A 71,014-nucleotide genomic window follows, 5' to 3' on the forward strand; every position below is an offset into this window, starting at 1 on the left:
TTATGTTGCTTTTTGTCAGGAGATTTTTTTAAAAAGTATTTTAAACTGTGTGTGTGTGTGTGTTCACCTGGATACCAGAGGAGGTACTAGATCCCCTAGAACTGTACTTACATGGTTGTGAGCTGCCTGGTGTGGGTGCTGAGAACTGAATCCAGGGCCTCCATAAGAGAGCAGAAAGTGGGCTGGAGAGATGGCTCAGAGGTTAAGAGTACTGATTGGTCTTCCAGAGGTTCTGAGTTCAATTCCCAGCAACCACAAGGTGACTCACAATCTATAGTAAGGTCTGGCACCCTCTTCTGTCATGCAGGCATATATGCAGAACACTGTGTACATAATAAATACATCTTTAAAAAAAAGAGAGGGAGCAGAAAGCACTCAACCAATGAGCCATGTCTTCAGTTCTTTGATTTTTAAATATATAATAAACATATAAATATAATATAGTAATGTAATATATCATATATATATAATATTCCATATATATATGTGTGTGTGTATATGGCCAGAGGATGCCAGAAAAGATGCCAGATCCCTTAATATACATATTAAAATATATATTTGTTTTCCAGCACCATTTAACTGTTGTTGTTCATCTTCATCTTGGTGTTTGTGTGTGTGTGTGTGTGTGTGTATAGAGGGTATATATGCATGTTTACATTGTATAGGCACATACATACATACACAGAGATGCACACAGATAAATATATAAATGTATGAATGTGTATAGAAGTTGAAGGCATATATATATATATATATATATATATATATATATATATATATATATATTCTATAAGTTCAAGGCCAGCCTGCAGCCTGGTCTACACAGTAAGTTCTAGGACAGCCAGAGCTGCATAGAGAAACCTTGCCTCAAAACAAAATCCATTTATTTAGGCAGAAAATAAGAGCATTTCAGGAGTCGCTACATGAAAAGCTTGTAATAAATTGTATTTGGAACAGTGAATGAGGCCTCTGTGTCCCCAGCATCAAAGAGCTGTGTCACAATGTCCCTGTCCCACCATCAGTAACAGCTGTCCATAGCCGTAACCCTAAACTGGGCATAAGCACGAGCATAAACCAAGACACCTAAGCTAAGAAGGCTTCTGAATAGATTGCCAGAGCTCCTAAGAGAAGCAACTCCCTGCATGCCCCGGAGTTCTAGAAGGCCACCCTCGGGCCGTGAAGGGAAGAAGAGAGAAAATCAGAAGTTTGACTTTTCATAACAACCAAATCTTCAGTAAGGCAGCTGATAATGTGAACTGAATAAATACAAGTCCAGAGATGAGATAACCATTTCTCCAGAGCAGTGCCAGCCTTAGTTCCCAGCAGCCGATGTTCTTGATGAGGGTCTTACTGTCCCCACCTCTGATTCCATCCTTCCTTGTGGAGCTGTGAAGAGTCTGCAGGCCATGGGACATGCTCACTCCAAGCCTCTCCTGTTCTAAGCAGCCTGTGGGTACCTGTCAACCTGGATCATCTACTCTACACAATCTCAAACCTGTTTCAGAGCCAGTGTTCTTCTCGTCTGTACAGTAGACTAGGCTGCTGGCATGGGTTACACTATGTATTGTATAGAATAATACGATCTGATCCTGGCAACACTTACAAGCATTCTCACAAAGAACAAGCATGCTGTCATATCGAGCTCTTTGAGATTTCTGCTGAGCATGCCAGGCTTTCAAACTACTTAGAAAATGGAGAGTTAATAACACCAGGATTTATTTTAAAATCTGTTTTCGTCTAAATATTACACAAAAGTTAAGAGGTCTTCTTCAAGACCAATGAAACATCTTCAAAGTATTTAACAATCAAAGCGCAGAGTCCCAAAATGGTAAAAAAGAGAGAAAAAAAAGAAAAAGTCAAAAAGAATAGCCAATTTGTTGGGCCTTGCTCTCCAAACCAAGTCAAGACCCAGGAAATGACAAGACCCCTCTAAAAAGACCCTTTGTCTTTACTAAGCCACACCTGCCCTTCCTCAGAGAGGCCACAGAGATCCCAGATGTTAAATCCCAGCCAGTATGTACCCTGCAGAGAAAGTCACTAGAAATAGATAACTCTCTGTTGTCAGGTGGAGACGGAATTGTGCCTAAGCAGGAACAGACCAAGAGGTACAGGCAGGCCACGTAAGCAAAGTCTCTGCTCTTTGCACCACCCTCCACATTTAAGCCAGTTCTCTCCCCTGTTTCCCAAGTGAAGGAGCAGGGGAGGCCCTAGCTTCATCAGTTCAGGTTGGTTTGGTATTTGGATTCAGCAGGATAGAACTATACATGGCCACACTGAGGGATGGTTCTACAAGAGAAGATACATGTTCCCAATGGGTTCAATACAGTAAGTTGTTCACTTTTGTGGTATGTGTAAGACAAGTGGTCTGAGGTAAGAATCTATATCAGCCTTTGGGTACAGTGATCAAGACACTCATAATTCTTGAAAATGTAAGGACTGGAAATAAAGCAACAGGGAGAAGAAACAACAGACTGTGCTTCTGGTCCTTTCCTGTCCATTTTCCCCTCCCAGATGTTAAAAATAAGGACGTTCGTGTTGGTAAGAGCGCAGAGAAAAGGGAGCAGTCTAGCAGCATTGGAGGACAGGGGAGGTACAATTAGTAGATTTTACAGAAAACCAAAACTTAAAAATAGAACCACATGTGACCTTGCAATCTCATACCGTGTTTATATCCAAAGGATCAGTAGTTAAGGGCACTTGCTACTTGTCCAGGGAACAGGAGTTCAGTTTCCAGCGTCAGCATTCATGTCAAGAGGCTGACAATTGCCTGTAACTCCAGTTCCAGGGGACCCAGCGTCCTCTTCTGGAGCCACAGGAACCTATACATGTTTAACAAGACACATACACAGTCTGCACACACACACACACACACACACACACACACACACACAGAGAGAGAGAGAGAGAGAGAGAGAGAGAGAGAGAGAGACAGAGACAGAGACACACAGATAAAGACATATACACAAACACACATTTAAAAATGAAGTACCATTATTTTGAGAACTTGGATGAAACTGTTATGTTAAGAGGAATAAGCCAGTACCACGTGATCTCACTCATACCTACTACCTGGGATTTGAAAACATTAATCTCATAGAAGCTGAACTAGTTTCTCTTTATTTAAAAAAAGGTGCTTTGGAACACAACTCAAAAAGTGTTAAAAATTATTTAAGCCTTAATCTATTAAAGCCTTATTCTGTAAGGTTTGAATGATCTGAACTGAATATGCTTTGCTTTCTTTTTTTTTCCACACCATGTACTGCACCAGGAAAGGAAAGGCGTTACCAGTCTGGGTTAAATGCATGTCTGGCCACTAAATCAAGATCCTTTGTTAAAATATCTTCCATGGCATCTTTCCTGGGAGTCTCTCTCATATATTTTAGGCATCTCACTTGGCTTCTCTATTGTGTCCCTCACCCCAGGCTGTTCTGGGGTTGTGTCTCCTGTGGTAGGCCTGTGTGCAGCAACTGTAGATGGATGGCTTCTCATTATCAGCCGGTAGTACTGTCATCAGTACCCCACGGGGCCACTGAGTGATGGATGGATAAGGGCAGCAGTGGGGGCGGTAAAGGACTCATGTTGGGAATGGCTGCTGGCGGCTGTGTCACTCAAGTGGGTTATGTAGTCACATTACATCACCTCCTAAGCTGCAGAGTCTCTATATGCAACACTGAGTGTTAGCAGTGCCTGCCTGAACTGGGTTGCTGTATCTTCTGAGCCCTGGCACAAAGATGTTCTGATCAACCCCAGACGTCTCATCAGATTCCTAGTTGCTTAAGGGAACTGGTTTCCCTGAAAACCACTTTCCACAATGACACCTCAAACACAGGGGCCAAAATCCAGGCAGGCACTTCCAACAGCGAGGAGGCCTTGGATCGGTCCCTGAGCTGGGTGGTTTCCGGTACATAGGATGAATTATAAATGCAAACCCTTTGTCTTCCAGGCCACACCTTGCGAGAAACAACACCATTTATGAAAACTGAGGTAGAGAGTTATAGGTAGGAATTGTCACAGGTAAGAGACCCTGGTCTTCAAGAGTGTGTGAATAGGAACAACTTCCTGTGCTGAGCTGCCCGCACCTCTAACTTACAGTTTGAACGCCAAGGTAGTTTCCAACGAGAGTGGATGGGAGGAAGATGCGGGAGCCCAAAGTAGGTCAAGTGCCGGTGCCCCTGGCCTCTGGGCACGCTGCGAGTAGGAAGGGGTGCAGGGAGGTTTCTCAGCTGGGCTTCGCAGGGCACCTGTGCTCCAGGAGCTCCTCGAAGGTACACCCAGTCCCCTGCCTCTTATCGGTGTTTCAGATCAATCTTTGTGGTATTGTAAATCCAGCAGCCGGTGACCTGGAATCCCTGACTCAGTGTGTGGCTAATCTTGAGAGCAATGCTATAAGGAGGATTATGGGTATAGTTTGCCCCACTTCCTCTCCACGGCCTTCTAGAAAGAGACTCCACTTTTTCATCCTCCCTTGCCCCATCAGATTTTGAAAGAACCTGCTGTTCCTTTAACTGGGTAGACTATAAAGGAAGCTGCTACTTATGCTACTGGTTTGCTCAAAGAAGTGCTGGTTGGTCCAAAGCCAGCACGAACTGACAACTGAAGAATGCAGTAGTAATCACGCCAAGGAGGAGCAGGGAGGGACTCCTACCTTTTGGTTCTCAACCTTTAACTTTAAAATGATGACGTAATAGGAATTCCTAAGATGCTCCACCAACCCAGCTTTATCGAAAAGCCATAGCAACACAATAAAATGTTGGGCGTTAGATTCCCTGGGTTGTTTTGCTGGCTCGGCTCAGCTTCAGCGAAGTGACTTTCTTTAACTACTAACAAGAACATCTGCGTTTGTTGTTACACGGAGCCTCCGATGACTTGGAGTGCTTGCTTTGCACACCTCTGTTAGCTTTCTGTTGCTGTGATAAAACATCATGGTCAAGGCAACTAATGGCAGAGTTTATTTGGGCTCATGGTTCCACAGGGGTGAGAGGGTGAGGGGGTGGGGACAAGGGGAGTGGCAGGCATGTATGTGATCCACCAGTTATGGGCTTGGAGTTCCGTCTCTGTGGTAATCCTCAGGTGGTAGTGCTGGCACCTTGTCTCAGAGCTCAGAGCCATTGAGGACTGCAGCCCAAACTTCCGACTGCTTAAGCTTCTCAGTAGATTTGTGTGGGATCCCTCCCTTTCCACAACTTTCTCCTGACCCCATGACACCGCCTAGCATATCCCAAGGAGTGACAACTCTTCCTTATGTTCAGGGCTAAGGTGTAGCAGGAGACGCGGCTCAGCAGTTAAGAGCAGCTGTTGCTCTTACAGAAGTTCAGCGTTCATTTCCCAGCAACCACATGTGGTGTGGCTCACAGACATTTGTCACCCCAGCTCTAGGGACTCTGACATCCTCTGCCAGACTCCATGGAGTGAATACACATGGACCAAGCATAAGCACATAACTTTTAAAAAGAGAGACTTTCATTAAGTAGCTCAGTCTGAAACAATAGACCTTTCTTTCTAGGTGATGACTGGCCATGGAGGAGTCTCTCTCTCTCTCTCTCTCTCTCTCTCTCTCTCTCTCTCTCTCTCTCTCTCACACACACACCACTTGGTTTAAGGTTTACAACAACTGTGGGCTTCTTCAGCATGGACCACCCATCTGGCCCACCTCTGGCCATGGCCTTTGCTTCTTCCTTCTGGAGCTGGAACTGTGGGACTGGTTTCTGCTTTTCTGTTTCTTGGTGACTGTCAGCTCCCCTGTCACCTCTTTCTTCTTTTGTTCTCCCTTGGGAGTATAACCTGTCTCTGTTGCCCTCACTGTCCACCTTCACAGAGGCACACGGGGCCAAGTCTAACTGTCCATAGTACCCTGCAGGTGCACAGAATTCAACCCACACTCCTGACCCACCCTCATGCCCTTTCCTCCTAGATGCCTGATAGACTTAACAAAGAAAAAAACCTCCACAAACTGGACATTTTCTTTGTTTGAAAATTTTAAATTATAAACTCCATTCTGAATTTATATAATCCTGTTCAGATTTCCTATTTCTTTTGGAGTTGGTTTTGGTAATGTATACTTTTCAAATATGCATCCATTTTGCCTGTTTTATTAATAAATTTTTGGCAAAAGGCTGTTCATATTTTCCTTTTCCTGAGGTGAGGATGTATAAGAATATCTACTTTTAATACTAAAGCAGTTTGATTTTCATATTATTTTATTTATTTTTGTTTTTAGAGACAGAATCTTTCTACATAACCTTGGCTACCCTGAAACTCACTACGTAGACCAGATTGACCTTGAACTCACAGAGATCTGCCTGCCTCTGCCTCCCAAGTGCTGGGATTAAAGGCATGTACCACCATGCTGGACCTTTCATATTATTTTAATTAGTCTAAACTGTCAACTTTCTTGAACCTTTCACAAATAGCCTTTGTTATTTGTTTCCTTTCTTTTCCTATTTATTTATTTATTTAATATTTATGGGTGTTTTGGTTGCATGTATGTCTGTGTACCATATACTTACCTGGTACTCATGGAGGCAGAAGGAGGCATCAGATCCCCTGGAACTGGAGTTACAAACAGTTGTAAGCCTCCATGAGGATGCTGGAAATCAAACCCTGGTCCTCTGAAGAGCAACCGGTGCTCTCAACCGCCGAGCCATCTCTCGAGCCTGTCTTTCTTTCTTTCGTTCTTTCTTTCTTTCTTTCTTTCTTTCTTTCTTTCTATTATATTAATTTCTGGTCCTCAGTATGTTCTTTATTTTCCTATGTTACACATAAATTGCTTTCCCCCCTCTGGTTTGTTATGGTAGAATCCTAGATTTTTTTAATTTGGATTCTTCTTCTTATGTAGGAGATTGGCCTTCCGAAGTTCCAATAGAATAGGTTAACCAGTAACTGTTCTTCTGTGTTCTCTGTCCATGTAGGCTCAAATTTCTCACTAGAGAGCCAAAACAAGAAACCACAGGGGATCATGAGAACATGCTCTGTGCAATACTGAGCTGTAATCTTGTTTATAGACTCCAGGACCAGCATCCGAGCGCAGCATGGGATGATCTAATCCCCTGCACACTGCGCACTCGGCTAATGGAAAAACTACTGCTGGTATCTCAGACCTATCACTGGGTGGTGTACGTACAGCTGAAGTAAAGAAGGAAGAGCCTAAGACAAGGGTTTTTTAGAATATGCCTAAGTGACAAATATTCTGTCAGTTGTCCTGGTATGTCACTTTCTCGTGCAACATACAAATTCAGCTCTCTGTTATTGCAGGGAAAACTCCTTGAATTGTATCTTGAAATGTTTGGATTTTGCTTCAATGTTTATTGTTTTGACTGGTTTTCCTGCACAGAACACGTCCATGTACGTCGTATACTGAAGCAGGTCTTACATATATTGAGTTTATTTTTTTTCTTACTTCTAGCACTTGGGTTTTCTGTTTTGTTTTGCTTTTGAGTGTGTATGTGTGTGTATTGTACATGCATGATTATAAGCATGTTCATATGTCTGTGGGGGTGGTGTGTGTGTGTGTGTGCATGTTTGTAGAGGTCAGAACTCAATGTCAGATGTGTCTTTGGATCCCTGTCCATTTTATTTACTGATTGGCTGGTTTTATTTACTTATTTGCCAATTGGCTCACAGCTTCAGCTAGTCTAGCTAGCCAGCTTGCCTTGGGGAATCCTCCTGAGTGCTGGGATTATAGGTGGGACACTATGCCCAACAGCATAGATGTGAATACTGGAGATCCAAACTCCAGTCCTAACCCTCTAATAGCAAGTCCTCACCCACTGCGGCTCCCCCGCCATCCATTCCTTCACAGTGTCTTCCATGGTGAGTATCCTGCACACCTCTTCCAACTTCATTTCCATTTTCCCAATGTCTGTGACTTTTCCCCATTTCTCTCTGAAATCTAGTCCACACCTTATCTGCTTATGTCCCATAATCTCCTTCACGACCTTGAACCTTTCTGCTCTCTCATTTTTCCTTCATCTGACAATTCCCTAATTAATTTTAAAAATTCATACCAAGCGTTCAATCACAACTCGAACTGCTCCACGACAAGGGTATGTCCCAGAGAATATGCTTCAGCTGTTGGCAATGTCTCCCACTCGATGTTCACCATGGTTGCCTTTTCTTTGGCACGTCTAGTCCAGCTGTCAGTCACTAACTCAGGCTTGTCACCAGATGGGGAGATATTCCTGGGCCAACTGTTGGCACACTTCACATCCTGGCATCACCAAACCAAAGCTTCCCCTGTTCTGTGAAAAGAACAGGCCTGCGTTCTCCAAACAAGGCTCAACTGTGAGATTCTCCATCTCAGCAGACAGACAGTGAGCCCCCAGCTTGACTCACCACAGTTCCTGCCATCATCACACTCTGAGTGTCGGGCAGAACTCCTCAACTGTCAGGAAACAGTTCGGTGTTTTCTGAAGAGTAATTTGGGTTTACACAGAACTATAATTACAACATTGATTTAATAACATGGCAGTTTCAATCTTTGCATCTAAATGCTGATTTAGTTGACCTGTTGCATGTGTGGTATGCATATGGTATGTGTGTGGTGTGTGTGTGTTGTCTGTGTGTTGCTTCTGTGTGTAAAATGTAAAACAAGGGCACTGGATAAACCATGTGAGTACTCTTGAAAGTTTCAACACTCTTGAGTGTAAACTGAAAGACTTCTTATTATAAAACCTCATCATAATTAGTACCAGTATCCAGTCCCTAATGTTTTTCAAAGAAGTCATGTTCAGAGCTGTGACTATCTTTTTAAAAAACATTTATGTGTATGGGTGTTTTGCCTGCAAATATGTCTGTGCACAATGTGCATGAAGTGCCCAAGGTGACCAGAAGAGGGCACTGAATCCCTGGAACTGGAGTTACAGAAGGCTGTGAGCCACTTTGGGAGAGCTGGAAATGGAACCCGTGTTCTCCAGAAGAGCTGCCAGTGCATCTTTTCTGAGCACCTCTCCAGCCCATCTGGATCCTCTCCATCTCTGATGCAGTGACCTCTGAGTCACACTATTTGTTACCTTTGAACCTTTTGAAGAAAAAGAGTTCCTTCCTTATCTCTTAAAAAAACAAAACAAAAAAAAAACCAAAAAAACAAAAAAAACAAAAACAAAAAAAACTAAGCTTCATTTTAGCCACATTTTTTTTGTAAGATTGATTCTCATTCTGTATCAGAAAGGACAGCTCCTCAAATCCCAGGATTTAAATGTGGCCTTTCGTCTTCCCACAAGACAGGTTTTATTAACACATTGTTACTAACATAAAGAGTATGTTGGAATAGAACATTTTTTTCCTCCATGGAAAACTCAATGTATTGGTCAGTGGGAAATAACTTTAATCAAAAGGAATTGCATTTTCTTCCCACACATCCCATTATTAGAAAATGACATTGTGATCCATTTCACTGCAAGTCAATATTATGAAATAGTTATAGAAAAAAAATATCAAAGATAACCCAAACACAAAGGCCAGGTTTATATAATAAACCAGGTGGGGAGGAACGCTTTTTGCTTTCAGAAATCTCTCCTTGGGAGCAGCTGCCAGAGCAGCCCTTCCATGGCTCTCAGAAGTACCATTCTTAGCTTGCACTAGACAGGGACAAGACGGCTGGGCCTTGGCCAGAGGCACAATGGAATTGTCCCTCAACTTTCTTTGGAGAGCATTAGTAAGCTCTTTAGCCTCTTGACGCCCCTCACACAGTGTGCACAGATGGAGCCATCTCTGTCCCAGAATTGGTGGTCCGTCCGTCTGTCTGTCTGTCTGTCTTTCTGTCTATCGGTCCTGCTGGTTGGTCCACCTTCCTTCCCAGTGGTGGCTGTATTCATATCATCTGCCATGGGTCTCTGAGTTAAGTTGACTAGAAACACTTAACACCCCTGGTTCCAAAAGGGAGCTGGGGAGTAAGGACCAAGAGGGGCAGGTCTGAGTGGAGACACCGAGGTTGGGCACATCCACATCGTTCCAGGACTGGACCCTTGGAGGTGCAGGGAGCATAAACCCTTGGTAGGGAGAAAGGAGAGCTAAGAAGTAGACGTGGAAATGAAGGGGGCCAGAAGGTCAGCATGGTCATGGTAAAGTCACAGCGAGAGCCTCCATTTCCAGTATCCTAGGTAGTCTCAGGAATGGAGAGGTCCCAGAAGTGATCCAGACAACTACGAAGGTGGGGTGGATGGCAATCCAAGAGGAGCTTTGGAAGGCTGGCATGAGAGGTGTTTCTGAAGAGGCTGTGGGGTACCTGCTGCTGTACTCAGCTGTGCTGTCACAAGCAGCTCCTCTTTGTGCCTTAAGTGACCATTTTTCTGCTTGGAACCACCATGGTCATCAGAAGGTTCCGAAAAGCCCCCTCTACTTTCTTTCCTTCCTCAGGAGTTTCCGGCCTGATGTTCAAAGCATTCAAGCTTGAGTCATCTTGGTATTCTTTCTCTTCCTTGACTATCCAGACACATCTGGAAGTTGTGTGCTCAGACAGAACCTTTTCTCTTCAGGGTTACCTCAGTCATCATTGTCACAATGCACAAATTCATCTCTTTGCTTTTTCTAACTGATCTGGCACTGTGACGACATCACTACTTTTTTATTTTTAAGTGTGTGTGTGTGTGTGTTTTAGTTTCTGTTCTATTGCTGTGAAGAGACACCATGACCAAGGCAACTTATAGAAAGAAGCATTTAATTGCGGCCTTGCTTACAGTTTCAGAGGGTTAATCCATGATCACCATGGCAGGAAGCATGGCAGCAGACAGCCAGGCATGGAGTTGAAGCAGTAGCTGAAAGCTTACATCCTGATCCGAAGGCAGGAGGCAGAGAGAGCAGAGATGGAGCAAGAGAGAGAGAGCAAGAGAGCAAGATCGAGAGGAAGAGAGAGAAAGAGAGAGACAGAGAGAGACAGAGACAGAGATGGAGAGACAGAGAGACAGACAGAGAGAGACAGAGAGAGATAGAGAGAGACTGGGAATGGGTGGGCTTTTATACTTCAAAGCCCACCACAAACCTGCTTCAATAAGGCCACGCCTCCAAATCCTTCCCAAACAGTTCCACCAACTGGGAACCAAGCATTTAAACATATGAGTCTATAGAAACCTTTCTCATTCAAACCATCACAGAAACTAGGAATCAAAATAAATCTTTTCCCATTTAAGCTGGCCCTGCAGACATTTTGTTACTGACCAAAGCAGGAGGGTGTCCCTACTCTTTCTCAGACTTTTGTGTGTTACAACATTTATTTCAATTCATTTTAGGACTCCATGCAGCTCCTTGTGAGAGCTGCTTTATGCCAGTCTACAGTTCCAGTCTGCTGGGTTTGTGCTGTTCATATCTGGACCACTGAGATTTTCTTTTTTTATCTTCTCTTAAGCTCAGAATTACCTAGAGAGATGGCAAGACAATGTATATTATTTCAAGCTTTCAAAAGATGTACTTTCTCATTTATTCCTGTTGTACTGCAGTTGTTATTGTCCCTTTTTGTTATTAGCTGAAATCTTACAAGCAAATACTTGTCTTGTTCCATTAATGATTCTATAAGATCCGTATGATCTGGTTTCCATTAATAATCCTATAAGATCTGTACGATCTGGTTGGTTTACCTTCAAGCCTATCCTTGGGTGTTGATTCTGTTAATATTGGTGTTTCCCTTCCTTAACAGAAAGAACACAGCAGGAGGTGTTGCTATACCTGGTCTCAAATTATACTAAGAGCTTCCGTGATAAAGACAGCACTGTGCTGGCTTGAAAATAGACATGCAAACTGGTGAAGCAGATCCAAGGGATCAGAAATAAACCCACACAGCTATGGTCTCCTAATTTTTGACAAAAATTATATGCTAAAAAAAGGACAGCCTACTCAATAAATGGTGCTGGCAAAATTGGGTCTCCACCTTTAGAAGAAAAAAGTCACACCTGAACCTCTCACCGTGCACAGGAGTCAATTCAAAGTGGATCAAAGTTAAAGGCAGAAGCACTGAGATTTCTACAGGAAAACATAGCACACTTTGGGATACAGATATAGGCAAATGATTTCCAAATAAGATTCCTATAGCGCAGGAAACACCCCAAGAATTAATAAATGGGATTGCATAAAATTAAAATGTTTCTGCACAGCAAAGGAAACCACTTGGGTAGCAGAGCAAACAGACTGTTTCACAGAATGAGTGAAAATCTTTGCCAACTAAACTTCAAACAAGGGGCTAATATCTCAAATAGATCTTTATCTGCTTAACTCTCAAAGTTGAACACTAAAACAAAATAAGGTTGTGTGGTGGCTAGCCCTAGCCTCTTGTTGTCATGGTAACTCCACTCCTGGGAGGGGCTGCGAAGGAGGAGTGAATCTTGTAAACCTTCTGTCCAATCAAATTTGTTAAATAAAGGCTACAGCCAGTGATTGGGCAGTAGAAGAGGAGTGGGAGGAGCCAGAGGCAGGAAAAGAGGGGAAGACGAGACGAGGAGAGAGAGAGGGCGGCGCGGAGTTGGCGCGGAGTTGGCAGTTGGTCGAAGCTAGAGGGCAGTTGGTGGAGAGAAAGAAGACGAAGAAGACCTAGGAAACCGCAAGTTGTTTCTCATAACAACTTTCTCTAAGAGCTCTCATAGCCGGGGAACAGTGTAGTTTAATGGTAAATCTGCCCAATCTAGGCATGCAGCATTCATTTGATACTTACTGACTTGTGTCTTTTCTTCTATGGACTTCCAATGGGCGAGAGATTTACTGCAACAAGGTTGTCAATCAACAAATGAGCTAATGAGAGCTTTCATCAGAATGCCTGTTATCAAGAAAAGAGGCGGGTGGCACACACCTTTAATCTCAGCACTTCTGAAGCAGAGGCAGACAGATCACTGTGAATCCAAAGTTAGCTTGGTTTACATAGTGAGTTCTAGGACAGCCTGGTCTACATAGTTGGGGGGCAGGTGGAAGAAAAGAGACAACAGCAATGCTGGTGAAGTCCTGGTTGGACTGTTATGTCAGTAACAAATGCCAAGCATTTTCTTGATTAATGGTTGATGTGGGAGGGCCCAACTCAGTGTGGACGATGCCAACACTGGGCTGGACGTCCTGGATTGTGTAAGAAAGCAGGCCGAACAAGCCACGAGGAGCAAGCCAGTCAGCAGCACTCCTCCATGGCTTCCTGCCTCCAGGTTCCTGCCTTGAGCTCCTGCCCTGACTTCCCCCAAGGATGGAGTGTAAACTGAGAGTTGTCAGATCAAATCAACCCTCCCCTCCCCAGATTGCTTTTGGGCATGGTATTTTATCACAACAATAAAAGTCCTAATTAAGGGACCTTATCTGGGTGTCAACTCATGGAAATGCCCCTCAAAAAGTAAAAAATAGAACTTCCGTGTTGGGGTTCAGGAACCACCTCACAAAGCACACGAACACCGGTCTCAGTTAGACAGGGATCGTTTACTGAGCATAGATTATTGAGGACTGGTCAACCAGGGCCACAGTCCAGATTTGAGAAATGAGTTAAGATCCTTCAGGGTTTTAAAGCCCCGAATCCTCAGACATATGTGCCAAGTTATTTCCCCAATCAGGATTTAGGGACAGGGGATTTCCTTAGGAGCATGTCTTTGTTGTACACATATCCTGCTCCCATTGGTTGGAGTATTCAGCTGTGGCAGGGGACTTGCCTTGTCTAATCTTCATGTCCTAACTTGTCTACCAGGATGGGACTTGTCTGACATTCATGTCAACTTGCCAACCAGGATGCCAGTTACCCACATACATGTCTCTTTCTGCCAAGTAGGATGTCAGTTCCCAGGGAGGTACTGGAAACTTAAACTTTATCTGACCACACTCAAAATAGAAGTCTATTCCAAGTAGTTTCTTATATTGAGGCAGGCGTCTCTCTATTGCCCGGGTCCATCCCAGGGGCGTTTATAAAGGCAAATACCATAAAAGCTTATACACAGGTGCAGGAAGTGCTACTGGCTGGTTGGTTCAGGTCCAAGCTTAGTGTGGGTAACTACAGAACAGTTGTACTGACCTCTATCATGATTGGTTTCCAAAGGCACAGAGCAGAACAGAATATGTAATCAATTTTGGCATTAGAAAGTTTCCTAGTAACAGCAGAAACATAGGAGAAAGTTTCCTTGATGGCAGGCTAGCCAGGCAACAGTTACTTGGGCCTTGATACTTTACCCAGGTCCTAACATTCCATACGATCCAGTGCTCTCACTCATGGACGTATAACTCAGAGGACTCTCTATATCCTTGCATCCCACCAGAGTTACCTGATTGGAATCCACATTAATTGCTGCCTTATTCACAACAGTAAGGAAATGGAACAGTCCAGCTGTTCACCAACCGATGCCAGGATAATGAAAACATATATGTATGCACGGTGGAATTGTACTTTTTTACAAAGAAAAAAAAATATGAAATTTGCAGAAAACTGAATGGGTTGGGAAAATACTGTGTTCGAGGTGACCTAGACTCAGAAAAACCAAAATCACGTGTTCTCTTTCACACGAGGATCCTAGCTCATAAAATCAATACATATGTATATAATAAATAGATATGGTTATAGATCCTGAACTAGGAAGGACACCAGAGGAAGGAAGAAAGAGGGTGGGAGGTGAGCGGGCCATAGAACACAAGAAAGACCGTTGTGGGTGGGTTAGAAGAGCACAAAAGGGTGGGAGCTGGGGGAGAAGGGGCGGGGTGGGGCAGGAGGGCAAACAAAAACAAATCTTGTTTGAAGATTCCATGAGGTCTAATATATGTATGCTAATTAAAAAGAACTTTAACTTCAAATCATTAAAGCGGTGCTTTCTCTCCTGCAGCCTTAGTGTCTCTGGGCTGTTTGCTCATGGGATTTGCTACCTGTCTCTGAATACAATGTCTGATTGTTCTGAGGCGTGCCGCCCTGCAGTACATTTGGTTCAAGGATTTCTGAAGCACTGATGTTGACCGGCTCAGTTCGTAGGAGCACTGAGACGCCAGACCAGAGTAACCTGCCCACGCTCCCGCCTGTGCAGGACAAAGCCATGCAACCAGCACTCCTAACTCACAGTAACCAAACAACTCAGAATCTTCAAGTATTTTTTTTATTTAAAATTTAATTTTTTTAATCTTTATTTTACATGAGTTTATGTTTTGCCGTTTTGCTGTGTGTTTGTACCATGTGCATGCAGTGCCTGTGGAGGCCAGAAGAGGGCGTTGGATCTCTTGGAACGGGAATTCCAGATGGCTGTGAGTTGCCTTGTGGATGCTGGGAATTGAACCTGGGTTCTCTGGAAGAGCAGCAAATGTTCTTAAATTCTGGGTCATCTCTTCATTTTTTTGTTTGTTTGTTTGTTTGTTTTTCGAAACAGGGTTTCGCTGCGTAGTCTGGCTGTCCTGGAACTCACTCTGTAGACCAGGCTGGCCTTGAACTCAGAAATCCGCCTGCCTCTGCCTCCCAAGTGCTGGGATTAAAGGCGTGCGCCACCACCGCCTGGCGAGTTTTTTTTTTTTTTCTTAATTATTGCATCATATACAATTTTACTAAAGTAGTAGAACATTAAATCAACACACAAAACCAAGTAGTCTTTCTATGTGCCAATGACAGACATGCAGAGAAAGAAATCAGGGGGAAATCCATTGATAATATCTTCAAACGGAAAAAAAAATAGGGGCTGGAGAGATGACTGCTAAGAGCAATGGCTAATCTTGTGGAAGACCAGGTTTCCATGCCCACCACCCACATGGCAGTTACCCACTACTTATAGTTCCAGTCCCAGGGGATTTGGCACCCTCTTCTGGCCTCTATGTGAACTGCATATACACAAGGCAAAGACATACAAGCAGGCACTTGACTACCCCGCAATAATACAACAGCCTACTAGATAACCCCAGGGACAGACATGGGATCACAGGATATTAAAAGGCATCTATAGGAACAGGAGATGTAGCAGCATTTAAAAGTGTGAATAAAATCATCCAGGCATGGAGGTACATACTTTTAATCCCAGAATTCAAGAGGCAGAAGCAAGTAGTTATCTATGTATTCAAGGCCAGCCTGGTCTACATAGAGAGTTCAAGGTTATCCAAGGCTATGTAGAGAGACCCTGTTGCGAAACAAAAATACCATGAAAAAATTAAGTCTGAAAAATGGGTTTCCAACTATGGATTCTTAACTGTGTCTCTAGACCCTAGACCCTATAGAGGCACGGAGAAGAGCAAAAGCTCTTGAGATTCTCAGTCAGAACACTGTGAGTGTGTAAGTGTGTGAGTGAGTGAGTATGTGTGTGTGTGTGTGTGTAGACAGAGGATAACATGCATGACTTAGATCTCTCCTTTCAACATGTGGGTGCCAGGGATCACACTAAGGTCTTCAACCTTGGCAGCAGGCCCCTTTGCCTGCTGAGCGGTCACACCAACACAGAACACAATTCTAAAAAGGTCCATCCTCCACCATCTTCTTCCAGTGATTTGAACACAGAACTGACAACTCTCTGCTTTTCCTTTTCCCAAGATCATTTACAGAGGCTCCTCCTGTTTTAGTTTTGAGATGGTTTCTCACTGTACAGCCCTAGCTGACCTGGAACTTACTGTGTAGCCCACAGATGGCCCTCCTGCCTCTGCCTTCCAAGGGGTGAAATCACAGGCATGAGACACCATTATCCTAGACCCACAGTTTTCTTAACAATGTGATAATAGACCCCACAGTTACCAAACACAGAGCTCTCAGGAACTCATCCAGAGCTTTGATTAATTTGTCTTCTATAAGTCTTTTAGGGATGCCTGGTTACCCTCTCACACTTTGAATTTTCTTTTACTCAATCAAGAGGATACATGTTAGATTGTGGTCTGCATAGTTTTTCATCTTATTACCCAATTATGATAGGAATAAAACAATGCAAAATCAACAAAAAGTATTTAATTTTTGTTACATTCAAAAGTTACCTACAATAAGCTTCACACTGTACAAAATATCACAGATTTCAACAACCTCATTCTCCCGAACACCACACTACACAGCTCAAACACAATGGCTTCACCTTGCCTTAAAATCCTTGACAAAAAAAAATCCCCAATAATGTTGAGACCAGATAGGAGGATTCCAAACTCCAGGCCTGAGCAGCTGAAACCACTGAAGTAATAAATTACTTGGAGAGAGTCCTACTTATCCTTGGCCAACGTTTGTCTCGCAGATCCAGCCGTAGAGTATCTGGCAGACATTATCATTCCAGCGGCCATCCGAGGTGAGGTGGGCACAGTCTTCGCCCCCTCCCAGTCCGTGTCCATACCAGTTATCTGGCTGCTCTGGAGCCCAGTACCTATGAACAAACACAGATGCGGGCCTCCAGAAACCAGACTCTAAGCCATACCCCCAGATTCTACCACCTACCCCAGGGCCAGAGCCTTGGAAGTAGAGGAAGTACCAGGCAAAGGGCACTAGACCAGGGCACATGTGCAACACACACTCACTTAAAGCCTTTCTCAAAGTCGGTCCCATCCACCCATCGCCAGGGCCCGTTTTGGTCCGTTAAGCCGATCCAACTGTTATCATTGGCTAAGCGAGTCTGCAGGAAATTCTAAAGAAAGAAAAAGGCATGGTAACCTCTCCCTTAGACCAGAGAGCCTTCCAAAAAGAGCCTACCCGGGCATCACCTGCTCCTCCAGGGAGTTGACCACCACCAGGTGAGAATTCTCCAGCTGACAGTACTTGTCAGCTTCAGGCCATGACTTCTTAGCCTGAGAGAACCAGTAGCAGCTGCCTTCATGCTCCATCCAGTGAAGGGGGCAGCAGCCCACTTCCGAGCCTAAGAAAAGCAAAGCAAAGATGGAGAGTCGAGGCCATGCCTATCGTGTCCTCGCCTCCCAGAAACTAGAGCAAACCACGCCCATCGCCCTTCTCACGGTTATTCTTGAGGTTGGCCAGCTGGCATGTCAGGGCCTTCAAGTCCTTCCCCAGCTGTTGCACACGATCAGTTATTTCAGACAGACCTGGGATACACAGATGACAGTGACAACAGTGCCCTAGTTGTGGCATCTGCTGGTGCTCAGATGTCTTGCACAAGGCTCAGTCTGGGAACATCTCCACACACTGTGCATGCTCACACCTCTTAGCAGGGCACAGGGGACCCTCAGCCTCACCTGTTTTGAAAGCCTGCTCTTTCTTCTCCAGTGTGCTCTCCAGAGAAGCCACCTTCTGGCTCAAGCCTCGGCCTGGAAGAGGACAGTTCAGCACCAGGGACCTGCATTCACCCACACCCTTCTGCACACTCTGGAGACCAGGGCCTCTCACCTGTCTGCAGCTCCTGCCTGTGATCCTCCACCTCCACTTTCAGAGAACTGATGCCTGCTTGCAAGCTGACAGCTGCAGGACAAGGAACTGGTGCTCAGGACTGTTCACCTTACCCAGCCCACTCCAGCCCAGAACCCCGTGAGAGCCCAGCTCACCCTTGGAGTCCAGGGTCTGGAATTCAGTCTTTATCTTGGAGGTGATGTTGTCTAAAGTGGCCCTCAGAGTGTCTAGGTCCCTCCTTAACTGGGAATCTGATGAGGACGACAGGATGATGAGAACCAAGGTTTCTCAGGTCCACTCTGTGCCAGCACTAGGCAGGGCACTTTGCACACAGAGTGACACTCTGCCTCACAGGGACCCAATGGGCAGGCACTGTTGTTACCCAATAGTGAACAAGCATAAGTCGAGGCTGAGGGGGTGAGCTGATGCGACTGTATAACCCAAGCACAGTAACAGGTGACACGGCCAGCAGCTGTCTGACCATAGGTCCTCCATGTCCCCACCAGTGTTCCCACCCTGCTGTCATCTATTACCAAGTCACTGTCCCTTGTGCTCCATTACGCTTGTCCTTGCCGTGGCCCTCGCTGCTGTCCTTCCATGCCCTCTGCAATCCCTGCCCTGCTAAGGTTCTCTCCCTCCACCCACACCCACCCCCAGGCTGTGATTCCTCTCTTCCCTGCAACCCACTTTGGGATCCAATCACGGAGACAACCACCAGCAGCAGGAGGCCGAGGCCCAGGGAGAGCAGGAGGAGGTGGGTCCAAGAGAGGATGTTGCACAGGAGGGACTTGGGAGGAGCTGCTGAGAGAGAAGGGGGATCCAGACTGTAAGAGACAGAAGGGGAAGAACAGGGCTACAGGAGGGGGGCAGTGAAGGCTTGTCACTGGGAGTGTACGGGGCATAGCCAGAACAATGCGGAGCTCCAGGTGCCCTGGCATTTAACACCTCTAATGCATTGGAAATTTGTAGTCTATCAGGCCTCTCATGACTCTGATGATGTGTTTAACACCCAATTAGAAACAAGCACATGGTAAAGTCTTGTGATCAGAGCCGGTGGTGGAGATTCTGGGAGGACACAGATGGGGGCCTGCAGGTTCCTAACAGGTTCACACATATCTGCAGATTAAAATAAATGAGCATCCCTCCAACCCCAGCTCCCCGCACTGCACACTTCTGGTCCCCCTACAGAGCACAGGAAGGCAAGTCCCTGAGGTCTTCCTCGGGCCCCGTCTTCCTGAGGATCTTGTATCCTCTTCACTACGGGCTCTCAGTGCTGAGTCCAGCATCCACCAGACTCAAGCACACAGCTCCGTCCAGGGTGGACACACAGACTGGACACGTGAAGACATTGAGATAGCTGCTCTTCTCTCACCTTTACCAGGCTCTTGGTTTTTCTCCTCGCTCCCCAAGTTCTGGAAATTTTCATATGTCATTGTCATGCTTGAGGAAACACGAGGCCTCTGGGGCTGTCTGCACTGAACTGAGACACCAGGATCCAGACCAACACAGAGCTGGGACCAAGGAGAGTGCTAGAAGCAGTGTGGAGCTGCGTTAAAGCCTAGAACCGAGGTCAGATATGCCATACATTAGATAGAGCAAGAATGAGAAGGCCTGGAGAGGGCTGGGGAGACGGCTCAGTGGTTAAGAGCTTTTGTTGCTCTTTCAGAGGACCCGGGTTCTGTTTCCAGTATCTACCTGGTGGCTCATAATCATCTCTATTTCCAGAAGATCCAATACCCTTTTCTTACCTCTGTGGACAACAGGCACACAGGAGCACACATGTACATGCGGGCACAACGCTCACACACATTAAATAAATAAATTATTAAAACTGAGAAATGAAAGAGATATAGATTTAGCTCAGGGGTAGAGCTCTTGCCTCGCAAGCACAAGGACCTGGGTTCAGCCCTCAGCTCCAGGGGGTGGGGGAGAGAGAGAGAGAGAGAGAGAGAGAGAGAGAGAGAGAGAGAGAGAAGAAGAAGAAGGAGGAGGAGGAGGAGGAGGAGGAGGAGGAGGAGGAGGAGGAGAAGAAGGAGAAGGAGAAGGAGGAGGAGAAGGAGAAGGAGAAGGAGAAGGAAGGAGAAGAAGAAGGAGAAGAAGAAGAAGAAGAAGAAGAAGAAGAAGAAGAAGAAGAAGAAGAAGAAGAAGAAGAAGAAAAGAAAAAAACAAATTGAAAAATTAAAATGGGGGCTAGCATGCTGAGTCAAACACCCAAACTGGATTTGGGGCTGACGCTGAGATTAGCACAGGGCTGGGGCTGGGGAGGATGATTGGCCAAATTGGAGCCAGAGCTGGGGCTCGTCTGGGTCTTTGTCTCCTTTGGGATTGAGGCATCCATAATCCAACCTAGAGTTCAGCCAAAGGAAATAAATCCCACACTCTCCTCTTGTATCTCTTTCCCCTTAAGGTCATCAAAGCCCAAAGTCCTCCCTCTCTGTGAAGCTTCTTACACATTCCCTGTTCCACTGGTCTCCCTGGCAACCCTGGCCCAGTTACCTGTGTGAAGTCTTGGCTTCCCTGTGCAGCAATGACCAGAGTTGGGAACGCAGTCAGGGTGGAGAGCTATATCCTGGAGGGTTGGTGTGGGAGGGACCAAAAAGATGCCACTAGTACACATGACAGAGCCTTGCTGGATTTTGTGCCCAGTGGTCTGTATTTTGGGACATCCTATTTTAACTCTTGACGGTAAATAATACTGAATGGATGGTAATTAGGTTTTGGGGGTGGAGTTGGGTTTGGGACTAACTTCGAACTTGTCCTCAAGGGTGTGGCTTCTCCCATTCCTCTTTCTGGAAGCTCTGAGGACTTCCTCATTTTTTTAGAGTGTTGGGGTGAGGGGTTGGCCAGAAAGAACAGTTTGTTGTTTTGTCTTATGCCTCACATCTTCATTTATTTCCTGCCTATATATTTCCAAGAATCGTCCATATCTCACCATTAACCCTCAAGCACATTCCTATCACGAGTCCACAGCATCTGACTACTAGCCATCAGCTAGCGAGGCCTCCTTCTCTCTATTTCAGATAAAAATCATGAGGTGGCAAGTCAAGAAAGAGCCTGCACCCTAGCTGAAGTCCTGAACTACGGGTTGATGTTTCTGGGTGCTAGAGGGCTGATTTATGCTTTGGGGTGCTCAGATTGGAGGGGACTGTTGCTCTGGGATTTGAATGCTAATGGCTTGACACCCATCGGCTTGTGTACTCCTGAGCTCCTAGAAGCAACTACAGGGGTACTCACTGTACAGCACTGGTGACAGTGCTGGCTACTGTCACCAATCTCAAGCCTCAGATGTGAAGAGCCTTGGCCCATATGGCTTAATAGCTCCATGTAGCTCCTGCTGTGACCATGGCTTGTGTGCAGTCCCTTGCCTTGGTATTTCACAGGCTTTCCTGCAATGAGGTATCCTTCTATTACTTTTGCCACCTCTCCCTCCTGCCACCCTTGCCTGGCTACTCTTTGGAATCACTTAACTGTCCTCTTGCCCCTGCTGTGGCACTGTCTCCCCATTACGTTGCCAGTGCAGCCTGCTTTACTGTCGATGAAAATCAAGAGCAAAGAAAGAAAAGGACATTGGGTGAAACCTTTAACTGGGTCTAAGTTTGCAGCATCAGGGGCTTCACATTAGGGTTTCTCCTTGACAACTAGAAGAGTGAGCCAAATAGCCTGTTTCTTTAGCCAGAAAGAGGGCATAGCAAAGGTGTTTTGGCCAATCACAACATATTCCTTCATGTAAACAGCAGGCTGTGTGTGCTGTCTTCTGAGCCAGCTGTGGAAGTGTTCTCCCTCTGACCAGGGTGAAAATGGCTGCCAGGATTCACTGGGGCTTAAGATGGCAAGAAACGTGGCACAAGCTCTTTGAGTCTTACTTGCCTACGATAACTGGAGTTGACAATCAACTCTGGTTACGATGTGGCTTCCGCTTGGCAGATTGTCCTCCCCTCCTGGTAGCCTGGGTATCAGAGAGGCTCATACCTCTCACTGTCACTTACGTTAAATTGCCATAGCCCCCAACACCACAGCTTACTGAAAGGTAATCATTTTAAAAGATTGTTATAATAAAAGCCAGTCACTAACATGCAGCCCTTCCCTTTTGCTAATAACTCAGTTCCTACAAGTAACATACGTGAGTGGTATTTGGGTAATGGACCAGGGGATTAGAGCACTTTGTGATGTATCCTAAGCCAAGAGGCTCATGAGGAAGACAGACAGAAGCCAACCCCAATGCTGCCTGCCATCCTGGCCTGGCTCTCTGAACACATTCTGTCTTCAGAACATGGTTTCCAGATCATTCTTCGAGCCCTGCCAATTCCCTGAAAAGGCTGTCTTGAATCTGTGCACACATCCCCTTTAAATGAAGGGCTAGTGGGGCTGTGTTCTGGATCTTGTTTGTTAACGTAAAATTGGAGCGGAGATTTCCCTCAGAATCAGGGGTGCTTCAGCTGCCCGTGTCTCATTCTGTCACACGGACAACCATTTATCTGTTGATGTTAAACATGTACGTTGTTTCCAGTTTGGATCTGCTCCTGCTTTTGTTAGTGTTCTGATTAACATGTTGTCAATCAAAGATCAACACTACAGTTGAGATTTGTGATGTCCTCCCTGGGCCCCGTGTTAGAGCCTTGGTCCCTAAGTTGATAATACAGGGAAACAAACAGTGGGATATCCAAGAGATGAAGCCCAGCAAGATGTCTTCTGGACATGGAAGATGAAAGGATGGGGTGGGGTAGAGAACAGGACCATGACCTCTAAGAGGAATTATGGGAACTTGACCCCTTTTCTTTTCACTTTCCCTTCCTGGTTCTTAGATGAGGGTTTTGGTTTTTGGTTTGGTTTGGTTTGGTTTGGTTTGGTTTGGTTTTTCAAGACAGAAGTTTCTTTGTGTAGCCTTAACTGTCCCAGAATTTGCTCTATACATCAGCCTGACCTTACACTCAGAGATCCTCCTGCCTCTGCCTCCGAGTGCTGGGGTTACAGGTAAGCACCACCAGCACCATGCTTTAGTGAGGGTTTTTTTCTGCCATACCATCCTGCCATGATGCTATGTCTCACCACAGACCTGGAGCAATGAGGCCTGTCAATCAGGGACAGAATCATCTAGATGTGTGAGTTAAAAATACAATTACACATGAGCAAAAATAAAGTCTTTTGTCCTCGTGAGCTCTCCTTGCCCAGGCATCTGCCTTAGTGAAAGAAAACTGACCGGCACAGCTTGGTTTCTAGAAGACAGCACTGAGGCTGAGTCTAGGTTGTGAACTGTCTATTATCAAGGATACCCAGAAGGGTGTGGAGGAGGGAGCAAAGCTGAGGGAGACTGGACCCAGTTTTAGCTATCCATTTGGAGAACTTGAAGGGTTCATGTGACATTTCCATGCAAATTGTCCAGCATTGGGCTGATGGAGGTGGGAGGTAGCAGGCTTATAGAACTAGGATTTAAAAACCCCAGGAAGGGACTAAATAATGCTTTATTAACTCTAGATTTTCTTAATGTTGGTGAAAAGGGAACAACAGCAGCTGAGAGACACTGGGTTATCAAAAAAAAAAAAAAAAAAAAAAAAAACAAAACAAAAACCTGAGGAAATAGGACAACCAATATACTACAAGGATGTGTTGATTTAGATTGGAAACCTGCAATAGTTTTAAGATGGGGGTGTGGTTATGCTTATGTATCTACAGGGAATGAAAAAACGTAGTTACATTGTGTCTTAGGCATAATGAGTAACCCTGCTTCTAATGCAGAGAAAACAGCAGATTATGTAGAGGAAACAGGGTTCACCATGTTGTTTAAAGAGATTAGCAAAATGGCAGCTACTGCCGCTGGGAGGTATCCTGCCTTGCTCCCAGCCGGGGTTTTTTGGTTTTGTTTTATAGTTTTCATGTATACTATTTTTGAAAAAAATTAATGGAGAACCCGACGATTCTCATCTGTTAGAGAAGATTACAGAGTTGACTTTGAATTTAGAGACTCTGCAGATAGAAGCAGAAGTGCTTGGGAAAGAAAAAGAGCCACTGGGAGGAGACAAAAGTTCCAGCTTGGAAAATGAGGAAAGCCGGAGGCAAACCAGGCTGGAAGGTAAACTGCCACCTCCCCCTGCTGATAGAGACCTGCTGGAGCAAGAGATGGTACAGTACAACAGGTTAATGCACAGAGAGTCCACTACCAGAGAATTTGCTTGGGCCTACACAGGCACCTTCAGTCTTCTCTGTCTTTGTACAGCATCTGCCTGCTAATGATGGTGGTCAGGCTTATAGTGACTTGACCTGGAGACTGATACAAATGTCAGATTTAAAGCATTTTAAAGAGGCAATTGTAATGTACAGCTTACATTCTTCCTTTGTCAAAGAAATGCTAAATAAGTGGGCTACACAGCACAGGGTGAGCCCTCAAGATTGGAAGGGATTGGTGTCAGCTGTTCTAGAAGCTGGTCAACAATTACGATGGTTGTCTTGGTGGAGGCACTAAGTCACAAAACTAGCACAACATAATTTAGCAAGGGGAATAAATGTTACTAAAGACCAGCTGCTTGGTGAAGGGTGTTATGATGACTTACAAGAACAAATCCAATCTGGTGATGGTGTCATTGTCGTGTGGCCACTTTAAGAGCCTGGGATTTGGTTGAGGAACCTGGGGAAATAATCTACCTCATTACTAAAATAATACAGGATTCTGGAGAAGCCTTCACAGAACTCTTACAAAGGTTGAGTTCTGCTGTGAATAGAGCTATGACAGACCCTGAAACCAGACAGTCTTTCATAGAAATACTGGTATTTAAAAATGCAAATACCAGTGTCAGAGAGCAATCAGACCATGGGATGCACCTGGAGCCCCTATAAATTCGTGGATAAAGGAGGCATTGATATTGGTTCTCGGGAGATTAATGCCAACATTGTAGGGCAAATCATAGCTAGAAACATCAGGAATCAAAATGCTTGATGTTTTAATTGTGGTGAATTTGGTCATTTCCAAAGAAATTGTAAGGCTAAAAGATCCAGAGCTCAAAATAACAGGTACATTGACTCTAAAGAATATGATAATCATAGGAGAGAAAAGGCAGGTTCTGGTAGCCGAGAGGCACAAAGGCTTCCAGGGTATTGTAGCCATGGTGGAAAGGGCAAACACTGGTCAACTGGTCTAAGAGAGACATAGGAAGTAACCCCTTGGTGTCAGGAAACAAACTGAGAGGCCTGTCAGCTTGAGGCCTCAAAGCAAACAATAGAAGCCATTCTCCTTTGGTCAGTCAGGAGACACCAAGCAGGCAAGACAATCAAAAGTAGGTATTTCTGATCTTATGCTTGCTACAAAAGGAAGTGCAGCTTGGGGTCTGGCCACAGATACCCCTCTTACATTATCCCCTAAAGTTGAATGTTACAAATTAGCTAATGGTGTATAGGGTTCCCTACCTTCAGGGACAGTGGGATTAATTTTGGGAAGAAGTGGATTAACTTCCCAAGGATTTATTGTGCATCCAGGTATAGTAGATGGGGATAGCAAGGAAGAAATAAAAATTATGGCATATGTGAAAAAGGAGACGCAAACTGATGCAGGGGATGGAATTGCTCAACTATTATTGTTTCCTTACATCAAAGGCAAGGCTGCTCCATTAGAAAGGACGGGGGCTTTTGGGAGGACTGGAAACTGTGTTCTGGCAAACAGTGGTTAATAATCAGAGACCCAAATGAATGGTACAAATGAATGGTGTTGACATAGAAGGTTTGGTGGATACAGGGACTGTTGTTAGTATACTTTCCCCAAAGTCTTGGAATCTAGATTGACCACTTCAGAAGGTTTACCCATAATTTATAGGAATTGGTAAGTTATCACAAATAAGACAAAGTATTCAATGGATTACCTGTGTGGGACCAGAAGGGCAAACAGGGAAGTTGAGACCTTATGTGGCTGACATACCCATAAACTTATGGGGAAGGGATTTTTACAACAATGGGGTACTCAAATTAGAATTCCTGCAATTCCAGGGAAAGCAAATGAGGAAAATAGAGGTGATGTGGTAGGAGCTCCTGGGGAAGGTATTGATACAGGGGATAGAGAATAATTGCAGGCTGTGCCAATGGTCAAAAAACAGGACGTCACAGGGATTGAGTTTCCAAACTTCTAAGAGAGGCCAGTCACTGCTGACATACCAACAGTCTTGCTCCTGAAATGGTTATCAAACCAGCCTCATTGGCAAGAGCAATGGCCCATAACAAAAGAAATACTGCAGGCACTTGAACAACTGTTACAAGAGCAGCTGGAGGGTCAACATAGAAAAGAGTCTACAAGCTCATGAAATTCCTCTGTGTTTGTTATAAAAAGAAACCAGGTACATAGAGGGTGATAACAGATTTAAGAGGAGTTAACAAGGTAATTCAACCAATGGGTCCTTTACAGCCTGGACTTCCATTACCATCTTCGTTACCAAAATCATGGCCTATAATAATAATTAACTTGAAAGAGTTTTTCTCTCAATACCCTTACATGAGAAAGATAGGAAAGGTTCATTTTCTTGGTACCTACTTTGAATAATAGTTATCCACTAAAAGAGATACTACTGGAAGGTACTTCCACGGGGAATGTTAAACTTTATGTCAACTTTTGTCCAACTTTATGTCAGATTTTGTGCAGCAAAATACTCCTCCATCTACCTGATTTCTTTTTACAACAAAAACAGTAGAATTCATGTGTTGGCAAACTCATTAGAAATGACTCGTAAGCAATTTCCTCAATATATCATTATATGGATGACATTCTGTTGGCTGATTCTGACAAAGATAATTTAGAAAATATGTTTAAGATAACTCAAAATTCTGCCATGCTGGGGGTTACAGACTGCTCCAGAAAAAAAAAATATATATATATATATATATAAAGAGGAGATCCACTTAGTTACTTGGGTTATAAAATCAGTCAACAAAAAAATTCGACCACAAAAGATACAGACCCATAGGGACCAATTGCAAACACTTAATGATTTTCAAAAATTAATGGGAGATATTAACTGAGGCCTACAATTGGATTAAGTACAAAAGAATTAAGTAATTTGGTTCAAACATTACAAGGAGATTCCAATTTAAACAGCTCAAGATGTCTAACAGCTGAAGCAGAAAAAGAGAACAAAGACTGCAAGAGGCATATGTAGATAGAACTGATCCTAAACCGATGTCTCTAGTCCCTTAGCTCAGTAGACAGCTAATGATGAAACAGAGATAAGTCTCTCAGTCTTTACCAAGCAACTATGAGTATGCAGTACATGCTGTGGGTACACTAGCGTGTGAACTCCCTGCACTCTGTAGCATTCTGTACAGAGGCCCAAGCTTTCACAGCAGGGAGAGGCTGTGAAGTGCTTGGGCATGTAGACAATTGAGAATATGTGTGTGGCCTTTTAGACCCCCCACAATACATTTCAACCTCTCCAGTCACCTATGAAAATCATAATCATCCTCACCAGAAAAATACAAACTACCACACTAATAAAGCCAATTGAAAGTACATGAGGCCTTCATTACCCAGCAACCAAGAGAGGGCTCCTGCCTTTGAGTCTCTGGATGCTGAGACTCAGGGATACAGCAATTTTAAAAGAAAAAAAAATTACAAAAATCTCACATCAAAGGTATATGAGGGTCAGAGTAACCTTGAAATGTTTGAGCCTTTTGACTTAAACCTTTTTCAGTTATCTTAGGAACATTAATTATTTCAGGTAATACATATATACATGTAATGCATGGAAATATCAAATGTGTTGCCAAGGCAGATGTGAGTGAGAGAGAGCTGAGAACTGCAAACCTCAAATGGAATCAGGACAAACACGCTTCCTTAGCTAGTTCCCCATTTCTCTTAGTTCCTTTTAAATCTTTAATTTTTATGAAGGGTCAGGTACCGGGTAACAATCAGCTAACTAAGTAAGGCCCAATCATTAGATCTAGGAAGAGAAGAACAAGAGGACCCATAGGGCCAGTGGGTGAGGTGGCCAGCCGTGGAATCTAATCAAACCATCTACACAGCAAACAATTGTTGGTTTTTTAAATTTATTATTTATAAGAGCTATTTTAATGTATAATTAGGTGTAACTTATTAAATTAGATCAACTTTTGTAAACCTATTATTTAGATACAGCAGAGCCAGTAAAATTTTGTTAGTGTCCAGTCTTAGGGAGCCATCGGCATTAGCCCTGTAGGAAGTATCAAGGTTAATATTACCAAGAGTCCAAATGGAGAAAGAGGCTTAGTCCCCATCTCCAAATGTTCACAGCTGAGTTTCTTAAGCTTTGTCATGTGAAGGCCCACTATCTTCTGGGCTCCTAACAGCAGCAGGGCTGACGAGCTAGTCCTGCCTCATCTCAGGAAGATGGCCTGAGAGTCTGGGCTGGGCTGGCTTTCATGGTCCGTGTTCCCTCCTCAGGCAGTGGGGTTGTTTGTTTGTTTTTCCCAGGCATGAAGGATCCACGTGTGTTTATACTTGCACCTGCTGGGTGGACTGGCCCTGTGACAACCTCTGTCTTGTAATATTTAAAACTCTCTTGAGGACTTTATGCAGCATCAGGTAATTACCTTTTTAGTCCTGAAATTAGCTTTTGCTGTGAGGAAAGGAATTGAAAGCCACAGTAGAAGGCATGGCCAGTTGAACCAGTATGCAGGTCCCACACCAGTCAGGTGGCAGGCTTAGGCACGAGGCTCCCCTGTTCCCGGCATCCTCATAAGTCAGTTCAGGAGACACTGACTGAAGAGTAATTGCTCTTTACCTCTGCTGTCTGAGACGTTTAGGATGTGTGTTCTAACATCCTCTACCTGGGTCAAAGAATCCACCCTGTCATGTGGAACATGAGGAGAATTCATCCGTTCTATAGACAAGGAGGAAGCTTTCTTGGGCAGGCCTACCTGGGCAGAGCTGGGTAGGCCTACACAGCCAGAGGCGGGAACAGCAGACTGTGGCAAGCCCTCTCTCCCTGCATCCTTATCCTGCACTGAGGCTAACATGTGATTTGCTCTGATGGGGTCTCAGTGAGGTCTGGACTCACACTACACAGAGACAAATGCCAGAAGTGGGAGTTTCTAGACAGGTCAAATGATGACAAGCCCGCTTATCTAAGAAAAACTTCTGAGATTTGATCTTAAAACGGTGAGCTTTCTAGTGGTTTAAATTTCTCTTTCCAAATCCCAAGGAATCCTTAAAACTAACCTTAGACATTAGGGAGGAAAAAAGAGGAGGTTCCAGAAAGACATGGAGAGAGATTGTCCTTTTCAGGAAAAATGGATAAAACACCACCAGGCACAGCAGGGGGCAGGGAGGAGCTGAGTGACTTTCAGGTCTATTAGTCAAAAGATACCTCTACCCTTACAGGAGGAGAGGGGTGTGCACCACGAGGTAGCAGACTCGACTAATATGCTATCTGTGCTGCATGGCAATATTCCTATAGACTCTGGATAGGGGAGTTGAACTCATTAATGTTTGATCAAAGTCAAGATACCTTGGGCCCTTTCAGGAGATTGGATTTCTTTCATGCTGTCCCACAGCCTTCTGCTCAGGGCCTAAAGGGCCTAGGTATGCTAACAGCCAATAGAAAAGCAACAGAGAGCTGGCCACTAGAGAGGAAGAAAGGGTTTCAAGCTAAATCACTTAAGAGTTGTAACCTTCTCTTTTTGGAAGGATCCCAGTACCCCTTTAGTTCCTAGCAGGCCCTGGCAGGTGACAGACAAATGTTGGCTGTCCACCCAAGTCTTCTTACTATCTTTACTCATGAGCTTCCAGCCCTGGTTGCTGAACAGAGAGGAGATCAGGTCTGCCAGCTGGAGCTCATCAATAAGCTTGGTCCTATGTGCCCTATGGATAAGGGCCAGTCTCTGGTTCTTCACCAATTACCAAGTTTTAGGAGAAACACAACTTAACTACAGAGCAGTCTTGTTTAAGCAGAAAGCTATATTTAAGATAACTTAATGACTTTTTTTCTTTGAAATTGAGAAATTCCGAGAAATATCAAAACTATTGACGACAAAAGACTTGGAAGACTCGTGGCTAACAGTTTCACAACTAGGTCTGGAGAAAAGCCTTGCTGACTAAGAACCCTGGCTGCTCTTTCATAGGACCAGAATTTGCTTCCCAGCATCTGCACTGGGTGGACCACAACCTCCTGTAATTCTAGTTCCAGGGGACCTGAAGCCCTTTTCTTGCTTCTATGGAATAGACACCTGCATATGTGAGTACAAATGCACAAACACACACACACACACACACACACATTACAGAGGAGGAAGGACATATACACATAAATAATCTTTTTTAAAATTACAATTAAGCTGTTCTCACTCAACAGACTTAGGAACGAGATGTTATGCTGAGATCAGCAATCCTTCAGTGTATTAAAATCTCTCAGCGACTGGAGAGATGACTCAGCAGTTAAGAACACTGTTGGTCTTGCAGAGAACCTGGGAATAGGAACTGGTATTGACCCCCAAGACCAAGTTCTCAGCACAAAGGAGATTTAGTTGCCCCAGAGAGACAAAGGGCAGGGAATAAGAGACAAAGATAGGAGATGCAGGATGAGGGAGAAAAGGAAAGGGTATATGTCTGGGGGAAGGGGGATGGACACAAAGGACTGCCGCCTCTGGATAGAGAGGAGACAGACATGGCCCATAGGCAAGTGGCAGTTTATAAAGGACAAAAGGAAACCCCATGTTAGGGTGAGTGTTTAATTTTAATTGGGCATGTTAATTAGGTGAGCCAAAGGGGACTTTTGATTGCTGGATTTTAATACTTTGATAGCTGGACCTCGGTAGTTGGCCTGAGGAAGAGAAAGTGACCAAATAAAGAAAAAGACCTTGGAGGTTAGCTTTGGGAATGTAATCTAACAGTTGGTTTTTAGCAAGGAAGAGGGAATGTGGGAAAAGGACAAGGACAGCCAGAGCCATGTTTGCCATGCTCGGGCTGGCTAGAATCCCGGTCACTGGGTTTGACTCCCAGTACCTACATCAGATGACTCACAACCACCTGTGGTAACTACAGTTTCGGGGGATCTGATGCCCTCTTCTGGCTTCTACAGGTACCCACATGCATGCAGTACGCGTGCAAATGAGCAGGCACATACACATCTTTTTAAAAAACCCTTATTTTATGTGTGTCATTGTTTTGTTTGCATGTATGTCTGTGTAAGGGTGTTGAATCTTGGAGTTGCAGACAGTTGTGAGCTGTGGGTGCTGGAAATTGAACCCTGGTCCTCTGGAAGAGCAATCAGTGTTCTTTTTTAAAATAATTTAATTTAATTTTTTTTTACACTCTAGATTTTATTCCCCTCCTGGTCCAGTCAGTGTTCTTAACCACTGAGCTATATCTCCAGCCCCCACATATTTTTAAATTTGTAATCTTATCTTTAGTTTTTCCAACTTAATTATATACATATATATAATACCATTTTCTCTCTGCAGAATGTACCCTCAACTGTTTGTCTACAACTTCATTTGAACCTTCTGATTTCCATCTTTTTTCAGTAAAGAAACAAAACCCTTTCTGATTCTTTCGTTGTTTTGAGACAGGGTCTCACTGGCCTGGAACTTGTTATATCCACCAGGCTGGCCTTGAACTTAGAGAGATCAACCTGCCTCTGCCTCCCAAGTGCTGGGATTAAAGGCATGAGCCACCATGCCTAGCCCTTTCTGATTCTTAAACATCCTCTTTATTTTTGACTTTCACAATGAAACCCCCATACCCACAGCCTCGTTCCTATCTCTCTTCCCACCTGCTTCCTTCCTGCTTTGTTTCCTTCCTTTAAAATTTGAACATCTTGATAAAAAAATCCTTCCCCTTTTCAACAAAATGCTCTTTGCTTCTTCCAATTCCTTCACCAAACTACAGCGTTAGCTTCCTTCCTGTGCCACTGTGTATTTATAATTACGCACACTAATTAAAGTTTTGACACCTTCCACAGACTCAAGTACACCAAGCAGTTTAGAGGGTTTCTGTTTAGTTTATGCTCTTATTAAAAATAGACACGAAGACAACTCAGGAAAGGATACATAGTAACAATTTTAATTTACCAACAAATTTAAGTCATTGCATCTGTCAAAACTGCCTCAGTCCCATGACCCATGATGCACTGAGCTAACTTTCTAGTCTTAATTTTACATATACACCCACTTGTCTGTAGCTGGTTTTAAACAGTTTCCTAGGGGGCTTTACCTGTCTGCCTTGTAGACACCATGTGATGGGAAGCCAGCTACAACACTCGGAAACACGGGAAGTCAGAAGACTTACCAACCAGGAAGAAACAGGAAACAAAATGATTCAGAAGCGATTCAGGCATCTGCCTCCCAAATCTCCACTGTCACTGTCTGTGGAGGGATCTCTTTGTCTTTGGGTCTTTTTATTTAGGTCTCTGTGTGTGCCCTTGTGTGCAAACTCATGTGTGCCACAGTCTGCATTGCAGAGAGCAGACGACAACTTGCAGACGTGTTTCTCTCCTTGCACCCAATCAATCCCAGGGACTGGACTCATATCATCGGGCTTAGCTACACTAAGTGCCTCCATCCACTAAGTCATCCCACAGGTTTTTGTCCTACAATTTAAGGGAATCCTACTTAAGCAAGGGCTCTATAATATGATCTCGCTGTTGGTGAAACTGTGAGCCATTGCAGCCACTCTGGAAATCACTGTAGAGAATTTTCACAAAGCTGAAACACTCCTTGGTATATGCCCAAAAGACTCTCGCTCTGTTCCGTGTCCACTGCTGTTGTATCCACAATGGCCAGGAAACAGAAATAGCCTAAATGCCCTTTAATGGAAGAATGGACAGAGAGATTGTGGTACATATATATGATGCAATACTATTAAGTTGTAAAGAAAAATGAAATTATGACCTTTGTGGATAAATGGGTAGGTCTAGAAACTATTGTATTGAATGAGGAACCCAGACCCATAAGGTCAAATGTCACATGTTCTCTTTTATCTATGGGTCCTATTACAAGTCTTCACATGTGAGTCTATACCCTGGAATAGTGCAGACATCAGCAAGAGATAAAGGGTCCTGGTAGCTCTAGAGAGGCTAGTAGGACACAGGCGCTGTGAAGGGGAAACAGGTAAACCCAGGGTTGAGAGTTAATTGGGAAGGGGTGAGGGACAGCACTACAGAGAGGAAGGGAAGGGGGAGAGACAGCACTGTTTTAAAATGGCTTTTAAAAACCATAGAGGAACATAAATAATGTTTACTTAAATATATAGACATAGCTTAACACACTATAAATATATGTGCATATGCACACACATATATGTTTTGAGTGAAGTTACACTACTTGGTGTAATGATATCCCCTAAAGCCCTAGACTATCTAACAAAAACCCCAGTGCCAGGCATAAGAAATCTCTCTTGGAGTTATTGATGAAGAATCTAAGACGCTCCCAAATGATTCAGGCTGTTGCGGCTGCCTTTGGTTACTTCCCAGAACTTGAAGGCAAGCCCCGGCTACTGAAGACACCACACACTTCAGACACAGGAAGAAGTGACCTGGAAGTCTCCTGCTCAAGCACCAGCTCCCATAGATCTGAAGGTGCTGTGTGAGCTGCCAAGGAAGAGAAGCAGACAACAGTCATGCACAGGTGCAAAGCCTATGAACAGGAACAATTACCAGGTCAGCGAGATATTCCCAAGAGTGCAGTATCTTGGAGGTAGCCAACCCAAGGCTCACTCACTAGGAGGAAATTCATACCTGGTTTTACACATCTAGCTCATTACTCATGAACAGTGTGGTCCTGGACCCCAGAGGAGAACATACTGTCACCACTTCCCTCAATCAGTATAAATCCATTTTTTTGTTTGTTTGTTTTTTTCTGAGACAGGGTTTCTCTGTGTAGCCCTGACTGTCCTGGAACTCACTTTGTAGACCAGGCTGGCCTCAAACTCAGAAATCTGCCTGCCTCTACCTCCCAAGTGCTGGGATTAAAGGCATGCACCACCGCTGCCCAGCAAAAGATTATCTTTATTTTTATTTTTTAAAGATTTATTTATTTTATTGATATGAGTACACTGCAGCTGTCTTCAGACACACAGTAGAAAAGTGCGTAAGATACCATTACAGATGGTTGTGAGCCACTATATGGTTGCTGGGAATTGAACTTGGGACCTCTGGAAGAGCAGTCAGTGCTCTTAACCGCTGAGCCATCTCTCCAGCAGTATAAATCCTTACTGCATTCTAAATACCTGTCCTTATACCAACAGATAAGTGTAAGTGTACCACTCACCCTTATCAAAAAAAAAAAAAAAAAAAAAAAAAAAAAAAAAAAAAAAAAAAAAAAAAGCTTTTTTTTCAGCAGACAAAGACCATTACAGAAATTCATAACTTTTCAAAATGTTATGGGGAGTCCACCAGAGATGACTACTCACAGATTATAGTCATTTGAAAGTCTTTATTCTGACCAGCTGGAACTACACTTGAGTATTTGGGGACTCAAGTGTAGCACTGAGTGTACAGAGCTCAGAGTTTTGAAGGCAAAAACCATGAGCTGGTATCTCACTAGGCAGTTGCAGCAGAATCACAGGCAGGAGGCCTTGGAGTAGGGGGAGCTTTGTGTTAGGGATCAATTTGATAGACACTAAGATAAGCAGTTAGCTGGAGTGGGGGAGGTTTGCCCAAGCAGGCAGTTTAACAGAGGTAGGCTAGCTGGGCATTTGGACCTATGTTGGGGGCCAACTTTTAGCAGAAAGCAGCTATCAGCTTTGCAGCCATCTTGAGCCATATACCCTGACATGAGACTTGGATTACAATAGTCTACAACAGCTGAGCACACTCCGATAATCTTGGTTTAGATACTTTGGGTGCGTGAGATTAAAGGTGTGTGAGATTAAAGGTGTGTAATTTAAGAGTGTGACTTAGAAGTGTAGAGATCAGATTTAGAGACAAGACCTAAGGGCATGATTAAAGGTGTGACCAAAAGGCATGGCTTAGAAGTGAGACATATAAAAGGCAGAGGCAGACAGAGAGAGGAACAGATTACTTGACATTAGGTAGAAGACACTTGGCTCTAGAGAGAATCAGACTATAGATGAGAGAATCAGACACTTTAGAGAGAACAACTTGGAGTTAGTTATTAGACATTAGGCACTTGGCACTTGGAAGAAGAAACTTGGAACTTGGAGGCACTAGGGACTAGGAACTAGGGACTAGGAACTCAAGACTTGGGACTTGGAGAGAAGAAGAGAGACTGAAGAATAAACGGGATTGAATCACACTCTGTCTGGTCTCCATGCTTCGAGTCCGACCTCACTCTCTCTCTTGCTGAACCCGACCCGTGGACCAGAGCGGCAACTTGGGCCAGGATACAGTGGCCGCCCAAACGCGGGGCAGCCTGAGCCTCAACATTTTGCTCGGGCCTTGACAGACCTAGGGTTTCTAGAATACAGTTGGGTAATCTTCCACTGGATTCCCCATCAAGGAGATCAGATAAACCTGAAATGGCCTTAGCAAGAATACAAGATGGAGAGCCTCTGCACTGTCTTTTTTTTGTCTTTTTTTTTTTTGTCATTTTTGTGACTGCCCTGTCACAAAAATGCAGCAGAGAAATTGACCATGGAGTGTCCAACCCTAGTTGATACAACTACAACATAACCCCACACCTAAGGCTCAGAGAACAGCACAGAAGAGAGGCCAAGAAGATCATATGAGCCAGAGGAGCAGGATGTCTACTGCAAAATAGTGTCATCTCTGTGTGATGCAGGGTCCTACACCCATAAAATCTCAGCAATATGCTCCCCTAACCAGGACCTCCAGAACCCCAACTGCCATGTCAGCATGGTGGTGGGAATCTCAAAAGGCCCTACTTCTCAATGGAGAGCTACAGCCATTAGTGGCTGCTCAGAGGGGGAGAATCAGGCTTCTACAGAGACAAGCAGATTGATAGGTTACCTAACCCCAAGCAGTCAACTCTAATACACATATAAGCATATGAGCAGCAGTAAGCAGACCTATCTGGATGCATATATATACACATTTATGTATATATACACATTTTACATACGTATATTATGAAGCAATAATTTAGGAAGAAGAGGTCCTGAACTTGAGAGGGAGTTGGGGGAACATGGGAAGGATTGAAGGAGGAGAGGAAAGGGGAGAAATGATATAAATATAGTATTCATATATGCAACTGACAAAACATAATTATAAAAATTATGGTAACACAATTCTAAAAAGGTCCATCCTCCACCATCTTCTTCCAGTGATTTGAACACAGAACTGACAACTCTCTGCTTTTCCTTTTCCCAAGATGATTTACAAAGGCTCCTCCTGTTTTAGTTTTGAGATGGTTTCTCACTGTATAGCCCTAGCTGACCTGGAACTTACTGTGTAGCCCACAGATGGCCCTCCTGCCTCTGCCTTCCAAGGGGTGAAATCACAGGCATGAGACATTATCCTAGCCTCACAGTTTTCTTAACAACGTGATAATAGACCCCACAGTTACCAAACACAGAGCTCTCAGGAACTCATCCAGAGCTTTGATTAATTTGTCTTCTATAAGTCTTTTAGGGATGCCTGGTTACCCTCTCACACTTTGAATTTGCTTTTACTCAATCAAGAGGATACATGTTAGATTGTGGTCTGCATAGTTTTTCATCTTATTACCCAATTTTGATAGGAATAAAACAATGCAAAATCAACAAAAAGTATTTAATTTTTGTTACATTCAAAAGTTACCTACAATAAGCTTCACACTGTACAAAATATCACAGATTTCAACAACCTCATTCTCCCGAACACCACACTACACAGCTCAAACACAATGGCTTCACCTTGCCTTAAAATCCTTGACAAAAAAAAATCCCCAATAATGTTGAGACCAGGTAGGAGGATTCCAAACTCCAGGCCTGAGTAGCTGAAACCACTGAAGAAACAAATTACTTGGAGAGAGTCCTACTTATCCTTGGCCAACGTTTGTCTCGCAGATCCAGCCGTAGGGTATCTGGCAGACATTATCATTCCAGCGGCCATCCGAGGTGAGGTGGGCACAGTCTTCGCCCCCTCCCAGTCCGTGTCCATACCAGTTATCTGGCTGCTCTGGAGCCCAGTACCTATGAACAAACACAGATGCGGGCCTCCAGAAACCAGACTCTAAGCCATACCCCCAGATTCTACCACCTACCCCAGGGCCAGAGCCTTGGAAGTAGAGGAAGTACCAGGCAAAGGGCACTAGACCAGGGCACATGTGCAACACACACTCACTTAAAGCCTTTCTCAAAGTCGGTCCCATCCACCCATCGCCAAGGGCCCGTTTTGGTCCTGTTAAGCCGATCCAACTGTTATCATTGGCTAAGCGAGTCTGCAGGAAATTCTAAAGAAAGAAAAAGGCATGGTAACCTCTCCCTTAGACCAGAGAGCCTTCCAAAAAGAGCCTACCCGGGCATCACCTGCTCCTCCAGGGAGTTGACCACCACCAGGTGAGAATTCTCCAGCTGACAGTACTTGTCAGCTTCAGGCCATGACTTCTTAGCCTGAGAGAACCAGTAGCAGCTGCCTTCATGCTCCGTCCAGTGAAGGGGGCAGCAGCCCACTTCCGAGCCTAAGAAAAGCAAAGCAAAGATGGAGAGTAGAGGCCATGCCTATCGTGTCCTCGCCTCCCAGAAACTAGAGCAAACCACGCCCATCGCCCTTCTCACGGTTATTCTTGAGGTTGGCCAGCTGGCATGTCAGGGCCTTCAAGTCCTTCCCCAGCTGTTGCACACGATCAGTTATTTCAGACAGACCTGGGACACACAGATGACAGTGACAACAGTGCCCTAGTTGTGGCATCTGCTGGTGCGCTCAGATGTCTTGCACAAGGCTCAGTCTGGGAACATCTCCACACACTGTGCATGCTCACACCTCCTGTCAGTGCCAAGAACTTCTCCACACACTGTGCATGCTCACACCTCTTAGCAGGGCACAGGGGACCCTCAGCCTCACCTGTTTTGAAAGCCTGCTCTTTCTTCTCCAGTGTGCTCTCCAGAGAAGCCACCTTCTGGCTCAAGCCTCGGCCTGGAAGAGGACAGTTCAGCACCAGGGACCTGCATTCACCCACACCCTTCTGCACACTCTGGAGACCAGGGCCTCTCACCTGTCTGCAGCTCCTGCCTGTGATCCTCCACCTCCACTTTCAGAGAACTGATGCCTGCTTGCAAGCTGACAGCTGCAGGACAAGGAACTGGTGCTCAGGACTGTTCACCTTACCCAGCCCACTCCAGCCCAGAACCCCGTGAGAGCCCAGCTCACCCTTGGAGTCCAGGGTGTTTATCTCGGAGGTGGTATTGTCTAAAGTGGCTCTCAGAGTGTTTAGGTCCCTCCTTAACTGGGAATCTGATGAGGACGACAGGATGATGAGAACCAAGGTTTCTCAGGTCCACTCTGTGCCAGCACTAGGCAGGGCACTTTGCACTCAGAGTGACACTCTGCCTCACAGGGACCCAATGGGCAGGCACTGTTGTTACCCAATAGTGCACAAGCATAAGTCGAGGCTGAGGGGGTGAGCTGATGCGACTGTATAACCCAAGCACAGTAACAGGTGACAAGGCCAGCAGCTGTCTGACCATAGGTCCTCCATGTCCCCACCAGTGTCCCCACCACTGCTGTCATCTATTACCAAGTCACTGTCCCTTGTGCTCCATTACACTTGTCCTTGCTGTGGCCCTCGCTGCTGTCCTTCCATGCCCTCTGCAATCCCTGCCCTGCTAAGGTTCTCTCCCTCCACCCACCCCACCCCCAGGCTGTGATTCCTCTCTTCCCTGCAACCCACTTTGGGATCCAATCAGGGAGACAACCACCAGCAGCAGGAGGCCGAGGCCCAGGGAGAGCAGGAGGAGGTGGGTCCAAGAGAGGATGTTGCACAGGAGGGACTTGGGAGGAGCTGCTGAGAGAGAAGGGGGTGTCAGATTAAATGATGTAGAGCAGTGACTCTCGACTGATGGATTTTGATCCCTTTGGGGGTGGGATGAGTCTTCCCTAGGGGTCATGTATCAGATATCCTGCATATCGGTTTTATACATTAAGCTTTCTAACAGTAGCATAATCACAGTTGTGAAGTAGCAATGAAAACAATCTTATGGTTGAGGGTGACTGTAACATAAAGAACTTTAAGGGTCACAGCATTGGGAAGATTGAGAACCACTATGTTAGAGTTGTGAAAGACACAGGAGGTCCCAGGGACCTTTCTAGAGATAACTGTTTGCCTCTAGTTATGCTGTAAGAGGGAGAAGCTGAGGACTGGGGTAGAGTTGCTCCAGTCTCTCTCCACTCACGGACCACACAAGTGCTCACCCACAGAAATCTCTCATCCTGTCAGGACTCATGTGCGCAAGCATGGGAATGCACAGATATTACACATATACCGACAGTGACAGTGGCACTCTGTGAGGTTCTACATCAGAGTGGAGGACTACAGCAATGACACAGAGGTAGCTGGGGACAGCCAGGCCACCACTGGGGTCCTTAGCCTCTGTATGATTGTATGTGCAAAGGGTGAGCTACTCCAAACCCAACACACCGTGCACACCTCCCATACCCTACCACATAGCACAGGAAGCCAGGTCACTCGGGTCTTCCCATCCCTGTCTCTCCGAGGACCTTGTATGTGCAGTGTAATGGGCCTTGGAGTGGGCCGGAGCACACTGCTGCATGGTGAGCCACAGCAGCACAACCCTTAATAGACGTAGACAGCATACACCCTGATAGACATACTTAGAGCAAAGTTTAGAAACTCCATTCCTCCTTTCTTGTCACTTTTTCTCGTCTCCTGGTTTTTCTCCTCACTCTTCAAGTACTGGATGTTTTCATATATCATTGCCATGTTTCCACAAACACGAGGTTTCCAGGACAGTCAGAACTGAAATGGAGAAGCCAGCGTTCAGTTAGGGGATCAGTCTAAGAAGGGGACGAGAAGCAAGGTGGAGGAGGGCAGGGCTGCAGCTGGGGTAGGGCATCCCTGTCGAGAGTGAGCCTAGGTCGTCGGGAGGATGGAGATAGGCATGCATTTGCAGCCGAAGCTAGACGTGAAGTCACAACTGGATCGGCCTTTGAGGAGGAGCAGAGTCTGGGGCTGAAGCTGGAGGTAAAGTTGGCGCTAAGGACTTTCCACTCTCTGCTACCTTGTGACTTGCCCAACATTGGCCAAAGTAAGAAAGCATTTGAAAGACAACAGCATTCTGTCTCTTTGGGACCAAAAGATATCTTGCCTGATCAGAGAGAACACACAAGTACCCTCAAACACCACAGATGCCATGTGTAGAAGGGCATTCTTCAATTTACTTTGAGAAACCCGATGTGCTGTCTACCTGTCTCTCTTGGGAGGCCCCAATGTGACATTTCTATTCTGAGGGACCTCAGATGCTACAGTACAAGGGAAACTGGTTTTTGTCTCGCCCGTCATTTCAAAGTGATAGGAAACCGGGTAGGTTTTTATTTGCATCACACAATCATTTATTTGTATTTATGGCATGTGTGTGTGTGCACAGAAGCTACAGGCTCATAAATAGGAGTTGGTTTTCTCCTTCCACGGTGTGTGAACTCACGTCATCAGGCTTGGCAGCAAGCTCCTTTACCCCAAAGCCATCTTGCTAACCCAACAACCTGGTTTTGTTTTCTCAATAATGTCTATCAATAACTCAAGAACCAACCTGACCATCTGGAGTGTACCATCGTCAGAACCCTTCGTAACAGTTTCATGGCCACCTATAAATAAGTCTAATATCTTTGTGTGTAGAAAGAATAAATAGCTAAATTTTCATGATGGTTTATGCTTTGAAGATATAAAATATAAATAACTTAGAACTCCCTTTTAACACTCTAAATGAACAAAATCATACTGTTCTTTGGAATATTTGCAAATAAAAATTAAATGTTAAGATCTTTTTTTAAAAAAAAAAAAATGCTACTGCTGAGTTAAGAAGAGGCTGAACTTGACCTGGAGTCTCATCCTGAGACTGGCACCAGTACCCAGTCGATAGCATAGAAGGGATTGAACCTGGGCTTGCAATAAAACTGGAAGTTAAGACCTAAGTGTGGGCACTTGGGGCAGGGCTTGTATGAAGATTAATTTTGGATCTAGGATTGGAACGGTTTAGGGTTGAAATAGGAGCTGAGGTTAGGACTGCAGTAGAGCACTGTGGAGGTGCTCAGCCAGTAAGGTGCTTGCCAGGCAAACATGAGGACTGACGTTCCATCCCCAAAACCCGTGTGAAACAACTGGGCATAGGGCTGGAGAGATGGCTCAGTGGTTAGAGCATGTAGCCTTCTTGCAGGCAACCTGAGTTGGCTCCCGGCTCCCACAGCGAACGACAGACAGCCTGTGACTCCAGCTCCAGGGAGAGCCAACTCTTCTGGCCTCTGGGGGCACCTGCACTCACATGCACACACCCAAATAGAGAGACCCACATGAACATATAATTCAAATGATAAATAAGGTTTTTAAAAAAAGAAAGAAAGAAAAATGCTAGGCATGGTGTCTGAAAATGCTAGTAATTTCTGGGAGAGGCAGAGACGGCTAATTCCCTGAACCTAGCTGCCAGGTCAGCCTAGTCTAATTAACAAGTTCCAGGTCAGTAAGAGACCCTAACTCAAAACAACAAAACAAGATAAACAAACAAATAGAAAGTGAGACTGGGAGATGGCTCATTGGACAAGCGTGAGGGCCCGAGTTTGGACCCCTAGCACCCGTATAGAGGCTGTGGTGTGGGAATCGGGCAGAGAGAGATCATGAGGACTCACCGGCAGATGGACTAGCTTAAAGGACAAGCTTCATCTTCAGTGAGAGAACGTGTCTTAAAAAATAAGGTTGAGAGAGATAAAGAAAGATACTCCATGTCAACCTCTGCCTACCACATATGCATGCAAGAATGTACCTATACCACATGGTACACACATATGTATACAGTACACACACACACTTGCATGGTGCACACGATGCACATGATGTATACACGCGTGCAAAATAAGTAAATGGCTCCTGAGAAATTACAGCCATGGTTGTTCTTTGGTCTCCACATACATGTATATATATATATATATATATATATATATATATATATATATATATATGAACATATGTATTTTAATTAAGAACTATGGTTTGGATCTAGAATATCCAAACGTCTGTTAAGCAAAGAACTGAGGTTAGAGATAAGGTTAGAGTTAGGATGGGAATCAGGTGAGAACTGGGCCAAAGACATGGTTGAGTTTGAGTCTTAGTCTGCCTAGGGATTGTGGATGCCACAGTCCATACTAGAGTCCAGTGCTGGTGCGCTTCCAAGCCTTACACAAACCCTGTCTGTAGCTGCATACTTCCACCCAAGGCCTAGAGCCCTTCCCTCCCTGCATCCCCTTACACATTCCCTGCCCCACTGGTCTCCCTGGCATCCCTGGCCCAGTTACCTGTGTGAAGTCTTGGCTTTCCTGTGCAGCAATGACCAGAATCAAGAACTCAATATCCTAGAGGGCTATATCCTAGAGGGCTGGCGTGTGGGAGGGACCAAGTAGAAGCCACAGACATGTCAGTCCTTTGCGTCCAAGGCCCAATGGTCCATTCTCTTTTGTGTCTTGAATGGTCCATTTGGGGAATGCCGAAATCTCTCAGCTTCTGACAGTCAACACTGAGGGAATTGGAACTTGAATGTGAGTGGGGATTACCAGTGTTCGGGCAAAGAACAAGATTCCTTTCCATCCCCCAGGGAGTGTCGTCCCACATTGCTCTTTCTTGAGCCTCCTGGGACTTCCTCATTTTTAACTTGGTGGGAAGGGGGGTTACAACAGAGGGGCGGTCTATTTTCTTCTCCTATGCCTCTTATCTTCATTTGCTTCCTGCCCATGACTTTCCAAGAAGTTCAGCGCCTCTGTCATTGAGCATCACTGCACAAGAGTCCGTTCACTGCTCATATTCAAAACCTGGTGTGATTCCCTGACGCCTGAGTGTGAGGACCCTAGCCATTAAGCTCCATCTTCATACCCCTCACTCCACCCAGATGGACAGAGAGGATTAGAAACCTTGTCCTCACCAGACATGGAGAGAAGGGGTAAGGAGGAAGAGCATTTTGTCTTATTAAGCATCGATTCTGTGCAGGAGGGTATTGGTTTCCACTAGAGCCTCGAGAGGCACTGTGGAAGGAAACAGCTGGAGGTCAAACACCACGATATCCAACACCCAGCCTTGCTCTCTGTGCCTGCTCAGCCTTCACCATGTTCCTTGTCAGCACCCAGCTCCTCAGAACACATATTCCTTTCAAGTAGGAACCTGAGTGTTGAAAAGCAAGGAAAAACCTTCAGGTGGTTTTTTTTTTTTTTTGTCATTGTTATTGTTTTTTTGTTTGTTTGTTTGTTTGTTTGTTTTTTCCGAAAGCCATCGCTGCATCACAGCCACCAAGATGAAGTTCCATCCCTTTGTGACTTCTGACCGGAGCAAGAACCGCAAACGGCATTTCAATGCACTTTCTCACATTCAGAGGAAAATCATGTCTTCCTCTCTTCCCAAAGAACTGAGACAGAAGTATAGTGTTCCATCTACACAGAGTGATCCAAGCATGCAGGAAGAAATACATTATTGACATTGAACAAGTCCAGCGAGAAAAGGCTAATGGCACAACTGTCCATGTGGACATCCACCCCAGCAAGGTGGTCATCACCAGGCTGAAGCTGGACAAGGACCGCAAGAAGATCCTGGAGAGGAAAGCCAAGTCCTGACAAGTGGGGAAGGAGAAGGGCAAATACAAGGAAGAAACTATCGAGAAGATGCAGTGTTGGGGACCGCACTAGTCCCACGTTGGGGCGGCCAAAATAAATGTATGCAGCCCAGGCAAAATGTTGAGGCCCGGGCCGACCCACGTTTGGGCGGCCACTGTATCCCGGCCCAAGCTGCTGCTCCGGTCTTCAGGTCGGGGGTTCAGCAAGAGCGAGGGTGACGGCAGATTCTACCTAATGTCTGAGATTCGTCTCTGATGATCCCTCTATAGTCTCTGATCTCCGTCTATATTCTCTGATCTCTGGTTCTGTCTTCTATAGTCTGACTAATGTCTTCTATCGTCTCAATTCTGATCTGTTCTGTCTCTGCCTTTTATATGTCTCACTTCTAAGCCACGCCACTAAGTTACACCTTTAATCATGCCCTTAGGTCTTGTCTCTAACTCTGATCTCTATAATCTCACACACCTTTAATCTTACACACCTTTAATCTCAAGGTATCTAAACTAAGATTATCGGAGTGTTCTCAGCTGTTGTAGGCTATTGTAATTCAAGTCTCATGTCAGGGTATATGGCTCAAGATGGCTGCAAAGCTGATAGCCGCTTTCTGCTAAAAGTCGGCCCCCAACAATGCAGGAGTAGACACTTCTCATGCATGGCTTTCAGTAAAGACTGCTTAAGTAAAAAAACACAACAACCACAAAACAAAACAGCAACAACAACAACAAAACCATCTGGGTTCATCTGCATCTCTTCTCATCCATCCTTCCATTATTCATGATTTCCCTATTTATGTTTGTGGTTCTCCATCTCAGTTCTGTTTTATTTATTCTGTGATATTTTGACGAGTCTGTATTTTGGTTAGCGCTATATAGCTTGGATCTAAACAGATGCTGTTGGAAGGTAATGAAACCTTTTAGAGGGCTGAGTGGGAGGCCTTCTCATGGAGTTGTGTGAGAACCCAGCCCTTTCCTCTTTCTCTTTTGCTACATAGCCAGGAACTGGGCAGTTTTGCTGCCACATACTCCTGACATGATGTTCAGCCTTGCCATGGGCACAACACAGTGGCACCAACCATAAACCAAAAACACAGAAAATCTGACTCCAAACAAGGCTATCCTTTTTATAAGTTAATTGTCTCGGATAGTTTTTATAAGGCAGAACGCTGACTAACACAGGTTTTTGCAAGGTAATACTGAAACTGAATGGGAGAGAGGAGATAGGCTCCTTAGTGGGAACCCACCCTTTGAAAAGAACGGGGAAGAAGACCCAATATGACATCAACCAGCCTGGGCTCTACACGTTTGAACGATAAAGGCTGCCCGTGGTTATAACAGTTCCATTCTAGAGAAATGATACTTACATCAAATCTGTAGATCACATTCAAGGAATACAGTCGTTTCCACAATATAAATTCTGTCCATTTGTGAAGATAGGATTTCTTTGCATCTTCTTGTCTTCTTCATCTTCTTCCTTCAGTTTTTATAAGGGCACATGGTGATTGTGCTCAGAGAAGCTTAGGGAAACCGAGCGTGGTAAGCACACATGCTTGTCTCGTCAACACAGGAGATCTATACCTGTTTTCTACCAGAAGGCCAGGGGTGGACATGGATAATAGCCTGGTGATCTGTGCTCTCTGTGGGGCCAGCCCCCCTCAAACTCCCAGACTCATGTGACTATTTCTTCCTCCCTAGGCCTTTATCTTGAGCACTATTTCTCAGTCAATAGAGTCAATCCCTAGGGGAGATGTCACATGTACTTTCTGGCTTAGTGACCACTACAATACTTGTATGACTTAGACCACACTCCATCCCCACCTAAGCCCTTAAAGCTATAGAACCAGTCTTTATGGAAGAGGTCACATGTACTTTGCTAAAGAATATCAATGTGTCACATCTTATACTTTATTGTATACGTAGGATTGAGATCATTGTCACCAGAAACTTTTTTTCCAAAATTGCACTGTACTTAAATATCTAAAATAAATGGCCCAGTGTCAGACTTCGGAAGTCTGGAGCAGTCCTGCTAACCAAGGTGTGTCGAGCCAGATTTCCTTTCTATTGCACGAGGATTTCTCATGATCTCAGTCTGCTGGCAGTGGCTCAGGGACTCCACAAGTTTTCACAGAGGAGATCTTTTTGCTTTTTCGGCTCATATGGACTCCTAGGGTCTTGTATAAGCTGTTGTGGGTGGGACTGATTTCCTGACTTCTTTCAAGGCATGCTCACAATTAGTGTGCAGAGAACACACCATGTTTTCAGGAGTCAGGTTGGAATCCTATAACTCTGCTGAGAGTCCTCATCAGACCAAGAGTTTCAAGATGGAATTTTTAGGGGCTTTTAAATATAGGATCACATTGCCTAAAACAGGGACGGGTTGGCTTCTTTTCTTACTGTTTGTTTCTACCGCTTATATTTATTTCTATCACCGTTGTCCCAGATGAAAGTGTTGGGTTTCAGATGGGGGACGAGCGGCCGAAGTACATATTTAACATACCAAAATGGATCTGGCCTCCAGGTTCTCCCAGCATCCCTGTCCCAGCCTGTTACAGGACACAGTTAGCACACCCTGCCCTCTATGCTGAACTTTCCAGCCCAGAAGCTGGGCTTTCTCTCTCCCAGAGGCTCTTCCCTTCGTAATCCAGACATTTCAGTCTCTCTCCTCTCTCTCCCCCCTCTGCATTTTCTCTCTTCCTGCATACACACGCTCATTCTCTCTTTCTCTTTCCCCTCCCCTCTCTCTGTCTCTTTCCTGTGGCAACTTCCCTGGCCTCCTTCCTTGATACCAATGAACTCCCAAGAGCTGCTTCCCAGTCAGCCTTCCTTCATATACTTTACTTTGATTTGACTTGGCTTGAATTGGCTCATTTTATCATCAGAAATAACTTATCAGAAAGGTCAAGCACTATACAGATTAAGTTAAGTGAACATTCTTGTCTGGTTCCTGATACAGAGAAAATGCTTTTCCATTTAGTACAATGTTGGCTAGGTTCATGTTAAAAATGTTCCTTCTGTTAGCTACCTTGTAGTCTTTATCAAGAATGTTGTATCAGATCCAGAGGAAACTCCAATTTCCAAAAATCCAAAAAGCAATCCAAATATCCAAAAATGAGCTCAGCCTGGACTATAAGGAAGATTTCTGGCAGTGAGATAAAAGCCAGAATTCTTCAGGAACTTGGGAAACTGGTTCCTCTCGACCAAAAGGAGCCATTTCACTTATCTCTGGCCGAAGGAACAAATGGCTACCTGTGGCGCTCACCAGCCTATCAAAGCTCATGCTGGCATCACAAGAACCTGTTACACATTCCAAAGTCCTCCTAGGCCTCCTGCCTCACCCTAAACTCCCTCCAGCTCACAGGCTTCCCTCCCCAGCTCCTCATTTCCCTTCTAACCCTACTAATCCTGCTATGCTTGCTTACACTCTGCTCCTGTTCTCTCTCTTCTCTGTCCCCGCTAGTGTCCCCTCTCTCACAGACAGCCCTGGCCATATCCAGTCTACTTCTTTCTCTCTCTGCTCTGGACCTTTCCAGACGCCTCTGGCTGTTTTCTCTCTTATCTACAATAAAAACCTCCCTCTAAGCCACACCATAAGTGGTCATGTCATCCGTTTATACAGGTTGAAGTTATCCAAGGCCCTTTCTGCATCCACTGGAGTCAGCGTGTGCTCGTGGCCTCTGAGTCTATCGATGTTCTCTACCGTGTTTATTGATTTGCATATGTTGACCCATTCTTGTATTCTTGGAATGAAACCAATACAATGATTGATGATGTTTAAATGAGCAAACATTTAATGTTGAATTAGATTTGCTAATATCTCATTGAGAATTTTTGTGTCTACTTTTCATCAAGAACATGGCTTTATAATTTTCCTTTTTGTTGCTTTCTGGTCTGGATAGTAATGGTTTTTCAGTGTTTCTACATCCAGTCCGTCCCCATTCCCATCTATAACTGTTTTGTGCAGCCATCTTTCACCCAAGGGTGACCCCAGGCTTCCTGTTTTACGATTGTTCCTTATTTTCCGACTCACAGGGTAGCTTAATCTCAAGTACTCTGCCTCCTTCCAAGACAGTGTCTGTGTGGAGCTCTGACAGGGAAGGAGAGTGCTAAAACAGACTTCTCCAAGGTTGACTTGTCCTACGAAAGTCATGTGACCTGCTCTCAGCAATCTAGCTATTTATCATCAAGTGGTCGATCATGGAATCATACACATACAACTAACATTATAAAGACTGAGGAGGTTATGTTTTTATATTGAGGAATACATGCATACACACACACACACACACACTTAAAGAAACAGGCCATACATTTGAGAGAAGTTAGAGGAGATACACAGTTGGAGAGGGAGGAAAGGAACAGGGGAAATGATGCAATTCTATTTTAATTTCAAAAAATTTTTTAAATAAATTCTTTGCAATAATCCCAATTTTTGCAAAAGTCACTTATACTGAATCTCCCAACTCAATCTTGGGCCTGTGATAACCTTGCACTTGCCTTTTGGCCATGGTGATTGCCATCTTCTCTTTAACCCAGAGCTGCCTAGCTTGCCTTGTAGAAGACACTTCAGGTCTCTCTCCTCCTCCAGGGAGCCAGGTAGACTAGACTTTTTTCTAATTCTTACTACTTCCCCAGGCCTTCAGCTCTTCTGTGATGTCTTTCATGATTTCCGGTGTTCTTCCTTTCTTTGTGTCACTGGTGTAGCATCTGCCCTGAAAGTAGCATCTCTCTAACTCTCCAATGCTGGTGTTACATGGAAGCTGCTTCTAACCTGCTCTTTTGGCAAGCCTCCCTGTGACTTGGGGTTTTGTTTGTTTGTTTGTTTGTTTGTTTGTTGTTTTGTTTAGTCTTGAGACAGCAACTCTCTATGTAGCCCAGGCTGTCCTAGAACTTACTATGTAGACCGGGCTGGCACCTCAAACTCACAGAGACCCAGAGTACTGGGACCTCTCTGACTTTTGAATGAGATCATTTGTAACTATAAATTTCCTTCTTGGGACTACTTTCATCATATCCTGTGTGTCCTGGTATGTCGTACTTTCATTTTTAGTTGATTCTAAGAATTTTTTAATCCCCTTCCCGATCTCCATGAGTGTTCATGCTCTATAGTTCCTCTTGATGATTTCCAGTTTCATCCCACGTTGACCAGATAGAAATTATTTCAAATTCCTCATATTTAATAAGGCTTACTGTATGCCCTAAAAGGTGGTCTACTTAGGGAACTATCCATAGGCTACTGAGAAGTCCTGCTAAGTCCTTTTGAACTATCGTGTCGTGTGACCGTAATGCTTCTTTGCTGCTGCTGCTGTTGTTGTTGTTATTGTTTTGTCCAGTCAAGGGTTGTGGTTACAACTGGGTATTGACAGTACCCACTGTTACTGTTGAGGGTGTTCTGTGACATATAGTCTAGAAGTATTTATTTTGTGAAATTGGGTAAGCTCATGTTTGGCACGTGTATGTTTAGAATTTTTATATCCTTTTGTTGGATTGTTCCCTTAGCCAGTATAAAGCAATCTTCTGCTTCTGTGGTGAATTTTAAATTCTATTCTGTGAGACACGAGTATAGCTATTTCTGATCACATTTGGGTTCTATTTGCTTTAAGTGGTTTCTTCCCCCAACTCTTTCACTCTAAGTCTTTGACAACAAGATTTATTTCTTGCATACAACTACTGTTGGGCCATGACATTTGTATGTGTATGTGTGGTGGCAGTGTTCACTGGGGATGTGTATATGTGTGCATATGTGTAGGCCAAAGATAACTTCGAGTTTCACTCCTCAGGAGTCAACAAGTTTGCAGTTTGAGACAGGGTTTCTCACTAAGACCTAGGGCTAAGTGGTGAGGCTAGCCTGGCTGACCAGCAAGCCCCAGGGGTTCCCTTGTCTCCAGTTTCCCAGAGCTGGCATCATAACCACTCATTCCCATGCCCAGTGTTTTCTGTGGGTGCTAGGGACTGGATTTATGCTTGATGAGACCTAGAATAACCTATGAGGTGGGCCTCTGAGTATGACTGTGGGAGTTGTCTTAAGTATATCAAATGATGTGAAAAGAACCACCCACTGTGGGTGGTACCATTCCCCAGGCCTTGTGTAAACAGGAAAGGGAGTTGAGCCTCAGCAGACATTCCATTCAATGCTATCTGCTCTCTGACTACAGACACAATGTGACCAGCTGCTTCAGGTTTCTGCTTCCTTGACTTCCCCACCTCATAGACTCACTACACTCCAACCTGTGAGCTAAAACAAACCTTTCCTTTAAGTTGCTTTTGTCTGGATATTTTTAATCATAGCAGCAGGAAGGAAACTTAAAGCAATCTTCTTTGTCTTCAAGTCCTAATGTTATCTTCCTCTTGAAGCTTTCCACTGAGTAGAATAATTTTATGGCTGTCTAATTCAGTGTTCCTATTGCTGTGATAAAACACCATAACCAAAAGCAACTTGGGGAGGAAAGGGTTTATTCCACTCACAGGTCCATATAACAGTGCATCACCAAAAGCACTGAGGGCAGGAACACAAACAGGGCAGGAACCTGGAGGCAGGAGCTGAAACAGAGATCAGGGAGTAGATCTGCTGCTCACTGGCGTGTTCCTCACTGTTTGCTCAGCCTGCTTTCTTATAGAACCCAGGACCACAAGCCCAGGGGCGGAACCTCAGACAATGGGATGGGCCCTCCCAGGATCATCAATCATCAATCACCAATTAAGAAAATGCCCTACAGGCTTGCCGACAGCCCAGTGTTATGGAGGCACTTTCTCAATAGAGGATCCCGCCTCTCAGATGACTTTAGCTTGTGTCAAGTTGACAGAAAACTATCCAGTGCAAGGACATGTTGACTGTTTTCATTTCCACGATTTCTGTTACTTTATTTTGGTATTTCTATCATCTTTTTTATTTAATTTCTCTTCTGCAGCCTGTATCTCTGTCCTTCTGTCCAGCCACTTATTTGTGCGCTCTTTGAATTCATCCATTTTACACTCACATCTTCTTCAATTTCATTGAGCAATTATCATTCTTGAATGGTTTGGGTTGTATGTCATCTACTTCAGCCATGACTGTGGAGCTGGGAGCTTTTGGAGGAGCCATGTTGTCTTGATTTTTCTTGGATAAGAGTTGCCTTGTTCATGGTGTCTCTGCACAAAACAATGACTGTCTTAGTTTAGGTTTTATTGTTGTGAAGAAATACCATGACCATAACAACTCTGGTTTTATTTTTTTTTTTAGATTGTTTTTCTACTTAAGGTTTTTTTTTTTTTTTTGATATTTTATTTACATTTCAGATGCCATCCCCTTTCCCCATTTCCCCTCCCTAGAAAACCCCTGTCCCATACCCCCTTCTCCTTTTTGCTTTTATACAATTTTTTAAATGTCAACCAAAGGCTTTATAAGTTTGGTAATGCTCAAAGATTTTATTTATTTATTTATTTATTTATTTATAAATATGTGAGTACACTGTTGCTGTTTTCCGACACACCAGAAGAGGGCAGTGGATTCCATTACAGATGGTTGTAAGCTACCATGTAGTTGCTGGGAATTGAACTCAGGACCTCTGGAAGAGCAGTCAGTGCTCTTACCCACTGAGCCATCTCTCCAGCCTCCATGGCAACTCTTATAAAGGAAAACATTTAATTGGGACTGGCTTACAGTTTCAGAGCTTCATTCCATTATCATCACGTCAGGAAACATGGCGCCATGCAGGCAGACATGGTGATGGAGAAGGAACCAAGGGTTCTACATCTTAATCCACAGCAGCAGAAGAAGGTTGTATGTCATACTTAGTGTAGCTTGAGCATAGGAGACCTCAAAGCCTGCCCCCACAGTGACGCACTTCCTCCAACAAGACCACACCCATTCCAACAAGGCCAGACCTCTGAATGGGCTACTTACTCCCTATGGGCTGAGCATTCAAACACATGAGCCTATAGGGCCTTACCTACTCTAACCACAGCAGTGACTAAGACAGGTGTCAATTATGAATTCATCTTAAAATCATTTGCAGATTCTCTGTCTCTCCCGGGTCTAGATCAGGCTGGCCTCTAGCTCACAGTCCTACTTTGGCCACCTTGTCTGCTCACATCTCCCATTTCTTTGTGAGGCTGAGGATGAAGCAGGGCCTCATGTGTGCCAGGCAAGTGCCCCGCCAGCTGTGTGTTGAGCTCCATTGCCATTTTAGTTAGTTTTGGTAATCTTCATCTTTGAAGTGAGGAGAATCTGGGAGGAGATGGAAGAAGAAAGAAAATGGCCAAAGTATATTGTATAAAAAATAATGCAGCCAAGAACCCAGAGGAAGTGGGGATCCCAGGTGCTCCAACTCGGGCAGTGTCTTAGGTAAGCAGACAGCAGGGCCCGCCCTAAACAGGGAGTAACTGGGACCCACAAGGACCCAGGAAGTCACTCCTGACCCGGAACACTGGTTCCTTCCGGTCTGGGCCAGAGCACTGAGCAGATCTTGGGTGGCAGCTCTGCCCCCAACCTCCAAGAACCCAGAAGAAGCAGGGATCCCAGGTGCTCTAACTTGGACAGTGTCTTAGAAACTAGTTCTCAGATCTGAGGCCTGGATCAGACCTCTGCCAGGTCTGCTGTTGTGTGGACCCCGGATTCCACCTGAGACATACTGGAAGGTCCACTCAACCCAGAGCCACAGAGGAACAACTGAACTCAGAGCGTCAGACAACATATCCTGAGATATTCTAGAGGAGACACTGCACCCAGAACAGCAGACACCTAGCTGGACTGCTACCTTGGAGGCACCATATCCTGAGGCATCCTAGAGGTACCACTGTAATCAGTGCAGCTGGAAAAGATCACAGAGACATCTGGACCCCTAGGAGATCAGACACAAGCTAGATAACTGGAAAGGCAGGCTTCAGTCAGAGGCAGCAAGTACAGGCAGCACTAGAGTTAACCAGATGGCAAAAGGCAAGCACAAGAACGTAAGCAACAGAAACCAAAGTTACATGGCATCATCAGAACCCAGTTCCCCCATCATAGCAAGCCCTGAACACCCCATCACACCAGAAAAGCAGGATTCAGAATTAAAATCACTTCTCATGATGATGATAGAGGGCTTTAAGAAAGACATAAATAACACTCTCAAGGAACTTAAGGAGAGCACTAGTAGACAGATAGAAACCCTTAAAGAGGAAACACAAAAATCCCTTAAGGAATTGCAAGAAAATGCAACCAAACGGGAGAAGGAATTAAACAAAACCATGCAGGATCTAAAAATGGAAGTAGAAACAATAAAGAAATCACAAAGGGACAATACCCTGGAGATAGAAAACCTAAAAAAAAGATCAGGAGTCATAGACACAAGTATCACCAACAGAATACAAGAGATGGAAGAGAGAATCTCATGTGCAGAAGATACCATGGAAAACATTGACACAACTGTCAAAGAAAATGTAAAATACAAAAAGCTACTAACCCAAAATATACAAGAAATCCAAGACACAATGAGAAGGCCAAACCTAAGGATAATAGGTATAGATGAGGGGGAAGACTCCCAACTTAAAGGACCAGTAAATATCCTCAACAAAATTATAGAGGAAAACTTCCCTAACCTAAAGAAAGAGATGTCCATAAATATACAAGAAACCTACAGAACTCCAAATAGTTTAGACCAGAAAAGAAATACTTCCCACCATATAATAGTCAAAACATCAAATGTACAAAACAAAGAAAAAATACTAAAAGCAGTAAGGGGAAAAGGCAAAGTAACATATAAAGGCAGACCTATAAGAATTACACCAGACTTCTCACCAGAGACCATAAAAGCCAGAAGATCCTGGACCAATATCATACAGACCCTAAGAGAACACAAATGCCAGCCCAGACTACTATACCCAGCAAAACTGTCAATCATTATTGATGGAGAAACCAAAATATTCCATGACAAATCCAAATTTACACAGTATCTCAACACAAATCCAGCACTTCAAAGAATAATTGGTGGAAAACTCCAACACAAGGAGGGAAACTACAACCTAGAAAAAGCAAGAAAGTAATCTTCCAAAAACCATAAAAAAAGGTAGCTACACAAACATATCTCCACGGATGTTAGCCCAAAAGCTTGGATTAGCGAAGACTCAACCTGCAGACCACATGAAGCTCATGAAGAAGGAAGACCAAGAGGGGATGCCTCAGTTCTACTTAGAACAAGAAACAAAAATGCTCAAGGGAGCAAATAGGGAAACAAAACATGGAACAGAAACTGAAGGAGGGGCCATCAGGAGACCCTTCCACCTGGGTATTCATCCCATGTACAGCCACCTAAGCTAAACACTGTTGTGGATGGCTGGAAGTGCATAATGTGAGGAACATGATATAGCTGTCTCCTTAGAGGTCTGCCAAAGACTAACACACTCAGAGGACGATGCTCACAGTTAACCACTGATATGATCAGGGGTTTCCCAATGGAGAACTTAGAGAGAGGACTGAAGGAGCAGAAAGGGTTAGTGACCCCAGGTGGAAAGCAACAATACCAAACAACCAGAGCCCCTCAGGGTCTAAACCACAAGCCTGGGAACACATAGGGAGGGACCCAAGACTCCAGAGGTATATGTAGGGGAGGATGGCCTTGTTGGACATAGGTGGGAGAGGAGTTTCTTGGTCCCATAAAAAAATGAACACAGAGTGGGGGGGAATATGAGGGCAGGGAGGGAATAGTGGGGGGGGTAGGTGTGGTCACTGCCTCATAGAAGCATGAGGAGGGGGATGGGATAGGAGGTTTCTGGGTGGTGGGAGGAAGTAGGGTAAGGGGATAAAATCTGAAACGTAAATACTACAACCAATTTTAACAAGTGAAAAAAAAAGTTGTCAGAACCAACATCTTTTTTAAAAAATGTCAGCCCCCTGGGAGGGGGAAATTTTTTTTTCTTGATACTAAAACTTGTTCTGAGAATTGTATATTGCAGAATACACAGCCTTGGTGTATCTACTCATCAAGCATACTGAGCAGACCTGCCCAAACCTCCGATGTCCTGGAATTCCATCTGGATTCAGTGAAGACACAGTGTCAGAGGCTTATCAACTTACTCTCCCACCCACCCCTCTTCTAAAATCTCAACGCCCTTAATCAGCTTGAAGAAATTAAAGAAGAGTCAGCGCCCCCATTCCCTGAGCTTGGGGACTAAGGTGGTTAATAATGGTCTGTCTTTCTAGGGAAAAGTAGTGGTTTTGTTGGAACAGGGGGGATTAGCTAGGACTTATTGCATAGCCATAACCTATTGGTAGAAATCTGTATAATTATTATCAAGATGAAGTTATAATTTCTTAAATGGTACAAAATTTACTTTGACTTTAAATTTAAGGTTTTCATTGGTACGAGCCTCTTATTAATATAGAAATGAGATGAATATTGATACTCCCATGGGCATTGTGCCTGTATAACACATTTAGGAATACAAGGCCTAGACCCAGCCCTTTTTTAACTTTTTTAACTGATTTGGGACGGTTAACCTATGAGTTAAGGGACTATAGCAAATTCATGGTTTTGAGTTGATTGTTAGGGTGTTTTCCATATTTTATTTAGAAATAGCTGAGAGGAGTGAACAGACAACAGTCCAGGTTACCTTACATGAATAGTTGGTTTTCAAAACATCAGAAGTCCATAGAACTGACACTACAAATATTTATATATTAATGTTCATTTTTATTAGAGACCTGTCTGCTCCTGACAGCTTCCTGTCTTGGTTCTAAGAAGAAATTGAGCATCCCTGGAGTTACTCCAGTTGTGTGGTGACAGCCACTAGGCAAGAATTGCCTCTCTCCATCTACAGACAAATTACTGTCCAGAAAAGGACACACATGCAGAATAGTCGACTGATTATATCTGCCTAGACAGAGTAATCAGCCCTTAATAATCCTGCATCACTAAGGTCTGTCAGATGATTCTGGGCCAAAAGGCTGAAGATTTGATGCTCCAACGTTCGGTAGTATAGGGGCTTTTCAGGTGTTCAGCGGTCTCTATAAATTGGCTAAGTTTTAGAAGTTATGTTTAGTGCTTCCCATAACTTCAGTTAACTCAGTCATTCTGGATTTCTGATGGGGTTGAAGACCTATAGTCTCATAGCCAATCCTGGCTATTTACTTTGAGAGAAAAGATCTGAGTAGATGGTTTTTAGCTGACATTCATTCTAAAGCCAAAAAAGCCAGGATCAAAAGTGTTTTAGTTAGAAGAGATGACAGAGGTTCTCGTTAGTCAACAAAATGATGGACTGGGTATTAGGACTATCTTGTACCTCACTGGTACAATTAGGAATAAGTATGCTCTAATTCTATTTTGAGAGAAAAGTTTTACTTTAACAGGAAGAGTGATATGTAGGAGGAGCTAAGTGGGAAGGAGTACTGAGAGGAAGAGATGGAGCAAGGAGAGAAGATGAAGAAGAGGAGAAGCTAGGTGATGAGAGAGAGAAAGAGAGAGGGGGCAAGGAGGCAGATGTTCACATGTCTCCACCAGTCAAAGATAGTTTTTATATCTAGGTTGGGTATTGGGTTACGCTTCTGATTGAGCATTACCAAACTTATAAATCCTTTGATTAACATTTTTTTAAAATTGTATAAAAGCAAAAAGGAAAGGGGGGGCATGGGACAGGGGTGTTCTAGGGAGGGGAAATGTGGAAAGGGGATGACATCTTAAATGTAAATAAAATATAAAATAAAATTAAAAAAATAAATAATGCAAATAAAAAACCAAATAGGTCTATTTTGGGCAAAATGTTTATATTATCCTTTCACTGTGTATAGAGGATCAATAGCCGTATTCTCTCTTTGATTATTACCCTTGCAATTCTATCTTCATATTATCTCTTCATCAATCTTTCCATTCTACAGATCTTGGCAAAACAACTGTTGAGCGGGCACGGTGATGCACCTGTACTGTCAGCATGCACAAGCTGAGGCAGAGAGTCATTGCAGCTTGATCATCCTGGGCTACAGACACTCTTAAGTTTGGATGTCCCCACCGGTTTTTCTTAGTTTCGGTTATTTTTAGTGTTACTAATGTCAGCGCTTCGTTGTGTTCTTCACTTCCTAATTTACGGTCTGCTTATCAACCCTCTTCCATTGTATGGAACTTTCTAGTCTTTGATTCTTGGTGTTGATTTCCTAGGTACGGTGCGCACTCCCCATCTGCAGATTTTACAGCCAAGGATCTGCCCAGCAGCATGCTGAAAGTGTCTGGGGAAGAACTTCCACCACAGTGAATGTGCCAACCGTTTTCGTATCGTTCCCTAAAATGAAGATGACAGCTATGCGTGGGCTTTCGGATTGCATTAGGTATTACGGTAATTAGAACGATGGCTTAGATAGGTCAGGTGTGAGTGAGGAGCTTACACGGGGATGCAATGCCATTTTCTGTAAGGGACTTCTCCATCTATGACTATCAGTGTCAGAGGAGTGACTGGGAATAAATTCTTTACAACTCCAAACAGCAGTTATTAAGGCACTGAGCGCTGCAAAACCTCTTTCTTCTGAGCGCCATTTTGGTGGTGTGTCCTCTCATTTTCACCAGTCCAAAATATTGTCTATTTTCTATTATGACTTCTTATTTGAATCTTATAGTTATCTTATTTATTTTTAAGAGATTTTATGTATGTATATAAGTGATTTTCTTGCACACATGTATTTGTGGTAGTTGCAGAAATCAGAAGTGGTTTTTGGGATACCTGAAACTGGAGTTATGGATGGTTGTGAGCCACCATGCAGGTGCTGGGAATCGAACCCAGGTCCTCTGCAAGAGCAATCAGTGCTCTAAACTCCTGAACCAACTCCTCAGCCCCTGAATCTTATATTTTAATCTTAAATTTACTGCCTAATTTTAAAATACATGAACTTTTTATACATCTTTATTGACTCATTTACAATGGTTGACCTATATGTCTACTTTAAACACACAACATTTTTAATTTTAAATCTTCAAACATTTATTGAGGGCTTCAAGACCCAGGTGAAATGGAAGAAACACATCCCAGTATTTCTCTCCAATCCAACATGTCCTGGTTTGCTTCTTGTTGCTGTGATAAAAACCCTCTAGCCAGAAGCAACTTGGGAAGAAAGGGCTTGGTTAGCTTATGGTCTGTCACTGAGGAAGATATGAGCAAGAATCCATGGAGGAACACAGTTACTGCTTCACTCAATCACTGGCTCCTCTTCATCCAGCTCACTTCCTTCCTTCGTTCCCTCTTCCTCCTCCTCCTCTTCCTCCTCCTCTTCCTCCTCTTCTTCCTCTTCCTCCTCCTCTTCCTCCTCTTCCTCCTCCTCTTCCTCCTCCTCTTCCTCCTCTTCCTCCTCTTCCTCTTCCTCCTCCTCCTCTTCTTCCTCCTCCTCCTCCTCCTCCTCCTTCTCTTCCTCCTCTTCCTCCTTCTCCTCTTCCTCCTCTTCCTTTTCTTCCTCCTCCTCCTCCTCCTCCTCCTCCTCCTTCTTTTTGGTTTTTCAAGACAGGGTTTCTCTGTGTAGCCCTGGCTGTCCTGGAACTCTGTAGACCAGGCTGGCCTCGAACTCAGAAATCCGCCTGCCTCTGCCTCCCAAGTGCTGGGATCAAAGGTGTGTGCCACCACTGCCCAGCCTTTCTTTTCTTTCTAAGATTTATTTATTTTTATTTTATGCGTATGAATGTTTTGCCTGCATGTGTGTATGTCCAACACCTGTATGAAGTACCCAAGGCGTCCAGAAGAGAGTATGGGATCCCCTGGAACTGTGGGTGCTGGGAGTTGAACCTCTGGAAGAGCAGCCAGTGCTCTTTACCACAGAGCCATCTCCCCAGTCCCTCCTCTACCTTTCTTATTAACAGACCTACCTGTGTAGGGATGGTGCCACTCACAGTAAGCTGAGCCCTCAAACATCAATCATCAAGTCAGTCTGACCTGGGAAGTTCCTCAATTGATGTTTTCTCTATCCAGGTGATGCTAGATCGTGTCAGGCTGACAATAAACATTAACCAGCATAGACTCTAACTATAAAATCTGACTAATGCACACACTTCCGTATTGGGAACAGTTTGAAAAATAAGTGCCAAAGGTTCACTGGAGGAGAATACCATAACTAGAAGTACCATTAACTGCCGTGCGCATAACACTGTCTGCTCTAGGATATCCCAGCGTGAACTTATCACAGCCTATCGCTGTAGTCTGAACAGACAAGGCTCCAGGAGGCACATGCTAGCTCTGGTCCAGGGCAAGAGTCTCTCACTGGAGGACGATCTGATACACACCTGTCACTCATGCCCATGTCAGTAAACTTGATATGTATGTCTTTCATGTATACTGAACAGCAACAATAGTTAATCTTAATTTCAGGCTCTCAGAAATCCAGTCAAGACTAAAGCCAAACTTTAAAAAAATAAATCCTTTTCTTTTTCTGCATATGACTGTTTTGCCTACATATGTGTCTGTACACCATGTGTGTGCCAGGTGCCTGTGGGGAGAAGAGAGCATCCGATCTCTTAGAACTGGAGTCACAGACAGTTGTGAGCCACTGAGTGAGTGCTGGGAACTGAGCCCGGGCCTTCTGCAAGAATGACATGTGCTCTTAAGTGCTGAGCCATCCCTCCAGCCTGAAAGCTAATTTCCCTGTGTCACATCCTGCAAAGCTTTGTACAGACTTGGTTGGGCTCCACCATGGATGGAGCCGTAACTCACATGGTAAGTAAGGGCTCTGCTCAGACTCCTCCTCTCCCTTTCCTCTTTCCAGGCACAGTGGGGTCTCAGTAGAATTTACATTTTTTTTTTTTTTAGATTTCTTTCTTTCTTTCTTTCTTTCTTTCTTTTTTTTTTTTTTTTTTTTTTTTTTTTCTATTTCCAAGTACGTGTACTTGGGAGTGGGCAGCATGTGAGTACAGGTTCCCCAGGAGGCCGGAGGCATCTGGGCCACTGGAGCCACTGTTTGTGGCTGGGGAATGAACTCTGGTCCTCATGCCCTTCAGCGCTGAGCCATCTCTCCAACACCAGTGTTTCATTAACAGCCAGCATCTATGCCTCTTCAACAGAGGACTGACTGCCCTCATCATCATCTGGGCACACAGAGAGCAGAAGTCAGCACAGCTGCTAGCCAAAGGTTAGTGGGTATGGTACCCTCTCCCTAATTGGAAGAGCTCTGGTGTGTGGTCTGTGTTCTCATCATTGTGTCCCGGTGAGGCTGGGATGAAGCTACAGGATCCCTATTCTCCTCACTGTGTGTCGCTTGGTTGGAAATTGCCTACAAATGCTTCCTAATGAATCACGTTCTCCAGAATGCTTATCTTAGAGACAGCTTCTGTAGACCTTTCTTGATGTTCCTCCCTTTCTTTACTCTGCCTCTCCCTACCCCTGGCTTCCAGATCACAGAACACATTGCAATGAGTCACTCTCAAAGATCGTCATTGCAGAATCTGTTTCAAAAAGCAAGGAACAATCAATGGTCAGATAACAGTTCCTCTCTCCCTCCATCTTTTCCTTTTCTCCCCTCTGAGCCTCAAGAACAAAGGAGACCTGAATCCAAGGACACGGGCTAGGTCCTTCACAGCAAGCATTCAGAACCAGAACTTTGTAAGGCTTTGCAGGAGTTTCTCGGAGTGCCCTGTGGGCTCCTCTGCCCTGCACCAGTGCAGCACTAGGGTGGTTCATCTCACTCCTGTCCTGACTGAAGTCCCCTCTGACAGTCTATCTAGATGTCAGTCACTGGGGATCTGGCTTCCAGGCTCCCAAGTTCTTGTTCTCTGATATCCTTGCCCCGTAAGGCATCCAAGAACAGCCTGACCAACCAATGAATGGGGCAGGCGATTGCCCAGGCATTTGCTTTTAGATTTTCCTGTCAAGAAACAGAAATGAATCTCTTTCCTTATGACTACCATGAAAACCCCAAAGGCATAACCACAGCCTCACCTAAAACCCATCTTAAGAGGGCTGCTGGCAACTGCCTATGATCGCAGTGCCCAAGAGGCTGAGGCATGAAAACTGTTGCAAGTTCAAGGCCATCCTAGGCCACATAGTGAGGTCCTGTCTTAAAAAAAAACAAAAACAAAGGGCCAAAGTATTTCTTGTTCCACTGAGGCACCAGCAGCCATGGCATCTCAACAATATTGTCAACCTGACTCCCATGGGGCCTTCTGGGGAGAGGCCTGAGTTACTCGAGGCAGACAGCCCTCTCTGCATAGGTGTCCCTCGGGACTGCACCTTCTAGCTCGGGAAGGTATGAAGAAGCACCTCCCTTTCCCACAGGGAAAAAAAATGGGTGACTCCCCCACAACTTGTAAGAATTCTCTAGAAATTGTCTCCATCAGGAGGTTCTTGCTTTTGCCTCTTCCTAGGACATCCCCCATGCCTCTGACTCCCCCAACTTCAGAACACGTGCCCCCCATCCCCATGCCTCTGGCTCCCCCGACTTCAGAACACATTGTCACTTTGTGGAGATCTAACCGAATTTCTATGAAAAACAGGAAAAGCATTTAGCTTCCTGCTTTGTGTGATCATATCACTGTTCTCAGTTCCTTAAGTGAACCCCAATCTTACTAGCTATGCTGTATTCTTTTGGGGAAATGGCTTCTGTTGGGAGGCTGACAAAACGAGCCATGGGGCTGGAGAAGATATTTGCAGGCTGCAAACCCAACAAGGAATCTGTATCTAGAACAGATAAAGAATTCTGGGGCTGGGGATGGCTCAGAGGTTAAGAGTGTTTGTCATGCAAACATGAGAACCTAAGTTTGAATCCCCAATCCCAAGTTACAGCCATGGCTGTGTATGCCTGCCACCTCCAGAACTGGGGAGGAGAGTCAGGTAAATAGATCACCAAAGCTCCCTGGTCACCCAGCCTAAACAAAATGGCAAGCATCAGGTTCAGTGGGAGACCCTGTGTCAAGGAGCCAAAGGTGCTAGGAAGACACTCGGTTTCTTCTTCTGGCTGGACATTCACATGCAATACACCACCAACATAGCCCAACACATACACGCTGACACATACACATATATACACATACCCCACACACATGCACACATACTCATATGCACCTATATACTGACACATATTGACACACTCACATACACAAATATATACACACATGCTTTAAAAAAAAAAAAAACTCTGAAAACTCAACAAGAAAAGAAAAAAGGAACCAAAAAACAGGCTTAAGAGGCATTTTCCCGAAGAGAGTTTGCTAATAAAAAAAGAAGGAGAATGTGGACCAGTGAGGTGACCAGTAAAGGTGCTAGCTGCCAAGCCGTGCCACAGGCACAATCACACACGCACACAGAGAGACATAAAGTAGATGTAAAAACTAAGGAAACGCAAAGCTGCACAGCATTAGCTGTTAAAGCTAAGTAAAAACCACAGCAGTATATACCATCGCACATGTTTCAGAACAGTTAAAATTAAAAAAAAAAATATGAACAATGATAACAACAAATGCAGCCAAGACGCAGTGTGCGTGGTCGGTGAGAATATATGGGTACGCTGACTCTGAAGAACAGCATGGCAGTTTCTCCTGCATCTAAATGTGTTGACACTACGTTACCGAGAAACTGCATTCATAATGCCTATGACATGCAGGGTTTTGTATTTGACCTGACCTGGGCAATGGAGGACTTGAAGAAAGGACAGACACACAGACACATGTACAGAAAAGCTGAGATTGGATGGGCTGTGTGGCTCTCATGGAGACACACCAGCAAACCGGGAAGTTGGTATTTTCTTTACACATCTGAATTGAGGAGGTAGGTTTATTGCAAACAGCTAAACAAGGCAACATGGTTAGCTCCCCTCCGTAGGCAGAGTAGTCTCAGGCTGTAAACATCCAGGAGGAGGATGCTGTGGTCCACACTCTGCTCACACTGTCATCATCCCACAAGGACCACCGTTTCCATGGGTCTGAAGCATTGGGAGGCTCATGACAACTGTACACATTTACACAGGACTTACTTCATCTACTCCCCACAATAATGGTGTACTTATCACAAAGAAACAAAAATGTATATCTGTGCAGAACTTTGCACAAGAACATTTATAACACAGCCAATGAGATAGTCCAGCAGGAAAAGCCGTTTGCTGCCAAGCCTGATGACTCCAGTTCAATCCTCAGAAACCACATGCTGCAAAGAGAGATGCAATTCCTGAAATTCTTCTCTGATCTTCACACTTGCACCATGGCATTTAGGTAGACACACACACACCAGGCAAATGTAATTTTTTTTAAGCTTTAAAAAATTAGCCTCCCTTTGTGTCTATGAATCATGTGCATGCAGTGCCTACTTGGGCCAGTAGATGGCATCAGATCTTCTGTAACTGGAGTTACTGGGGTTGTGAGTGATACCGGTGTTGGGAATCAAATCCAGATCCTCTGTGAGAACACTCTTAACCAATGAGTCGTTGCTCTAGCTCTGAATTTCTTTTAAATGTTAGTAGCAGATTTATTTGCAGCAGCCAAAATGCAAAAACAACCCCGGTGTCTTTCAGTAAAAGAATGATTAAATACACTAGTAACCCTCGGTCTGTATTTTGCCTCAGTATCCGCCTCTCTGCCATGTGCTCCTGACACCATGGTCCCTCCTTACTGTGGGCCTAGAGTCATACCTTGCTCCTCCAGACTCCCCCACCTCCCTCTTTTTTGCACCAGCTCCAAATAATCAGGCTACACGAGTTTCACATATTTGTTTCTTTTTCTTTTCCTACTTTGTTCAGAAGGCTAAAATTTATAACAATTGCAATAAATTGTGGAGAAGGGTACAATCTCAGCCTTCCCAGGGTATGAGACCATAGATCCATCGCCTGCTTGGGACTCTGTCTCTCCTCCTTGCTCCAATATCCCCAGTTAGGATGTTGGGATGATGCAGCTGTGAGGATGGGGCGGAGACATGGTAGAGCGAACTCCTATTGGGTCATGCGGGGTTGGGGGAGGGAGGTGCGTAGACTCGGTAGAGCAGACTCCTAGTGGGTGATGTTCCGCTTCTTTTCACATGCCCAGCGGTTCACCTGCTGGCAGAAGTTGTCATTCCAGTGACCATCTGACAGCATTTCAGCACAGTCTTCGCTCCCTCCGTCTTCATGGCCCTGCCAGTTATCTGGCTGAGTGAAGGCCCAGTTCCTATAAAGGTAAGCCAAAGAAAGCTCAAGATCCAACCTCCTCACCGCCCCATCTCCCCACAGCCCTGTCCCCCGCCTCTAAACAGCATAGCCTTGGAAGTGTTCAAAGGTTGAGCATGTACAGGCTTTGAGATGGGGGAGGGGAGTCAGGAAGAAGAAGACTGGGGAAACTGGCCCTAGAGGAGTACATTGAGGTGAAAGGCCAGGCGATTGCCCCTGGAGCAAACTCACAAAGAGATGCAAGAGGTACTTACTTGTAGTTGCTTCTATATTCTGTTCCATCCACCCATTTCCAGGAGCCATCCCTGTCAGTAAGACCTATCCAAATATGATACGCGGCCCTGTGCTTTACAACAAAGTCCTGGAAAAATAAGTAAGAGAGAAAATTGCTTCATCCCTTATCCATGTGCACATTCAAGGGACCACACCCCAGCCCAGCCCAGCCTGCTCCGTGCTGAAGCCTCAGCTACCAACAGCTATGTCTTTGCTTTTTCCTCTACAAGAGTGGCTAGTGTTAAATGAACTTTTACTAGGCTAGATGTTGTACTGAGTGCCTGCAGGGATTATCTCTTTTGAGCCTTAGTTTCTCTCCAAGTTTGGTGCCGTAGTCACTCTCTTTGCAAGGTAGTTATTAGAACCTAGAAAACTAACCAGTATCTAGCTTGTGACAACCATCCTGTTTCCAGCCTGGGCCTACTTTTCCCTCCATTCCTAGCACCACTGCTATGGCAACTCCATCTTCTCCCCATCTTCTGCACACGGCATCTTTGGGATCCTGCCCTTGCTGTCCTGCAGATCCCAGAACCCGTGAAGCACCTTGGTTTCCGTCGTCTCTGTGTTGGCCCCAGGTTTTTTTGCTGCAATTTTGATGTCATTTCTTAAGGTTTGCTGGGCCCCAGCACCAAGTTTCCAAACTTGGGCCCGCCACCCAGAACTGCATTTTCACCTGGCTACATGGGTCTGACAGTTTCCACTGAAAGTAGAAAGATGCTTGGGTGCAAGGCAGCCAGCCCAGCCAGGGAACCGACAGGGGCTTCCATGCAAATGTCCCTGTGCTTACAGATTTCTCCCTAGGACTAAAGCCATTCCAAGGGGCTTGCTCTTACATAGGTGGCTGTTCCTGGGAATTTAGGTCCCATTGTTTCTGTATGGTTGCAAGGGAATGTATGATCACCCAGTTTTATAAAAGGAAGCAGAGGGTTAGTTTGACCAGCACATACTCTAACAATATCCTTTGATAGCATGTGGAGAGTCCCCACCTGCATTTGGAGAGAACGGTCCAATTCCCCTCACACTTCCCAGAGACCAGGGTTTCTTATCCAAGAGCAGAATCTGTGACAGCAGCGCCCATAAAGTCTAGAACTCTGCATGTAGGACAATGTCCTGTGTGTGAAGAAGCAGCTGCCAGGGCCAATGAGGCTACTCCACAGATTCAGAAGTATCCATAGAGATGCAGCAAAGGGATGTGGAGACAGGATGTTGAAGTTACTGCTATCTGATACTCTCTTCGTCACTAATCCCATCACCAAAGAAACTGAATAACTAAGACAAATGTACACGATAAAAATCCCAGTCCCCGAGCTCAAGGTCAGGGGGAGGGGGGGTCATCAAATAGTGCTAGAAGACTAAAGAAAATAGTTCAGATCACTCATCTGCCCTTTCCTAAGTGAATTCGAGAAGGAACTGTGCCCACTTGAAACAGTGACAATAACCAGTGACTGTCATGGAACTCATGCCCCTCCCCCCAGGGTGGAACCTGGGTTCGGACATCACAAGCAGCTGCGCTGTGCAGGACGGACAGCTGAGCATACAAGCCACGAGCTCCAAAGACCTTTGATTGTTGTTTTTGAAGATAACGAACCCTAAGGAGACCTGTGCTAGAGTGGATGGTGCAGCCCAGCTGGCACCGCACTTGTCTAGTGTGTGCACAAATCCCTAAGTCTGCTCCCACCAGCACAGCATGAACCAGGAGGTGAAGGCAGGGCAATCGGGAGTTCAAGATCTCCTCTGGCTACATAACAAGTTTAAGGTCAACCTTGGGCGGGGGTGGGGGAACGACACTTTTCCCATCTTTCATATGGAGAGTTATATAAACTCTTAGGGTTTTTTTCCCTTTAATTTTAAAATTTTTGTTAATTGTATTTTATGGGTGCGGGTTATTTCCTGCACATGTATCTGTGCACTGTGTGCCTGGTGCCCAAGGAGGTCAGAAGATGGTATCAAATCTCCTGGAACTGAAGTTACAGATGTAGTGAGCCATCTTGTGGGTACTGGGAACTGAATCTCAGCCCTCTGCTCTTGATTGCTGACCCATCTCTCTGGCCAATTGCACTCTTAGTTTTTGAAGCCTGTAAACCTCAGCCCATTATTTAGAGTTATACAGGTCATCACTACAGTAAATAAAAACAAACTACCATAACACCATGGGAGAACACACACACATACACACAACACACACACACACATACATGTTATTCCATAACACCATGGGAGAACACACACACATACACAAAGTTCATCTCACAAGCAAATGTAAGAGATGGGGGATGGAGCTAGAGGGAGGGCTCAGTGGTCAAGAACATTTGCTCCATAGGCATAAGGACCTTAGTGCAGAATCCAGCAACTACACAACAAGCCAGGCAATCCACAACAGATGCCTGTAACCCCAGTTCCAAGAGTGGCCAGAAATAAGACAATATCTGAGACTTCCAGGCTTCAGTCTAGCAAAAATGTGAGCCTCCAGGGTCAGAAAAAGACCCTGCCTGGGAGGAAGAATTAGAGCATGCTGGAAAGGGACACTCATCATTCTCTCTAGTTTCTGTGTACATGTCAAGTACATGCACACACAGCCCTGCACCCCCACAGAAAAGTATACACACATATACACACACACAAATAAATAAATACATGTAATTAGAAATCTTGATAACTAAATATGAGAGATACATCTACTTATTAAAATCATCTCAGGTATTCAGGAGGTTGAGGGAGGAGGATCACCTGAGCCCAGGGTTTTGAGGCCAGGCTGGACACCAAAACAAGACCTCAGCTCCAAAGTAGGAAAGGAATGGCAGTCGGGGAAGAAAAAGTTTCCTCACAATCCTCCTAAATGCTAGGAAATTTCACTTTTGTTAAATTTTTTTCTAATCAAAACACGACAGTGTCTAACACTCAGTGAGAGAAACCCTTTAACCTTGGCTTCCTGGCAGTGTTCTGCAGGACAATCTTAAAGTGAGCCAGAGATTAAATCAGAATGTTCAAAAGTAAGAGGCAGGGGTTGTAATCTCAATCACAGAGACCCAAAAATGGTTGGAACAGAATGATGGACAGAGATATGAAATAAACCCAAGGACCACACCCTGTCTGCCAGCCAGAGATGAGGTCAAGATGGAGAGCATTAAGTGGGACCTTCAGAATATGACAGCAAGGTCCACCGAGAAACTGGAGTCATGAACTCGTGAGCCAAATCTTAGGTTGAATTATATAAAGTTGATGTTTTCATACATCAAAATTAACTAAATACTGGCAACTTCAATCTGATCAGTAAAGCAAAATGTGTTTGAAATCACCATGAAAATCACTTGCATAGCCTGACAGCAAATACTAAGTATATTCTAACTTCTGCATCAAATGGTTTGATGGATTTAGCATAGTAAACAGTAGTGAAAACACTGACTGAAGAGGCCAAGTGGGTCTCAATCCTGACTCCATCAAGACTTGCTGGCTCTTTGGCACATCACTTAACCTCTCTCTTCCCTGGTGCCCACCCAACGGGATTGTGAGAACTAAAGACGTGAACTCACGAACATGCCTAGACTGTAGTAAGTGCTGCTGTGAATGCTATCATTATTACCCTCCTCATGAGAAGCCATTCCATCAACTCTAACGGATTGGTTTCCCACCATGAACTTTGGTCTTCAGGTTACTATCTGGGGGTGGTAGTGGGGAAGAAGACGCAGGACACCTATAGTCAATGAGGACCCAAGGACCCACTGCAGGGGAGCAAGTCTTCCCATTCTGCCTACAGCCAATACAGCAAGAAGGGACTCTCAGTCCCTTCAGTGGATTGGCTCCCAAGCCCTAGCCTTGAAGTCATCTTGGCTAGCATTCTACCTACCTTGGCATCATTTGGTCACCTAGCCCTGGCTTCATGCCTCTCCTGCCTCCTGGCTCCCACCACTTAGCAGCAGTTACTGTTCCACCATGAGCCATCAGAACTCCTACCACACTCTCCTTCTGTATTCTTTAGGTTACAAATAAGAAATGGATCCAGGGAGAAAACTTCCCCTTCCTCACTCTGTATCCCTCACCAAGGCTTTCAGCCATACTGGGGTTGTGGTTGGCTTGATCTTATGCAGGTCTTGTGCATGCAACCACACCACTGGGTGTTCATGTGTGCAACAGCTCTGTCATGTCCAGAAACACGCCTAAACCCCATGGTTGGATGCCCATGCTCCAATGGATACCTCTATACCTATGCACGGACTGGTGTCACTAGGACTCATTGGTATTAAACATGAAGACAAAGAAGGAGGAGGAGGAAGAATAGGATGAAAAAGAGGAGGAGGAAGAGGAGCAAGGAGAGGAGGAGGGAGAGAAAGGGGAGAAGAGGAAGAAGAAAAAATAAAATTTAAAGCAAATTGTAATAGATAAGTACAAAGACTTGATCGGGCTACTTGATCAGGCCTGCCTTCATGTTTCCTCACCTGCTCATCCCTGGAGTTGATGACCAGCAGGTGGGCATTCTCCAGCTGGCAGTACTGGTCAGCCTCAGCCCAGGTGAGCCCATCCAGAGAAAACCAGTAACAGCTTCCCCCATACTCTACCCAGTTAACAGGGCAGCAATCTGTGCCTGAGGGAAGAGAAGGGCAGAGGGAAATGAGACCAAGCTGGAGGAGACAGTCACACTCGAACCCGAGACTTCCCTGTCCCTACTCTACCATTGCTCTGGAAGAAGGCCAGCTGACAGGTCAGGGTTCGCAGATCCAGTGGGAAGTGCTTCAGGTGAAAGAGCAAAGAGGAATGGTCTAAGGGACAAACACATGGGCGGAGATGCAGCAGACATGTGGCTCCATACCTGCCAAGAGCAGGCACAGAGCTGCAGCTACTGTCTGGGGAGACACATATATACACGGCATCCCACACATCATAGTGACCCAGAAAGAATGCAGAAGGGGGAAGCTCTGACCTGCTTTTAGCTCCTGCTGCTTGTCCCCCAGTTTGGCTATCCAGGAAGTCAACTTGTCATTTCTGCTACCTCCTGAAAAAGACAGATGCTAAATGGTTTCCCCATCAGTCTGGCTCCTGAATGCTTCTCTGGCTGCATACGCTGGGTATCTATAAAGAGTCTGTTACCTTGTCCCACATGCTGCTCTTCTACTGCCCAGACTCCCAGCCTCACCTGAGTGAGGTCAACATGCCATTTAAATTCCTTCCTTGGATTCCATGTTCTCAAGCCAAGCCCCATTCAGTCCACACAACTTACAGTGTGGCCTGGCCCCTCCATATCTCTGATCCCCACCACCACCACCCATCAGTCACCACCTCCTGTCACACTAAAAGTGTACACAGTCCTAAAAGGTAGTGACCTTCTTCACCCCCTAGCCATCATGGTCTCTGCTTGTCTCTGCCTGGGACTAATCGCCACCATGTCACCTCCTACCCAGACTCATTCATTGCCCAAGCTCCTTAGGTCAGAGCCCATGTTGCCAGAAGCCTTGCCAGTTCCTCTGGCTGGATTGTTCCTCTGCCCAGGTTTTCATCACCACAGCACGTGAGCACACTCTTGCTGCAGACCCAGCACCACGCCCATCAAGTCTGCATGGACAAATAAGTGCCAGTTACCCCATCCAACTCACCGTGGGAGTCCAGAACCCTGAACTCCATCAGGGTGCTGGAGGAGAAGTTGCTGAAGTCTTCTTTCAGGGCCCGAAACTCCTCTTGCAGCTGCATGCCTTGTCAGGAGAAATTTGGGACCAGATGGATGTGGAACTATGTCACAGCGTGCCCACATCACTGTCCATGTGACTGACCCCATGTCACCCATCATTTCTAGTGTCAATCATCCTGTTACCCCACCATTGGTCTCCATCTGCACCCAGAGCCTGCCCCCATGAGGACACCTCCACCTCTCCTCTTCCTCCCCTCTGCCCCAGCACTCCCCAGATCACGTCCCCATCCTTGGTTCATCCCGGCCAGGTCATGACCTCACTTTGGGATGAAAGCACACAGACGGCCACCAACAGGAGGATGTTGAAGGCCAGGGCGAGCAGAGTGAGGTGGGACGGGGAGCAGAGGCGCTGTGGAAAGGGCCTGGGAGGAGGCTGTCCTGTGAGAGAGAATGGGTCAGAAAACAATTCCAGAGGACTAGACACCAAGAGCAAGACACAGAGGGGACGGGGGCACACAAGTCTGAGGAGGCACAGGCTGGGTAAAGGAGAAAATCAGGTGGGGCTGAGGAAATTAGATGGATTTTGACCTTTCATACACTCACACACACACACGATTACACACATGCACCCACATGGACATGTGCAAGCACTCACACACACGTGACATAAGATATACCAGCTATGCACACAGGTGAGATCTTACACCCGGGAACAGGGAGACACAGAGAAGACCAGGATGCAGAACTGGCCTTTTCCAAACACCTTACAAAAGAGGTCTACATGGTTTTTCTTCCTGCCCATAAGTCAGAAACCCACAGATCACCTCTGTCCTTCCATAGCCCCTGTCCCTTCAGAATGGAGTATTGACAGGCTAGGTCATATGCCCCCCCTTAGTCAGTACCCTTACACCCCTCACACAACCCCAATTCTGGAACAATCCATCCCTTCACAATTCCGGTGGGATTCTCCAGTCCAGCTAATCCCACCAAAAAGCACCCACCCAAAAGCCACTGTGCAGGCCCATCTACCTTACTCATCTCCCCCAAGTGAAACCCCCCCCCCAACTCCTACCACCCTTGTTCCCATCCCCATCTTCCCACAGTCACCTCTCCTGCCTGCTGACCCATCTGCCCCACACCCATGCTTCCTCTTACCACTCTAACACATTTGCCCACATGCTCACACTCACAGACATCCACACACTCGTACACACTGTTATT

General features: G+C 44.9%; 2 protein-coding genes, 1 long non-coding RNA gene and 2 pseudogenes across 9 annotated transcripts in view; 2 read left to right on the forward strand and 3 right to left on the reverse strand.

Annotated features, from left to right (window-relative positions):
• Window positions 1-12,286: 12,286 nt before the first annotated feature.
• LOC143442767 (uncharacterized) lies at window positions 12,287-22,784 on the forward strand. 2 transcript variants are annotated; one of them, XR_013111234.1, is made up of 4 exons: window positions 12,287-12,754; window positions 14,757-15,165; window positions 17,109-17,159; window positions 18,086-22,784. It is a non-coding gene; the product is annotated as an uncharacterized LOC143442767 (long non-coding RNA). The 2 variants fall into 2 exon arrangements; XR_013111233.1 differs by lacking the exon at window positions 17,109-17,159 and having other exon boundaries at window positions 12,290-12,754.
• On the reverse strand, window positions 16,820-19,715 carry LOC117711874 (C-type lectin domain family 10 member A-like). Of its 4 annotated transcripts, XM_076936454.1 has the most exons (10): window positions 19,578-19,713; window positions 18,893-19,003; window positions 18,361-18,456; window positions 18,206-18,277; window positions 18,055-18,126; window positions 17,818-17,904; window positions 17,569-17,720; window positions 17,386-17,492; window positions 17,182-17,234; window positions 16,820-17,047 (listed from the first exon to the last, which is right to left on the reverse strand). In XM_076936454.1, exons 1-10 carry the CDS (start codon window positions 19,642-19,644, stop codon window positions 16,962-16,964), a joined length of 903 nt encoding a protein of 300 aa, XP_076792569.1. In that variant the 5' UTR covers window positions 19,645-19,713; the 3' UTR covers window positions 16,820-16,961. The 4 variants fall into 4 exon arrangements, with proteins under 4 accessions (XP_076792569.1, XP_034363690.1, XP_076792567.1 ...); XM_034507799.2 differs by having other exon boundaries at window positions 16,820-17,234; window positions 18,893-19,006; window positions 19,578-19,715; XM_076936452.1 differs by having other exon boundaries at window positions 16,820-17,234.
• Window positions 22,785-36,823: 14,039 nt separating the features above from the next.
• LOC117710289 (C-type lectin domain family 10 member A-like) lies at window positions 36,824-40,018 on the reverse strand (annotated as a pseudogene). The gene is made up of 9 exons (XR_013111235.1): window positions 39,877-40,018; window positions 38,936-39,046; window positions 38,416-38,499; window positions 38,261-38,332; window positions 38,110-38,181; window positions 37,824-37,910; window positions 37,575-37,726; window positions 37,390-37,498; window positions 36,824-37,238 (listed from the first exon to the last, which is right to left on the reverse strand). The product of XR_013111235.1 is annotated as a C-type lectin domain family 10 member A-like (transcript).
• A 3,532-nt stretch (window positions 40,019-43,550) lies between these two features.
• Window positions 43,551-43,938, forward strand: LOC117710290 (large ribosomal subunit protein uL24 pseudogene; annotated as a pseudogene).
• Window positions 43,939-63,460: 19,522 nt separating this feature from the next.
• Asgr2 (asialoglycoprotein receptor 2) overlaps window positions 63,461-71,014 on the reverse strand; it is an 11,268-nt gene continuing 3,714 nt past the window's right edge. Inside the window, exons 3-9 of one of the 2 annotated variants that reach the window (XM_034507802.2) lie at window positions 70,115-70,231; window positions 69,762-69,857; window positions 69,092-69,163; window positions 68,844-68,930; window positions 68,610-68,755; window positions 64,158-64,264; window positions 63,461-63,904 (exon numbers count right to left, since the gene is read on the reverse strand). In XM_034507802.2, coding sequence (XP_034363693.1) covers window positions 63,748-63,904; window positions 64,158-64,264; window positions 68,610-68,755; window positions 68,844-68,930; window positions 69,092-69,163; window positions 69,762-69,857; window positions 70,115-70,231 — 782 coding nt within the window. In that variant the 3' untranslated portion in view covers window positions 63,461-63,747. The remainder of the gene's footprint in view (window positions 63,905-64,157; window positions 64,265-68,609; window positions 68,756-68,843; window positions 68,931-69,091; window positions 69,164-69,761; window positions 69,858-70,114; window positions 70,232-71,014) is intronic. The other variant, XM_076936455.1, reaches the window with a different exon arrangement.

The sequence above is a fragment of the Arvicanthis niloticus genome, chromosome 6, assembly GCF_011762505.2.
Source record: "Arvicanthis niloticus isolate mArvNil1 chromosome 6, mArvNil1.pat.X, whole genome shotgun sequence".
Classification (NCBI taxonomy): domain Eukaryota; kingdom Metazoa; phylum Chordata; class Mammalia; order Rodentia; family Muridae; genus Arvicanthis; species Arvicanthis niloticus.

Excerpts from the sequence above, each read along its gene's own strand:
- LOC117711874 (XM_076936453.1), bottom strand. The coding sequence starts at position 19,644 with ATGACAATGACATATGAAAATTTCCAGAACTTGGGGAGCGAGGAGAAA. Across the intron at positions 18,457-18,892 it reads CTCCGTGATTGGATCCCAAA|ATTCCCAGTTAAGGAGGGAC; the intron begins GTGGGTTGCAGG and ends CGTCCTCATCAG. Across the intron at positions 18,127-18,205 it reads CAGGCAGGAGCTGCAGACAG|GCCGAGGCTTGAGCCAGAAG; the intron begins GTGAGAGGCCCT and ends GTCCTCTTCCAG.